General features: G+C 31.5%; 3 protein-coding genes across 8 annotated transcripts; 1 reads left to right on the top strand and 2 right to left on the bottom strand.

The window, feature by feature from the left end:
* Nucleotides 1-30978: 30978 nt before the first annotated feature.
* Nucleotides 30979-44078, bottom strand: LOC134726612 (phospholipid phosphatase 3-like). Of its 2 annotated transcripts, XM_063591032.1 has the most exons (7): nucleotides 43843-44078; nucleotides 39236-39387; nucleotides 37473-37762; nucleotides 35932-35989; nucleotides 35062-35238; nucleotides 33989-34071; nucleotides 30979-32081 (listed from the first exon to the last, which is right to left on the bottom strand). In XM_063591032.1, coding segments are annotated over exons 1-7 (819 nt in total). In that variant the 5' UTR covers nucleotides 43901-44078; the 3' UTR covers nucleotides 30979-32080. The 2 variants fall into 2 exon arrangements, with proteins under 2 accessions (XP_063447102.1, XP_063447096.1); XM_063591026.1 differs by lacking the exon at nucleotides 33989-34071.
* Nucleotides 44079-50040: 5962 nt separating this feature from the next.
* Nucleotides 50041-60299, bottom strand: LOC134726601 (putative hydroxypyruvate isomerase). The gene is made up of 8 exons (XM_063591015.1): nucleotides 59978-60299; nucleotides 58323-58434; nucleotides 56630-56729; nucleotides 56313-56391; nucleotides 54826-54875; nucleotides 52976-53045; nucleotides 52319-52453; nucleotides 50041-50553 (listed from the first exon to the last, which is right to left on the bottom strand). The coding sequence occupies exons 1-8, from the start codon at nucleotides 60252-60254 to the stop codon at nucleotides 50501-50503; spliced, it is 876 nt and encodes a 291-aa protein (XP_063447085.1). The 5' UTR covers nucleotides 60255-60299; the 3' UTR covers nucleotides 50041-50500.
* A 108-nt stretch (nucleotides 60300-60407) lies between these two features.
* On the top strand, nucleotides 60408-71393 carry LOC134726571 (F-box/WD repeat-containing protein 9-like). Of its 5 annotated transcripts, none has more exons than XM_063590993.1 (9): nucleotides 60408-60551; nucleotides 62775-63140; nucleotides 64500-64639; nucleotides 65932-66057; nucleotides 66892-67004; nucleotides 67551-67785; nucleotides 68505-68618; nucleotides 69176-69334; nucleotides 70891-71391. In XM_063590993.1, exons 2-9 carry the CDS (start codon nucleotides 62780-62782, stop codon nucleotides 70972-70974), a joined length of 1332 nt encoding a protein of 443 aa, XP_063447063.1. In that variant the 5' UTR covers nucleotides 60408-60551; nucleotides 62775-62779; the 3' UTR covers nucleotides 70975-71391. The 5 variants fall into 5 exon arrangements, with proteins under 5 accessions (XP_063447063.1, XP_063447071.1, XP_063447055.1 ...); XM_063591001.1 differs by having other exon boundaries at nucleotides 60413-60563; nucleotides 62770-63140; XM_063590985.1 differs by having other exon boundaries at nucleotides 60424-60551; nucleotides 62770-63140; nucleotides 70891-71390.
* Nucleotides 71394-72089: the final 696 nt, after the last annotated feature.

Here is a 72089-nt window from a genome sequence, read left to right as displayed (position 1 = left end):
GATACCTCAAATGATAGACAAAGATACAGCAGATGCTAGTCAAAGATACAGCAAATGTTAGTCAAAGATACCTCAAATGATAGACAAAGATACAGCAAATGCTAGTCAAAAATACAGCGAATGTTCGTCAAAGATACATCAAATGTTTGTCAAAGATACATCAAATGTTCGTCAAAGGTACATCAAATGTTTGTCAAAGATACCTCAAATGATCGTCAAAGATACATCAAATGTTAGTCAAAGATACATCAAATGTTCGTCAAAGATGCATCAAATGTTTGTCAAAGATACATCAAATGTTAGTCAAAGATACATCAAATGTTAGTCAAAGATACCTCAAATAATAGACAAAGATACAGCAAATGCTAGTCAAAAATACAGCGAATGTTCGTCAAAGATACATCAAATGTTTGTCAAAGATACATCAAATGTTCGTCAAAGATACATCAAATGTTTGTCAAAAATACATCAAATGTTATTCAAAGATACCTCAAATGATAGACAAAGATACAGCAAATGATCGTCAAAGATTCATCAAATGTTAGTCAAAGATACATCAAATGTAAGTCAAAGATACATCAAATGTTAATCAAAGATACATCAAATGATAGTCAAAGATACAGCAAATGCTAGTCAAAGATACAGCAAATGCTAGTCAAAGACACAGCAAATGTTAGTCAAAGATACAGGAAATACATGTTTGTCAAAGAGAAAATAGTGTGACAGATTATACAACCACTCGTGTTAGATAAAACAAATACTTGAGAAAGATACAGAAAATGTGCAAGAAAGATGTAGCAAATACTCGTGAACGATTTAGAAAACATTCGCGAAATATAACATAAATGAAATAAAATAAAAATTAATATTAGATTTTCGACACATTTCCATCCCATTTTTTTTTTGTTGCCTTAGCTTTTTCCAAAATACGCTGTCCATGTAGAAGCTAATGTGACTATCTATAGTCTCTTATGACTCTTTTTAGAGTGGCTCTTGTTTTATATGTGAAGTAGTAATATCATGTAAATGTTTTATAAAAGGTTAAACTCAAATAAAATATTGTCTTGTATCAGAAAGATTGTTAATCAATATGTATTTTTTTTCATGACCCCATTCTATTTCTCTGGTCACCCAATTTTTAAAATGTGACATAATTGTTTCCTTTTTATTCCTGGAAATAACTGACTACATTGGGTTCAAAATTCACGATTTTGGCTTTCGTATCGCCTGAACTAGAATTTAGATAAACATTTCCTCCTTATTTTATTTCTCCACTGATTTCCATTTTTTTACCCGTTTAATGACCTTTATTTCCTCTCCACCAAATGACATGGTTTCAAGTTTCCTCCTCAGAAAATAATTATTAATATTCTCCTACGCATATATTCCATATACGTCACAATTATGATTTTCAATCATGCATTCTCACATAATTTAAGACTTTGAAAGTTTGGTGTCATGAAAAGTGCACATGCGTTCTTCAAAAACAAAAGGGGTCAATTGTTATATGGCAATAAAACTTTGAATTGAATTGAATTGAATTGTTAAAGGGGTCCGAATATGGCTATTGCAAAATTCCTGTTCCCAGTATCAGTCTTTATTTCCGCTCTTCACACCTGTCGACATACGGCACAAAATAGGGTTAGTTCGAGATTTCTCTGACATCCAACTGCTCTGGCAAAACAGCCGTTCGACGTCAGAATAATCTTAGACTATAAATGGGTATATTGTTTATTTGTTTTCATCCTAAAAATGAATGAAATGTATGCAACTAGTCTAAATGGCAATCAATCAACTAATCGATCAATCGATCAATAGTGCGTATCGATGCTTCTATGTTATTTGTTATCTAATGCAGAGTTGTCTCATTGGCATTCATATTATATATATGGAGGAAATTATATATTGGCAAATTTTACGATACAGCAATCTACTATGCAAATATACGCATGCATTCTATTGAATATATTCTTCTGGTTCAATACTTTGTGTAATTTATTATTACTCGCGGCACTGCATGTTATGCAAGCAACAATCAATCAACCTAATTACGGTTTCCACCAAAGTCGTTTTGGTTTCGTCTTTGCAAAACTAATATCAAAGCAATATTGTCGGTTTCCTTAAAAAAATATATGTAATTTTCTGAGAATTGTTCGAAATATATATACTTAAACACTAAAGGAAAGATCACTTAGGATTAATCTAAATGGCATAATTATTGTCTATATACGAGTTTAATCGCTTAACATCTTTAGTAAATGTCGAAAGCGTCGTCTTCATAAGGAAATCGAAACATAAAATAATTGCTTATTATAATTTGTTATTTGTTTTAAAGATCAAGTTGGTTAAGAGCTCTAAAAAGCATGTTGAATTGTACATAGCATGCCCAACTCTAAATAAAAGTTACCTACTAAAGCCGCGGTCACATCTTACCAGATAGCCCGAACGGACGCCTAACGGATAGCATACATTTCATGTTAGCTGACTGAATTTGTTTGTTTATATAGATTGTTGTTTGCTTAAAGTCCAGTGGAAAATATATTTATTTATAAATAGAATCGTGTTATATACTGCTATGGTACTTTTGTATATTTTAAAGCAATCAGAAACAGCAAAAAAATAAAATTTGAATTATTATTCTGAGACTGGAAGCATATAAAGTACGGTATTTTGATTTCCTGGGGCCATGTCAACAAATCTGTCCAGGGACTAGGACGTGTTTTATGGCGGACTTAGGACACATCTTTGTCCGAAGTCAGGTTAACGAAAGTCTCCTAAAATAAGATATGTCCTAAAGTGAGAATATATAAACAGGTGTCTTAGGATAAATCAAATACTAAATTAAATAAAATACCGGTATATTATTATAATGTTATAAGCATCAAACTAATTAAACAAAATATTTGTTGACATTTGTTAAGGATTCAATTGTGTTACTTTATTTTCAACTTGTAGAAAATTTGATCTTAAAAATACTTCAAGATATCAACAAAAGGAGTTTATAGTATCCAATTTAAGATTTTAAAATTTTGAAATGAGCATTTTGCAAGAACTTTGTGTGGTTGTGGTAGAACTATCTCGATGCACACATCTAAATGCACTGAGATATTTCGGAGTCATTTGATGAAATCGCGGTTTTACTATAAACTAAAATTGCTTTTCTATAAACAAATGTGTGTGAAATGGACGCCTCCGAGTGCGGGAGTTTCTCGCTGCAATGAAGCTCTTTTGGTGACCTTCTGCTGTTGTCTGTTCAATGGTCGGGTTGTTGTCTCTTTGACACATTCCCCATTTCCATTCTCGATTTTATATTCTTAATTTTATATACTCATATATAGAAAAGGTGTACTCATATATAGAAAAAGTGTACTCATATATAGGAAAAGTATGCTGTCCTTTTTTAGGCTTAAAAAATAAAATTAATGTACATCTGTTAATCGTGTATATTATTGGTGAATGTTTCCCTCATTTACTTTCTTCGTTTACCTTGGAAACATTTAAAACGATGTTATTCTTAAAAATAGAATTGAACTAATTCTTTATAAGTACACACAGATTTCCATCTGCTACACGTGTAAGATAATAATTATAAATTCGGACAGCATCATTGGCCTTTATATTTTTCTGTGTCGCAAGATCCAATCTCCGATTACACAACATGTAAAAGATAAGTTTGTGTCATCAACAAGTGCATTGATGTTTATCTTAATTGAATGATAAACATCAATGTACTTGTTGATGACGTACAATACGGTGATACTAAAAGACACTTTTCAAGGATATAACACTCAAATTTGATATAAAGATAGATATAAGATGCTATATTTACACCGTTTACATCGTAGAACAATGTCGAGAAAACAATCCTATGTTATGTAACTTCTACTTTGGGATCACTAGCTCAACTTTGGCCTACCATGACAAAACTGATTATCTGCCAACAATCCATGGCCATCAGAGAGAATCTTTAATTTAGAATAGCCAATTAAAAAAAATCTTCTCCTCTTCAAGAACTTACAGGTCGAAATGGTAAAACCTTTAACCGAATAATGATTAGGTCCCTTTTAGAAACTATTGAAATTTTCAATTAAACGTCAATCGGTTGCAAGTACTATATTCGGATCTGATCTAGTTGAATTGACTATACCGTCTAGAAAGGCCATTTTTGATTTTTGCTGACATTTTTGTATCAAAAAGTCGTATACAAAACGGCAGAATTATTTGCACTTCATGTAGTACGATCGTACGAGAAACATGGATGCAAGATGCAATCCTTAATTCTGATTGATTTTTAGTATAACTTTCAAGAAGAAGTGTTGTTCGGGAGGCAAACATGTAGGCGTAGACTTGCTACATGTCCCTTCCTAATGTTTTTTCTTCTTTTTTTTCGATTTTGCCCCTTTAATAGTTTTACTGCTATAACTAGGAGATTACAATTATACTGACATCTGCAGGGCAATCAGTAGGCTAGCACTTATCAGTAAACATATAAATTAGTAAGAGAAAAATAATAGAAAGGGAATTGTAGCAAGTCTAATGTAAAAGAGGGACGAAAGACACCAAAGGGACAGTCAAACTCGTAAATCTAAAACAAACTGACAACGCCATGGCTAAAAATGAAAAAGACAAACAGAAAAACAATAGTACACATGACACAACATAGAAAACTAAAGAATAAACAACACGAACCCCACCAAAAACTAGGGGTGATCTCAGGTGCTCCGGAAGGGTAAGCAGATCCTGCTCCACATGCGGCACCCGTCGTGTTGCTTATGTGATTACAAATTCGGTAAATAGTCTAATTCGGTAGGTCAAATTCATGAAAGGGAAGGGGATTGTAGTTACGACGTAAGGAACATATCCGATATCATTTGTGAAACGGTTATTCCATAACGGTAAGCGTTGTGGCACGTAGATCCCATTCAGACAATATTCGTATTGTCTTCTGTGAAATCGTTGGGTCATGTGTAACCAAAAAGTGCAGAATGAATGCTACATGTCCCTTCCTAATGTTTTTTCTTCTTTTTTTCGATTTTGCCCCTTTAATAGTTTTACTGCTATAACTAGGAGATTACAATTATACTGACATCTGCAGGGCAATCAGTAGGCTAGCACTTATCAGTAAACATATAAATTAGTAAGAGAAAAATAATAGAAAGGGAATTGTAGCAAGTCTAATGTAAAAGAGGGACGAAAGACACCAAAGGGACAGTCAAACTCGTAAATCTAAAACAAACTGACAACGCCATGGCTAAAAATGAAAAAGACAAACAGAAAAACAATAGTACACATGACACAACATAGAAAACTAAAGAATAAACAACACGAACCCCACCAAAAACTAGGGGTGATCTCAGGTGCTCCGGAAGGGTAAGCAGATCCTGCTCCACATGCGGCACCCGTCGTGTTGCTTATGTGATTACAAATTCGGTAAATAGTCTAATTCGGTAGGTCAAATTCATGAAAGGGAAGGGGATTGTAGTTACGACGTAAGGAACATATCCGATATCATTTGTGAAACGGTTATTCCATAACGGTAAGCGTTGTGGCACGTAGATCCCATTCAGACAATATTCGTATTGTCTTCTGTGAAATCGTTGGGTCATGTGTAACCAAAAAGTGCAGAATGAATGCTACATGTCCCTTCCTAATGTTTTTTCTTCTTTTTTTCGATTTTGCCCCTTTAATAGTTTTACTGCTATAACTAGGAGATTACAATTATACTGACATCTGCAGGGCAATCAGTAGGCTAGCACTTATCAGTAAACATATAAATTAGTAAGAGAAAAATAATAGAAAGGGAATTGTAGCAAGTCTAATGTAAGCGTTGTGGCAGTTAGATCCAATTCAGACAATATTCGTATTGTCTTCTGTGAAATCGTTGGGTCATGTGTAACCAAAAAGTGCAGAATGAATGTATACTAGTAGTAGGACCTCTACTAATTTTTTCGTTTTCCTCTTTTCTTTCTTATACGATAAACAAAAATATCGCCGCATGAAATCTTTATTATTGGTCAACTTTCAAACAATCTTCTACTCTGAAACTACAACGCGTAATAGTTTGGAACTTTAAAGGATTAATGATTATGAAACCATCTCAAAAATACTAAATAAAGCATAGATGCTTGGATACAGTATTTCGATATAATATTTTTTCATATTTTTTTTATACCTAATGCGTATCACTGCTATGCTGGTTTGCCTAGTCATGTATCTCATTTGTACCTACTAGTAATTGTATAAGTATGTGGTTATAAAAATAGAAAATTGTATTTTCAGTGGAAACAATAAAACATACGAGTACAATATCGAAATACTGCACATAAGCGCGTGTGCTGTATTCGCACACGTAAATAAAGACATGGAATAACATCACGGTTTGCCATTTATTCCAAGCCTAAAATAAAAAAAATTAAGCAATCCATGAACTTGGGAAGAGGTTATGCGCATCGCACAATGTGGAAAGATTAGACTATTATATCGTTGATGCACTCTTCCATTTCACACACCCACAATCTTAAAAATTAAGTGCACTGCATATTTTTTTCAGTTAAGAAAGTGGTAACAAATCGTAACATCTGCGTACATATAATGATTCGTGAGTTTTATCATTTCAAATATAATTAAAATAATTTTCTTGTTTGTTTAGCTTAGAGAGGATAAGAACTTAATTTATTTTGTATCTCTTGAAATTTATAAATTACAAGTAAAATCGGTCTAAATTTGTATTGGTCATTATTAAAAAAAAAGATAAAAATAGCAGACGGGGGAAATCCTACATCCGAATTAAGGTAATTTATCATTACAAGGAAGATTTTGTTATTATATACATTTATGATTTTATTTATTTTTCATCGTTTATTAAATAGAGAGCTTGGTTTCTGAACCAGGATGCGCTTTTCGTCCATCAAACTGAGGGGGAAATGGTGTAATACTTTCATGTTAGTTTGGCAAATAAATTCAAATAGTCAGCAACAGTTTTGACGATACAGTTATAAACATTATACTGCTTAGCACAACTAACAAAATTCAATTTTCAATCGAAATCTATTGAATGAGATTTATTGACCTTATTTTTTTTATAGAAATCCGGTACGTTGCCAGTTTAGCAGCTCATTTCTTGTGGATTAGAAAATTGGGGTAACTTTTTCTTTATTTTTTTTCTTTTTGTTATCAGCTTTCTTAATTGGCTACAAATGAGGAAATTATTCTAAAATAGCTTCCCTTTATAAATATAGATTGAAAATCATTGTAAATAATCTGCAATAAGCAAAGAATTAATTATTGAAGAAACCAGTGATTTGAATGTCTATTGTTTAATTCTATAAAGATATGAAACCATGTAGGACTCCGGCAATCCCCTTGTTTTACTCCTCTCCCTAGTTCTCTTTTATTATATTGAAATAACATTTTTAAAACAACCATTTTTATTAGCTTTTGCGAATGTCACATTTTCTCCCCAAATCAAGAGTCAAGAAATACTAAATACAACCAACTTGTGTTTATGTCGCACTTGGGGTCATTATTTTTTTTTCAGCTTGTGCGTCCGTCCGTCTGTTCGTCTTATGTCCCTCTTCGGTTAAATATTTTGGTAAAAGTTTTCGAATCAAGGTAGTTTTGATAAAGTTGAAGTCCAAACAACTTGAAACTTTGTACACATTTTCCCTGTGATATTATCTTTTTAATTATGATGCCAATACTAAGTTAGAGTTTTTTTGTCTAAATTTCACGGTCCACTGAACATAGACACTGAAAGTGAGAGTGAGGCATCCGTGTACAATGGACACCACAATCTTGTTTCTTTATGTATATACTTACTGATTAAAGATGCTTATACAAATATGCACCAAATGTCGATGGTGTTTTGGAAGTATTCTTCATCTATGTATTTGAATATTGTCTTGCTGATTTTCCTGTTTTTAGAGAAAACAACTTAATTTCTATGAATGTAAAACTTGTTTAAGATTTTTGAGTTTCCGTGTTAAACTTTAACCTTTTTTTCTATCTGATTAAGGTTAAAACTACACCTCGTTTTATCTATAAATAATCAAATCACGGTGAAAAAAAAAAATACAGCTGATTGAACTATAGATAACTATACGGATATTTTCTATTTCCCAGTAAAATCCGAAATTGGCGTCATTTTTTTAGTATAAAATTATTTTCCCACGGTTAAACAACGATATGATTCCACTGATATAGAAATGTTAGCGATTCTTTTCTATGAAAAAATATGGTAGCCAAAGTACAGAAATACCGTTGAGAATACGTCAAAAAGAAATTTACCTCAATGACAAATATGTAGTCCCCGGTCATAAAAAAAATCGATAAAAATCAGTTCGTCTGGGTGTTCTTTTAAAATAAGTGGGCAGTGTTTCAAGAAAGTGAAATCATTAAAATTTTGGTCTTCATCTACTTCAAAGAAAATATAGGACTATATTGAATTAAGCCTAAAACTATCCCGAGCCCTTAAATTGAACCATAAGCAAATTTTAACCCTAAGCTGAGCCATATCTGCAAAAGTGCACTAAAAATATTTACGTGTTTTAATTCTATACATGTACACATCAATTTGGTTGGTATTCAATGTTAGCGCCTCTGTACGAATACGAATAAATAAAGAGGTTATTCGTCAATGAAACAGCAGCCTAACGACTTCGAAAAATGAATGACATCTCAAGGTCAGCATGCGAAGTAATATACACAATGGTTTATACAAGTCAAATTTTAATAGCACAGAAATCCTCCACTTTATATGAATCAAACTTTGAATAATTTTATACTATAGTCAGATACCTTTTTAAATGGGCAAAGAACAAGATATTTTAACTGATTATGTGGTGGCAAAATTATTGAATTTAAAATGTGTGACTGGTGGACGGAATTCACAGACAGACTGATGCTATTTATAAATGCATAGACGACATAAAATTTTGAAAAACAAGATATAACAATCATCTGTTATCTTGAAAAGATAACGATCAGATATTGTTTGATGTTCTAAACAGTATAAATCTGTGCATCTTAAATTTATCTTTATATCAAATTGGAGTGTTGCATCCTTGAATCTTGTCTTCTTAAGGAGAAGTATAACTTTACTTCTTGGTTTCCTTAAACTTACTGAACTGACGTAAACATGCAGTCTAATCAAAACATATATCTTATAAGTACTCTTTTAATACATCATGACTAAAAAAATAAATCTTCACATGTTGGTACTATATAGGAATTACTGTGATTGAGACCTCTGTAAGGGTTTTATGGGGTGCGAGCATCATAATGTAGAAATTTCAAGTCACTTTTTGTTTACAGTTTGGGATTTTTCTTCCGCCCACAATCCCCGAATTTATTCCATCAAATTCAATGGTTTACCGTACCGCTAGACCATTGTTTTTATGAGATTGGTCCTTTATCACCCTTACAAATTTTGCAAATTAAAAAACGTTAAATGTAAAAAAAAATCATTTCACTTTTAAATTTTGGGAACGTATCCAAAGTTCCCTCTTTAACATTCAAGTAATATTGTCATCTTATCGTTTTAGTTTTGGATAGTTTAATTTGTAACTCCGTATAGTCACATATTGCTCAAATGCTGTTCGACTGCCCCCCAAAAACCAGGCACCGAAACATGCTTTAGAAGGACAGAGCAATCTAGAATCCATGACCTCTACCAGTCCCAAACACAAATCGTTAGACGTCAGAAAAAAATCGGATTTCGTTACAGAAATTCGCTGCAGTTCTAATACCAGGTTCGTTCGAGTAAGACACGTTTAGATAATTGCTCAACTACCAAGTGTTAGATATGAAGTGTTCTAACAGTTATTATAATCTATGTCCTGTTTGTTTTTAACATTGTGCATATCGACTATATAATTTTGATTCCTTAAATTTGATTTTGATTTCAATCATTTAAAAGGAACAGGATTTAAACTGATCGCTAGTGATTACATTTAAATTTGGTTAGAATTAACTACATACTCGTGTTGAGGGAATAATACATTACAGTGTCAATATCAGGTTCGATGGCCCTGTCATTTTATTTAATATATTGCTTTTAATTTCAATACCTTTTTCTAATTTTCCGGTGTAAAATTGTTTTAAACATTACTTTTTTAATACATATTTCACACATTAGATGATTTTATAAGTACAAAGATGACAAATGGAAAATATTGATCCGGTACTATTAAGTTCTACTTAATTGCTTAGTGTGCGATATAGACACTTGGATTACCGGATTAAAGAGGCTTCTGGGAATGATACTAAATTAACAGTTTCCTCCTCTTCTGATCACAAAATGACATCTTATGTACGTAATAAAATTAAAATAAGAAAATTAGATCCCTCCTTTTACCTTGTAATAAAGAATGCTTCAGATAATAATGTTATATTTAGATAACATATACTGTACTCATTTGATAGAACAAATGGGACGTTGGCTATTGATAAAAAAAATTCCATTCGATCAAGAAAACTGTTAATCAAAATTGCGTTTATTTGCACATTATATTTTTTTAAACATAATTTATCATTAAAGGAACACAAATGATTTTGCATATTTTTCTAGGGTATGACAAAGATCTTACATTCCTTACGCAAATAACGCTTCAAAATTACAACTGAAATCATAGACTGCTACTATAACTCAGTAATCTGCTGAAATCAGTTTGACTCTGTGATTTTATATACTCCGCTTCGAATTGTGGGGCTATATAGTGATGCGTGTGTCCGTCTGTCCATTCATTCGTTTGATTCTCTGTCACAGTTTTGGTTGCCGGTCACTGTGGATAATGATTAAACCTCTGCTTTCAAATGTTGTGAAATTCGAAAACAATGTCGTGATTTATGAAAAAAACGATATCTTTAAACAATATAGTCTCGCCTTCTTTACTAATCATTGATATAATGTTGATAGTCCTAAGTATAAAGCTTTATTAAAGACTTTTACATAAACTAAACATTAACCAAGATAACTAAACAAAGACCAATGAACCATGAAAATGAGGTCAAGGTCAGATGAACCATGCCAGGAAGACATGTACAGCGAACAATGCTTCCGTACAACAAATATAGTTGATCTTATTTAGTTTAAGAAAAATAGACCAAAACACAAAATCTTAACACTAAGCAATGAACCATGAAAATGAGGTCGAGGTCAAATAAAACCTGCGCGACTGACATATAGATCATAAAATATTTCCATACACCAAATATAGTTGACCTATGGCATATAGTATTAGATAAAAAGACCAAAACTCAAAAACTTAACTTTGACCACTGAACCATGAAAATGAGGTCAAGGTCAGATGACATCTGCCAGTTGGACATGTACACCTTACAGTCCTTCCATACACCGAATATACTAGCCCTATTGCTTATAGCATCTGAGATATGGACTTGACCACCAAAACTTAACCTTGTTCACTGATCCATGAAATGAGGTCGAGGTCAAGTGAAAACTGTCTGATGGGCATGAGGACCCTGCAAGATACGCACATACCAAATATAGTTCTCCAATTAGTTATAATAAGAGAGAATTAAACATTATAAAAAATATTAACTTTTTATTCAAGTGGTCACTGAACCATGAAAATGAGGTCAAGGACATTGGACATGTGACTGACGGAAACTTCGTAACATGAGGCATCTATATACAAAGTATGAAGCATCCAGGTCTTCTACCTTCTAAAATATAAAGCTTTTAAGAAGTGAGCTAACGCCGCCGCCGCCGGATCACTATCCCTATGTCGAGCTTTCTGCAACAAAAGTTGCAGGCTCGACAAAAAACTGAAATGTATCTGTTGTATCCTTCATTTCAAGTTCGACGGGATATCATAGATGCGTTCAACGTAGTCACTTTAAGGGCATACGATACAGTTTTGATCCTGTATTTACAAGTTCATGAAAATTTGCATATAGGCTATTTTTTACCTGATTAAATCAAATATGTAATAAAAACTATACCTTCATGTGCTACTTTTTGAGTAAAATGAGGTCGACATTTTGTATATTTGCTCGAAATTTAGATTTGTGGCCGTAATTTTTTTATTATAAAAGATAAAAACAATTTGTTTTTTGTTAAATAATCGGTAATTTCTGCATTTCTTAAATATTTTTAAAAAATATGCATTTTTTTAATCAGAAATAACTCATATTTATCAAATGTTCATGAATTGAGGAAAAAACGTAATTTTTTACTGCATGTTTATCACAATTAAAAAAAATCCTCTATTTACAGTTTTATAAAATTTGGGTCACATAATCTCCCTGCAAAATGAAACCAAATGCCGTTTTGAAAAATAGGGGTCCATGAATTCGTTTTCAAATTAAATCAGTTTGAATGATGGAAATCAGTCGAAAAATGCATCTTTTCCCGATATGTCACAGTTTGACGTCGCGAAAATAACAAATTACGTTAGCCACGTCATTACCTAAGGTCCTTCCCTGTAACTGTTTCGTATGCCCTTAATTGCATTCTAGCATGAAAAGAGAGTCAGTTGTATAAAGAGGAATAACTCTAGTTTTTTTCACATGTATTTCTGTTTACAAATATTGTACGCCTAAACATGTGACAAATTCACGACATACCGTGATATGCCAACTATATAGCCATCAATGTAAAGATAACACTATTTAATAAGATGTCCTCCTCATATCAAAGTCAAAGTCAAATTTCTAAGGTAAAGGCCATTTAGAGAAAAAAAAATAGTTCCAGAGACTGTTCAGTGAAGGAAATGTAGTTTCGTGACAACAGAGTACTAAAATGAATGAAATCGATATTCTTTTCCACGAGTTGAATTCATTATATTTGAGACTGCATATTTGTTCTGAGGTTTTAATTCGAATTTTATTGTCTGTGATTTTAAGATTAGAAGGGTATTAACAATTATGACCAGTACGTTGTTGCATTCAATTATCAAAGTTAAATTTCGGTTTTATGCTTGTTTCTTTGACTAATACATAATAAGACTTCGTAGTGAAGAGTTTGGTCTGCATTTTGCATTTCGATGCGTCTTAGCATTTATATGTGATTTCTTAATTATTTCCAAGACAGAGTTAAAAGAAAGTCATGAAACCATGGATGTGGAAACTTGAGGTTTTTAAGGTAAATATTGAATAGTTTGTGCGATTTCCGAGAACTGAGAAAAGATTTACTTCACCTTGAAAATTTTAGTTCTTGCATAACTTGTCAAGCTTACGACTGAGTTATAAACCACTTTTATATAGAATACACAGTACATTGTAGGTCATGTACATGATTTAACAAACCTCATTTTACATATACTTTGTTACTACTTTGTAACAAGGCTAGGTTAGTCAATAAACTTCTATAAATGATTTTGTAAATTATATAAAAAAAGAAAAGAAGATCAGGTATGATTGCCAACAAGACAACTCTTCACAAGGGACCAAATGACACAGAAGCAACTAACAGCTATAGGTCTCTGTAGATCTTCAACAATGAGCAAAACCCACACTGCATAGTCATCTTAAACATGATAAAAGGCTAAAAAATTACACAAATATAAAACAATTCAAATGAGAATACTAATAGCCTAATTGAAATTAATTGATACATGTAGATACAAAAAAAAGAATTGGAAAGTTTCAGAAATCAATTTGCATGATTTAATTTGTAGTGATAGAAAATAATATTTATTGATATTTCACCATCTCATCATGCTCATGGGAGCTGTCCTCAAATATTCTAGTCCGAGATTACTCTGACGTCTGACAGCTGTTTTGCCAGACAAGCTGGGGCCGTGGGACGTCAGAGCTGTCCCATATCAAAAGTAGATATTTGCCCACCCAAAATAGATGCGTTTCTTTGTCGCTTCTGGAGCCGACTGGGGGCCTTGGAATTTTATAAATCGGACATCAATCTCTTCATTTTTCATTTATCTCTTCATTTATGTAAGTTTCACCTACTTGCCAACCTTTATTTTTCTATATTTTAACAGTTTTCATAGTGACCTCTCCATTTCTGCATTTTGACTTTCACTTTCAAATATGGACGTCAAGTTACATCTGGTGCAACAAAATTGGTACCGTTGATTTTATTACTACCACTGGGTCGATGCCTCTGCTGGTGGACTATTAGTCCCAGAGGGTATCATCAGCCCAGTAGCCAGTACTTCGGTACTGGCATGAAAATACGGATTTTTTGTGTTATTAAAATTTGCTGTTACAAAATATTAAAAATTATTATAAATTAAGGAATGTATCTCCCTCGTGCAAAGCTCTGATTCCTTTCACGAATTTGGCTATACTTTTTGGACCTTTTGGATTATAGCTCTTCATCTTTTAAATAAGCTTTGGATTTTAAATATTTTGGCCACGAGCATCACTGAAGAGACATGTATTGTCGAAATGAGCATCTGGTGCAACAAAATTGGTACCGTTGATTTTATTACAGGAGAGTTCGTGGCCTTGAGACTCAAATATGCAAATATTTATATTTTTTACCTCCTTTTTAGGAGATTGATGTTAACATCTAGAAGCAACCACGTTTTTTCACCTCCTTTAGAGGAGATCAGTAATAAGCATTTAGTTCCGACAACAATATCAATCAGAAGCTCTTGTACATTTAGGTTATTGCATCGTAAATGAACAAGGTGTTACATTATGGTCATTTGCACTGTTTTCTCGTGGTCACGTGATAATCCTTGAAATTCAAAATGCAGAAATTGTGAGGTCACTATGAAAACTGTTAAAATATAGAACTATAAAGGTTGGCAGGAAGGTGAAACTTACATAAATGAAGAGATTTATGCCCGATTTATAAAATTCCAAGGCCCCCAGTCGGCTCCAGACGAAGCAGCGCCCCTATTTTTGGTGGGCAAATATCCACTTTTTGATATGGGAGGAGCTCTGACCTCCCACGGCACCAGCTTGTCTGGCAAAACAGCTGTTGGACTCAGAGTAATCTCGAACTACAAATATTCATACAAATAGCAAGATTTTTCAATTTAAGACCATAGTTGCAATGATAACTGAAAACAAAGATAATGGCCTCCAAAAAAACGACTTTTTTTTTAAGGCTTTAACTTTTATCCTGATGAAATGTTGTTCTTTACCTGAATCATGAATGACAGGTGCAGAATACATGTATATCTACATTTTTTGTATAAATCGAAAGATTATATTTTTATCACTAAAAATTTATACCTTTTTGGGGTTTTCATGAAAAAAATGTATAATACCCATAATTCAGGATAGTAACCATTTATGAGGATCCTCCCCAACCTCGTCTTAACTGTTTTTCAAAAAGTTATATTTTTAGTTATGGTACTTCCAATTTGTTACAATTACACCATATCATTTAAGTTTATGCATACTGTCTTATTACTCGATTGCAGGTGACTTCATACTTTGCCTTCCCTATTGTGATGTTTTTGATATACCACAAATCAGAGAAACTTATCCAATATTATAAAGGCCCAGATTATGTAAGTATATAAAATTGCAAAAGGATATAGGAATATGTCAACAAGACAACAACCCAACAAAAGAGCACTGCAGCCGAAGGCCACCAATGGGTCTTCAACACAGAGAGAAAATCCTACACTAGGAGGTGGGCTCCGTCTGCATCCTAAACAAAAATGTTTATTTGTTGAGTTAAATTGGACATCATACCAAACTCAAAAACATATAAATAAACTAACTTTAAAAATCTTACAAGACTAACAAAGGCCAGAGGCTCATGACTAGAGACTGGTGCAAAAAATTGAAAATTAAATATGGAGAATAGGATATACAGACACATTTGCACAGTTTTCACCCTCAACAAAAGGTCAAACAGCCAAGACTTTAAAAAATGCTGTCGGACCTGTAAAACCCACATCTTCAGGTCAATAGAATCTTAAATAAAATGTTTGTAATATTCAGCTTCGGGTCTGTAAATTAAAAAGTTTATCATTCAGATGTCAAAGACGTTTTTAATACATGGAATTATTGATTACTGTTTGCTACAAGTGAATACAAAAATGTACCTGATGAACAATGTTGGAAAGAAAGTACAGAATGTAATTCATTGATGTATATATATATTATTACATGTATTATGTATGTATGTATTCAATTAAAAGAATTTTTAAGCTTATATTTTTAGCTCACCTGGCCCGAAGGGCCAAGTGAACTTTTCCCATCACTTTGCGTCCGTCGTCCGTCGTCCGTCGTCCGTCGTCCGTCGTCGTTGTTAACTTTTACAAAAATCTTCTCCTCTGAAACTACTGGGCCAAATCAAACCAAACTTGGCCACAATCATCATTGAGGTATCTAGTTCAAAAAATGTGTGGCGTGACCCGGTCAACCAACCAAGATGGCCGCCATGGCTAAAAATAGAACATAGGGGTAAAATGCAGTTTTTGGCTTATAACTCAAAAACCAAAGCATTTAGAGCAAATCTGACATGGGGTAAAAATGTTTATCAGGTCAAGATCTATCTGCCCTGAAATTTTCAGATGAATCGGTCAATCGGTTGTTGGGTTGCTGCCCCTGAATTGGTAATTTTGAAGAAATTTTGCTGTTTTTGGTTATTATCTTGAATATTATTATAATTAGAGATAAACTGTAAACAGCAATAATGTTCAGCAAAGTAAGATCTACAAATAAGTCAACATGACCAAAATGGTCAGTTGACCCGTTTAGGAGTTATTGCCCTTTATAGTCAATTTTTAACCATTTTTCGTTAATTAAAGTTATCTTTTACAAAAATCTTCTCCTCTGAAACTACTTGGCCAAATTAATCCAAACTTGGCCACAATCATCTTTGGGGTATCTAGTTTAGAAAATGTGTGGCGTGACCTGGTCAACCAACCAAGATGGCCGCCACAGCTAAAAATAGAACAAAGGGGTAAAATGCAGTTTTTGGTTTATAACTCAAAAACCAAAGCATTTTGAGGAAATCTGACATGGGATAAAAATGTTTATCAGGTCAAGATCTATCTGCCCTAAAATTTTCAGATGAATCGGTCAATCGGTTGTTGGGTTGCTGCCCCTGAATTGGTAATTTTGAGGAAATTTTGCTGTTTTTGGTTATTATCTTGAATATTATTATAGATAGAGATAAACTGTAAACAGCAATAATGTTCAGCAAAGTAAGGTCTACAAATAAGTCAACATGACCAAAATGGTCAGTTGACCCGTTTAGGAGTTATTGCCCTTTATAGTCAATTTTTAACCATTTTTCGTAAATTAAAGTAATCTTTTACAAAAATCTTCTCCTCTGAAACTACTTGGCCAAATTAATCCAAACTTGGCCACAATCATCTTTGGGGTATCTAGTTTAAAAAATGTGTGGCGTGACCTGGTCAACCAACCAAGATGGCCGCCACCGCTAAAAATAGAACATAGGGGTAAAATGCAGTTTTTGGCTTATAACTCAAAAACCAAAGCATTTTGAGGAAATCTGAAATGGGATAAAAATGTTTATCAGGTCAAGATATATCTGCCCTGAAATTTTCAGATGAATCGGTCAATCGGTTGTTGGGTTGCTGCCCCTGAATTGGTAATTTTGAGGAAATTTTGCTGTTTTTGGTTATTATCTTGAATATTATTATAGATAGAGATAAATTGTAAACAGCAATAATGTTCAGCAAAGTAAGATCTACAAATAAGTCAACATGACCAAAATGGTCAGTTGACCCCTTTAGGAGTTATTGCCCTTTATAGTCAATCTTTAACCATTTTTCGTAAATCTAAGTAATCTTTTACAAAATCTCCACTGAAACTACTAGGCCACAATCATCTTTGGGGTATCTAGTTTGAAAAATGTGTCCGATGACCTGGCCATTCAACCAAGATGGCCGCCACGGCTAAAAATAGAACATAGGGGTAAAATGCAGTTTTTTGCTTATAACTATGAAACCAAAGCATCTAGAGCAAATCTGACAAGAAGTTAAATTGTTAATCAAGTCAATATCTATCTGCCCTGAATTTTTCAGATGAATTGGACAACTGGTTGTTGGGTTGCTGCCCTCCAATTGGTAATTTTTAAAGAAATTTTGCCGATTTTGGTTATCTTGAATACTATTATAGATAGCGATAAACTGTAAACAGCAATAATGTTAGGCAAAGTAAGATCTACAAATAAGTCAACATGACCTAAATGGTCAATTGACCCCTTAAGGAGTTATTGCCCTTTATAGTCAATTTTTAACAATTTTCATTAATTTGGTAAATTTATGTAAATTTTTACCAAATATAGTTCTCTGTTACTAATGGGCAAAGTTCATGATAGATATAATTGTAAGAAGCAAAATCGTTCAGTAAAGTAAGAACTTCAAACACATCACCATCACCAAAATACAATTTTGTCATGAATCCATTTGTGTCCTTTGTTTAATATGCACATAGACCAAGGTGAGCGACACAGGCTCTTTAGAGCCTCTAGTTGTAAACTATGTAGGTTTTTTTTTTAACTGTAAATGACTTCTGTTTTCAGCAACACCATCCATTAGATGATCCAAATGATGAAGGAGGAGTGAGTACTTTGATAATAAGGGTCTTTTATTGTTGTTGATAAGGGTTTGAAAAAAGTAACCCCTCTTCCAACAAAAGGAAACAAACAAAAAGACAAAAATCAAATAAAAATAATACTAATAAACATGCATTAAGCTAGGTTCACACTGCCGATCAGATCAATGTGATCAAGCCTGACAAGGGTAACACTTTTAAAATGCCAACTCCAAGGCAGCGGGTATACTAAAAATGTGCATACCCGACCAATTCCCGATTATCCATACGACTTATATACGATCAGGTTAATCTGGTCTGGTAGAGATCCGTCTGAGATCGTGAATAGTTGATTTGGTCTAGCTAGTCGAGTTAAGATCGTGAATTGATCGGAATTATCGAATAAGTATTCATTTTGTTGTCAAGATGGAGTCGTGATGGTGTCATTAAAAGGGTCGTGAATGGTCGAGTTAAGGTCTTGTACAGTCGGATGGCGGTCGGGTAGAAGTCGTAAACAGCCGTGATCAAGAATTTGGTTGAGCTTGGTCGTGGAAATTTGGACAATTGGGATCATAGAGTAGATCTGATTGGCAGTGTGAACCTAGCTTCACAAATATTCTTCAATAGTCTTGTACATGAAATATGCAAAAATATGACATCTCGCACAGCAAAAACTACAAAAAGCAAAGTCACTGTGACTTTATTGTTGTTCTTCATCTCAAAGTCACAGTGAGGTCTCTGTCACAAAGAAAAACTCTTCTTGCATGTTAAAGACAGTTCTTAGAAGTGGTTTGAGCAAAGAGATCAAGTCTTTACATCATTATTTAGACCAATAAACACACTGAACAGTTCTAACGCTTGAACTACCATGGGAATTGCCTGGAACATTGAGATTTGAAAGAAAATAAGATATTATACTGTGGAATTCATTATTATTAATGGGATTTGTGGTTACTGGTGATTCACCAATTTAAATGTTTAACGAATTACAATGCTATATAGGCTTGAATGGAGACATTGGCAAAACCAAGAAATCAATTGTCAAAGAAAACGAACTTTTTCCACCATCTATGAAAATTGTTTTCCACGAAAATAAATGAATTCACAGTAACATATGTTAAGAGCAAATTATTCTGGTAGACTATGAAAGTTGTCTACAATAATTTGGCACACTCTCTAAATCTGGTACATACAAAGCAAAACAGCACATATACTTTCGTGTGCGCGAATAAAAAAAGAAGAAAAGCTATTGTTTGCTGGATGGACCATAAAATCAAGAATACCCTTTTTAGCTCACCTGGCCCGAAGGGCCAAGTGAGCTTTTCTCATCACTTGGCGTCCGGCGTCCGGCGTCGTTAACTTTTACAAAAATCTTCTCCTCTGAAACTACTGGGCCAAATTAAACCAAACTTGGCCACAATCATCATTGGGGTATCTAGTTTAAAAAATGTGTGGCGTGACCCGCCAAACCAACCAAGATGGCCGCCATGGCTAAAAATAGAACATAGGGGTAAAATGCAGTTTTTGGCTTATAACTCAAAAACCAAAGCATTTAGAGCAAATCTGACATGGGGGTAAAATTGTTTATCAGGTCAAGATCTATCTGCCCTAAAATTTTCAGATGAATCGGACAACCCATTGTTGGGTTGCTGCCCCTGAATTGGTAATTTTAGGGAAATTTTGCTGTTTTTGGTTATTTTCTTGAATATTATTATCGATAGAGATAAACTGTAAACAGCAATAATGTTCAGCAAAGTAAGATCTACAAATAAGTCACCATAACCAAAATGGTCAATTGACCCCTTTAGGAGTTATTGCCCTTTATAGTCAATTTTTAACCATTTTTTGTAAATCTTAGTAATCTTTTACAAAAATCTTCTCCTCTGAAACTACCAAGCCAAATTAAAACAAACTTAGCCACAATCATCATTTGGGTATATAGTTCAAAAAATGTGTGGCGTGACCCAGCCAATTAACCAAGATGGCCGCCCTGGCTAAAAATAGAACATAGGGGTAAAATGCAGTTTTTGGCTTATAACTCAAAAACCAAAGCATTTAGAGCAAATCTGACAGGTAGTAAAATTGTTTATCAGTTCAAGATCTATCTGCCCTGAAATTTTCAGATGAATTGGACAACACGTTGTTGGGTTGCTGCCCCTGAATTGGTAATTTTAGGGAAATTTTGCTGTTTTTCGTTATTATCTTGAATATTATTATAGATAGAGATAAACTGTAAACAGAAATAATGTTCATCAAAGTAAGATCTACAAATAAGTCAACATGATCAAAATGGTCAGTTGACCCCTTTATGAGTTATTGCTCTTTCTAGTCAATTTTTAACCATTTTACGTAAATCTTAGTAATCTTTTACAAAAATCTTCTCCTCTAAAACTACCAGGATAAATTAAAACAAACTTGGCCGCAATCATTATTGGGGTACATAGTTTAAAAAATGTGTGGCATGACCTGGCCAACCAACCAACATGGCCGCCATGGCTAAAAATAGAACATAGGAGTAAAATACAGTTTTTGGCTAAAACTCAAAAACCAAAGCATTTAGAGCAAATCTGACAGGGAGTAAAATTGTTTATCAGGTCAAGATCAATCTGCCATGAAATTTGCAGATGGATCGGACAACAGGTTGCTGCCCCTGAATTCGTCATTTTAAGGAAATTTTGCCGTTTTTTGTTATTATCTTGAATATTATTATAGATAGAGATAAACTTTAAACAGCAACAATGTACAGCAAAGTAAGACCCAAAAATAAGTTAACATGACCAAAATGGTCAATTGACCTCTTAAGGAGTTATTGTCCTTTATAGTACAATTTTCATAAAATTTGTAAATTTTAACTAACATTTTCGACTAAAACTTTTAGGCCAAGTTCAATATAGATAGAAATAATTGTAAGCAGCAAGAATGTTCAGTAAAGTAAGATGTACAAACACATCACCATCACCAAAACACAATTTTGTCTTGAATTCAAATGCATCCTTTGTTTAATATTCACATAGACCAAGGTGAGCGACACAGGCTCTTTGGAGCCTCTAGTTTAACTGTCATTAAATGTGTGACAGTGGTGATTACTAACCAATCAAACCATGTCAATGAGAGGATGACCCAAAAAAATGTTTGACAAGATAGTTTCCTTATTTACAATGAAATAGAAAATTCACACTTCAAGTATTAGCAAACACAAATTTAAAATATCTGATTTTTCATTGTAGAATAAATTTTGCAACTCATTTAAATTTATGCTGTTTCTTTTCCAGAAATTAATTGAAAAATACTTGAAAGGAAGGGCGAGAGTAAAAGGTCCAAAAGCTATACAGTCAACTGATTTAGAGGAAGAAGAATTAAGAAAGCTAGAATCACGATAGTTTGATGATAAAAAAATATCAAATAAAAAACTTTGACTTATTTCGATGATGTGTGATTCAAATCTTCATGGAATGAACATGAACGTGATGTGAATGACTGTTTTGTACAAGAAATCATGTGTAAATCATGTAGATTGTATGCTATGAAAGAGAAATGGAAGACTTTGAGTTTTGTTCTTTTATGAAAAAATGTAAATAAATCTGAAGATTATATAAACTTTTTTTTTTACTTATTCGATGATTATTATTACCATTACTAAATATTACCAACTTTCATTTGACTTTTATTGAGTCTGCTTATTGATTTTATTGTCCCTTAAAATTGTTACAGGAATTTAAAAAGCTCCATTTCTTGTCCTATTCGTTTCCTATCTGAAACAACTGAATAAGTCCCCCTTAAAATATAACTTGTTTATGAAATAAGGAGACATGGTATGATTGCCAATGTGACAACTGTTCTAATAGTGTTGGAAAAAGTATATTTAAAGACAATGAAGATGTATGAATAATAATCACCAAGTTCAGATTCACCTCTTAAATTCATCTATGAAGTTGACCTGCATTTACTGGGGACATTAATTAATTTGAATAAAATTGCCCAAATACAGTTTAAAAGTTATTGAAAATGTTGTGAAAGCATTACTTTTCCTTTTAGATTGTTCTCATTCAAAAGCTTTATTCTTTAAAACCTTTGTTTTATCTATTGTCTATTATTATGAGATGAATATCAAGAATTATCTCCCTTACACCATGGATTTTATTATTGCAAGAATCTACTAATTGGATGTAAATTTCAGTATTCTCCCATTAAGAACAGTTTTGTGTGGGGGTCCAATTTTTTTAGTCCACTACATATGAAGTCTGTTTGTCTGTTTAATGTCAAATCAGTTCTCTACATTTTTACTGCATGCTTGAAGCTATTGATTTGATAATTGGTATATAGTTCAACTATTACATGTTACAGATCAAATTCAAATTTTGTTATGGTCTGACAATTTAATGCAGAGTTATGGTCCTTGTACTTCACTCAAATAATCTGTTTTCAGTTCTTTTTATTGTCATGCTTGCAGATATTGATTTGATCATTATAACAATGTATATAGTTTAATCATGACAAGTTACAGATCAAGTTCCAATTTTGTTGCCATCTGATGATTTTGTGCAGAGTTGTGGTTTTGGACTTTAGAAATTCACTAAACACTTTTTTTCATCATGCTTGAAGATATTGATTTGAAATATGGTGAAAAGTTCTATCTTGACAAGTTACAGATCAAGTTTCAATATTGTCGCCATCTAATGATTTCATTGGCTTATCCAGGGGGTCTGGGGGTTGGAAACCTCCCCTTTTCTCTGGGATGGTAACCTCTCTTTTTAAAATGGCTGGATCCACCCCTGGATTTTATGCAAAGTTGTGGTCTTTGGACTTGGAAAATTCACTTTAATAATCAGTTTTCTTCACTTTTTTTTGTTATGCTTGAGGACATTGACTTGATATTTGTTATATATAGTTTACACCATGACAAGTTATAGATCAAGTTAAAATTTGTTCCAATAGACCAATACAGTGAATTTTAATTTGAAGGGGGCTATAAATTGCCATGCAATACTCCCAGAATGCTTGTTTGGCTATTTTTCCACCTTTCAAATAAATTACACCCAATTATTAAATTACAAAACTGTGTATGCCTATACCTTTATGGAAATAGAAAAAGGTGATAAATCTAAATGATTTGTATGATCTGTTTGATTCAAATCTCAATTGATTAGTAATGTCAGTTTCCTGCAAAAAAAGGGTGGTTCATTGGCTTCTAAGTTCTATCACAAAAACAACCTGACTGCTATGATGTAGCCAGTAGTGCTGAAAATGATGTTTAACACCAACAAACATTCAATCAATCATAATTGTAGAAAGATATGGGAATTAAAAAGATCATTTGTTAGAAAACAAGAATGTGTCCAAAGTACATGGATTCCCCTCACATTATCATTTTCCATGTTCAATGGACCATGAAATTGGGTAAAAAATCTTATCCAAAGTAAAAAGATCAACCAATAGGGAACATGTGTACTAAGTTTCAAGTTGATTGGACTTTAACTTCATCAAAAACTACCTTGACCAAAAACTTAAACCTGAAAATCACACTTTTAATTTCAATGTTCAGTGGACCATGAAAATGAGGTCAGAAGTATAATTTGGTTTAAAAATAGGAAAGATCATATCATAAGGAACATGTGTACCAAGTTTCAAGCTGATTGGACTTCAGCTTCATCAAAAACTACCTTGACCAAAAACTTAAACCTGAAGTGCCAGGGACGAATGGACGTACAAATTGACAGAAGGACTACGGACCAGAAAACATAATGCCACTCTATCTTAGGTGGGGAATGAAAATCAACTTTTTACCCCCAATATGAAGCATAATCAGCTCTAATGTTCTAACAAAGATCTCCATTCAAACTGATGTTAGAGGTATCTTGGACTTGACGGAGGTATAAACTTTTGCTTTCCATTTAATGACGTATATGTAGGGGCTTGAATAAATACATTGTATGTTGTTTCAGTTACCTGTAAACTTTGGTTGGATTATTACTGTATGAATTTCTAAAAGGTGATTTAAAATTTAGTAAAAAGTTTACATCTCATCTCATCACTAGGGACTGTGTGTTGCTTTATGCTGTTGGTGGCTGTCTCACTGATGTAAACACAATTTATTAAATTCATCAATGTGACAAAATATTAAACAATTTAAAAGAGAAAACAGAATGCCTGATTTATGCTAAAAACAACAAGAAACGCATTTGTAGCAGACACTAACCTACGCCAACCACTTTATCACAGGATTAATAAAGGGCTGCGCTTTAGCGCATGATACGCCTGTTGCTCTTTTAACTTGTCTTTTATGCTTTAAATCAATTTATATGATCAACCAGAAATAGTGTGAGCCCTGTCAAATACACCCCCCCCCCAAATAATAAATATAAATGCACAAAAAAATTAAGGTCAATAGATATACAATTTATCAAAGTTGCATAACATTTTGTGAAAGTGTTAGTTATTGTCCCAAAATTGGAAAATTCCCCCTTTTTTAAGCATAAAAATTCATAACACGGAAATGTAAAATCTGAAATTTATAAAAATTGAAAGGGAGCTTACATCAATAGATATAAACAATTCAACAAAGTTTCATGGACCTTGGTGAAAGCCTTTTTGAGTTATTGTCCGAAGTGTGAAAAATCACCCTTTTTTTTATGAATAAAGCCCCATAAATCCAAAACTTAAAATCTGAAATTTATAAAAATTGAAAGGGAGCTTACATCAATAGATATAAACAATTCACCAAAGTTTCATGGACATTGGTGAAAGCCTTTTTGAGTAATTGTCCGAAGTTTTGAAAATCCCCCCTTTTTTATGAATAAAGCCCCATAAATCCAAACTTAAAATCTGAAATTAAAAAAAAAAACAAAGGGAGCTTACGTCAATAGATATAAACAATTCACCAAAGTTTCTTGGAAATTGGTGAAAGTGTTTTTGAGTTATTGTCCGAAGTGTGGACGACGGACGGACAACGGTATACCATAATACGCCCCGTCTAAAAGACGACGGGCGTATAAAAATTCAGACAGGTACATAAGGACTGCAGAATGGGTAAAAACGTGTGTAAGGACCCAACCCTCCTTGTACCTGGTACAATAATATAACAGTACTCCAAAGAACAAATTATTCATGTGAGTTAGAATGAAAAAGTCTTCCTTCATTAGATTAACAATAAACACACAAATAACCCTTACAAAAAGTTCACACCAGTATTTTAGAAAATGCTCAAAGGTCCCTGCAATATGCAATAATAATAAAAGTAAAATGTTTTCAAAAATAAACTTTATTATCAACAGTAACAAGACTTCAGAAGATAACATAGTTTGTAGATATCTAGGATTAAAATGTATCTTTTTGTTGAAACAACAATGTCAAAATAAATCAAGATCAGGTTGAAAATAAATTGATTTATACCATTTCACATTTTATCATGAATAAAATGAAAGGATTTTCAGTATGGATGATCTTTTAGTAAATACAAACATACAAAAGAAAAAAATCTTTATCATAGTTCATCTTTTTGCTTATTAATCACCGGTAATCTCTTAGTTCTAAAAACTTAATTTTTTTTAGTTCTAAAAACTTTATTAAAAAAATTGTGAGTTAACACATTTCTTGATACCAAGCATACTATTTATTCTTAAATACATCTAAAATCCAAAAAGGTATTAAATGTACTGTGATTAAACAGAATTGCATTTTTTTTTATAATAGTAACAGGTCTCTGGTCTCTCAGTTTTGATATTGGTTATTGTTGTGTAAAAAGTTGGAACTATGTTGTGAGAAATGTCAAATTTATTTTCCTAGACACCCAATTCTTAATGTGCAATTCTAAAAGAGGAATACATATCATTCTTTTCTCTATTTTAACATTATCTTGGTTTTTTTGTAGATACCTGATAATAAATATTAAAAATCCATAAAAGCAACTCCAAGTACATCAGTATCATTCTGCATATATTATACAAATCAGCAGTAGTTTAAAAAATAATAATTTACCTTTTGCATAGTTAAAATTTATCAACCCAACACCTTATGATACTTTAATAAAGGTGTTATAAACTTGGTACACATTTCCAACAGAGCTCTATTTATCCTGACTCCATGAGACTTGGGACCAATACAGCTAACCCCGAATCCAAACCAGGGTCAATACAAAAACAGCCAGCAAATCACACTTTAATTATTTTAAACAAAGACATTTAATGATATGCCTATTCATTTCGTTATATAAAGCCATTTATCAGGTATTGTAAGATCAAATTAGTAAAATCCACTCAACAAAAAAGCTTGAAAATTAAAGAAATATATTCAATGGAACTTTGCATAAATACTCTGGAAAATTAGCTTAAATTAACCTGCAACAGCAAAATGCCTATTTCTGTCATATAAATAGATCTAGAAACAAAGACCAGACCTAAAAATGTTAATTTCCAGCAATAAATGTCATAAAAACACCCAAAAATCTTTATAATACAAAAAAAAACAAGATCACTATAAATAATATTGATGGATATACACTGTTGATTTATGCATAATCTCCAACTGTGAGCCAAATTAGCTACTTTGGACTAAGTTTTGTTCATAGTATGTTTAACTGCCTTCAGATTCTTTTTGCTCACAAATATTTTAGAAAAGTATGAAAATAATTTTCCATGGACATCAAGAGTAAAATAAATCTCACAATCAACTTTCAATTACCATAAACATACTTAACAAGACAGAGCAAAACATGAATAAATTAAATATTCAAATAATTCTCTCAAACAGATTTAGTTACGTCAGTTCAATTGACTGCCATTTCAAACATTATATAATCATGTATTCCATACAGCATTGGTGGGTGTATGTTGTATTTGACATACTTTGGTTATTTGTTAAAAGTACAAAAAGGTCCAATGACATTCCTATTTGATTACAATAATGAATATGCAATAAAATTGGGTCAGTGTCACCAACTTCAAATGCTTTAAAACCCATTCAAATGTGAGGTGTTTTAATATGACTGTTATAACAATTATAATTTTACAGCAGGGGGATATATTTTAATAACATAAACTTTTTGGTAAATGTAGTTGTCAGTTTTGCTATCAGAAAGGCATATGGTAGTAGCTGAGTTATGCTTTTTTAAAGATATAAATTATTTAAGCATTTTTTACCTTCAAGAAGTTACACTGTTCCTTGTAAATCTTAATTTTTTTGTTAAATCAAACTTATAAAACTTATATTTCATTGTTTTTCTTCCTAAGAATATGGATTCATTAATATAAGTGAAAAATCTGTTAATCAAAGGTTCCTTCTTTTTTCATTGATTTTAAATAAATGAAATCTGTAACCACTAATTTAATATATAACTGGTAATATACATTTTGATTTTCACCACACAGTTTATGCATCCACAAATTAAAAAAAAAAACAGTACATTGTTTGGTACCACATTTTTGAACATGACTAAGTTATAAATAAAATTCTGGTTATAAATTGACACACTCCAAAATATGTAAGAAAACATAACAAATTAGGTTGATTGGATACATTAAATACTGTTATTATTTTCTATAGCAATCATATGTAAATTTGTATATTGTAATGAAACCTAGTTTATCTATTGATTGAAGAATATAAAAAATAGTGATTTTATATACACTTTCATTGTACAATAAAACATTTGATTCATTATTTACATAAAATTAAAATAAAATAAAACTGGAATGATAAAAACCATTTCAAAGTAAAGTTACACACACAAAACTAAAATCAATTTTGCATATCTCTTGTGGTTGTTTATAGGAACCCATTGTATTGTTTGAGTAGTCAACTGAAATTAAACAGTAAATTGATATCAAACACCTTGTCTAAAATTAATTTGGCTCATTTAGTTTTCACAAAATTTTGACAAAATATTTGATTTGACCCTTGCAAATTTTTTTTAATTTAAAGAACTTGAACCATGCATTTATCAGAAAAACGAAAAAAATCATTTGATATATAGCAGTTTGACAAACACTTATTTTGATCATTGAGCAGTTTAACATTTCCTTAACAATACAATGTATTTAAAATTCAGCTGATTTGTACAGAGTTATCTCCCTGTTGTGTTATGTACAACCTGAATGCAACTTTCCTTGGTATGATTTTCTTGTATTTCATCCATTCTGCTTTAATTAGTAAACAAATATGTTAAAACTAAATTTAACAGTCAGGAAATGAACAAGGAGATTGCATATTTAATTTCTACATAAAGACATTAGCAAATACAAATGTGACTCCATGTTTTTACCATGCCCCTTGATAATTCTAAATTAATTTATACTTCTCTAAATCATGAAAGACCAATTTTGCCTTTTATTTAAAAAATGTTCTAAACTTGGTTATTTCAGCCCCAAATCAATATCTACATTCTTCTTTGGCTTCAAAACTTTTGTCTTCATTTGCCATGTTGATGATAAATTAGGAAAAGTGCTTATATAATGCCTTTTATTTTAGTTAATGTTTGATATTAAGATAAACTGGTCACACGAAAAAACTTTTAACAAGCAAGGGCATTATCAAACAGCAAGCCCAAGATAAGCCTTTTAAAATTTTAGAAGGCCAGAAAAAAATTGCAATATCTGAACTATTTAAGGAGCAACAACGCTGTATTTTTATACTTGCTGGTTTCAATTGTTGTTTTTTTGAAAACAGGTATTCAATACTATAAATCAAAGATTGATTTCATCAAAAACAAACTAGAGGCTCCAAAGAGCCTGTGTCGCTCACCTTGGTCTATGTGAATATTAAACAAAGGAAGCAGATGGATTCATGACAAAATTGTGTTTTGGTGATGGTGATGTGTTTGTAAATCTTACTTTACTAAACAGTCTTGCTGCTAACATTTATCTCTGTCTATAATGAACTTGGCCCAGTAGTTTCAGTGGAAAATGTTAATAAAAATTTACAAATTTTATGAAAATTGTTAAAAATTGACTATAAAGGACAATAACTCCTTAGGGGGTCAATTGACCATTTCGGTAATGTTGACTTAATTGTAAATCTTACTTTGCTGAACATAATTGCTGTTTACAGTTTATCTCTTTCTATAATAATATTCAAGATAATAACCAAAAACAGCAAACTTTCCTTAAAATTGCCTTAAAAGGGGCAGCAACCCAACAATGGGTTGTCAGATTTATCTGAAAATTATAGAGCAGATAGATCTTCATCTGATAAACAATTTTACCCCATGTCGGATTTGCTCTAAATGCTTTGGTTTTTGAGTTATAAGCCAAAAACTGCATTTTACCCCTATGTTCTATTTTTAGCTGTGGCAGCCATCTTGATTTGAAAGTCGGGTCACCAGACACATTTTTAAAACAAGATACCCCAAAAATGATTGTTGCCAAGTCTGGATTAATTTGGCCTAGTAGTTTCATAGGAGAAGATTTTTGTAAAAGATAACTAAGATTTACGAAAAATGGTTAAAAATTGACTATAAGGCCAATAACTCCTAAAGGGGTCAACTGACCATTTCGGTCATGTTGACTTATTTGTAAATCCTACTTTGCTAAACATTATTGCTGTTTACAGTTTATCTCTATCTATAATAATATTCAAGATAATAACCAAAAAACAGCAAGATTTCCTTTAAATTACTAATTCAGGGGCAGCAACCCAACAAAGGGTTGTCTAATTCGTATGGAAATTTCAGGGCAGATAGATCTTGATCTGATAAACAATTTTACCCCATGTCAAATTAGCTCTAAATGCTTTGATTTTTGAGTTATAAGCCAAAAACAGTATTTTACCCCTATGTTCTATTTTTGGCCGTGGCGGCCATTTTGTTTGGTGGACCGGGTCACCGGACACATTTTTTGAACTAGATACCCCAATAACAATTGTGGCCAAGTTTGATTGAATTTGGCCCAGTAGTTTCAGAGGAGAAGATTTTTGTAAAAGATTACTTTAATTTAAGAAAATGTTAAAAATTGACTATAAAGGACAATAACTCCTTAACGGGTCAACTGACCATTTCGGTCATGATAACTTATTTGTATATCTAACTTTGCTGAACATTATTGCTGTTTACAGTTTATCTCTATCTATAATAATATTCAAGATAATAACCAAAAACTGCAAAATTTCCACAAAATTACCAATTCAGGGGCAGCAACCCAACAACAGGTTGACCGATTCATCTGAAAATTTCAGAGCAGATAGATCTTAACCTGATAAACATTTTTACCCTTTGTCAGATTTCCTCTAAATCCTTCGGTTTTTGAGTTATAAGCCAAAAACTGCATTTTACCCCTATGTTCTATTTTTAGCCGTGGCGGCCATCTTGGTTGGTTGACCGGGTCACGCCACACATTTTTTAAACTAGATACCCCAATGATGATTGTGGCCAAGTTTGGTTCAATTTGGCCCAGTAGTTTCAGAGGAGAAGATTTTTGTAAAAGTTAACAACGACGACGGACGCCGGACGACGGACGACGCCGGACGACGGACGACGCCGGACGCAAAGTGATGGGAAAAGCTCACTTGGCCCTTTGGGCCAGGTGAGCTAAAAAATGAAGATGTTATTCCTATAAAACTATTGTTAAACCATGTCTGCTATTAAATGAATTTTAGGTAAATGGAAGCCTTATCATCTGTATTTGTGCATAGTATTCCAGCAATTATATCATAGATTTTTCATCTTCAAAATATATGAAGTATTGTAATCAAAATTGTTGTTCCAAACGATTAACATTAGAATTAGCAATATCTTTTAATTTTTTTTAAAAATAGTTACAAAGAAAGTTTAATGTCCATTTTGTGTGCAATAAGCTTAATTGTACATATTAAAAGTATCAATACAAAACTATTTCTTTTGTGTATAAACACACATTGTTGATAGTCTCTGACTTCAGGAGAGATATCAGGCAATTATTTCAAAGCAATACAGTCAGTCAATAAAATAAATATGCCAAAAATATATAGAGTTACCTCCCATTAATTGACTTTGCTGCATAGAGGAACAATTTGCATAATGCCAGAAATCAAAACATATTTCATATGCAATATTTTAAAACTGAAAAATATATATTTAAATAACATTTTGAATGTCTTTAGTTACAATAAACAGCATATTTTTTATATTACTAAAAATAAAATCAAAAAAATACAGACATTCAAAATTAAAATGCAAGTTTAACAGTTTTGCATGCATTGATCGAGTTAAGACATATCAATCAATCAAACAAGCCATAAGACATTGGAAAACACATTACTCCATTTTGTTCATTCATAGAATGAGCAGCAAATTCAACAAGACTTATCACAATACACATTGAAAGACTTTTTACAAAATATTTCCCTGATTGCTTACTATTTTACAGAATTATTGAAGTAACATACTGATATATAATTAACATCTGATTCATAAATTAAATTACGGTATAGACTATATACAATCACTGGTATGGTGCTGATATCTTTGTTTCTCGTCACCAGTTCCATCAGTTGTTAGGTGATGTAATTGAGATACTGCCATTGTTGGGGACAGTTGACGAGTTGGACGATGATTCACTATGGTCATCGTTTCGTGTGGACTTGTACAGAGGAAGACCAGAACTTGTAGCGAATGCTGCTGTTTTTTCACACACCTTCGGTAGATCTGATATGAGGTAAATCTGTTAAGAAAAGAGGATACAAGGTAAACAATTAATAGGCTTGAATTGTTTTAAATAACTAGTAGTTACAACTGAATTAGTGAATACTGTGAATTCATTATTGGTTGTGGGAAACATATTTTTGTGCATTTTGTGGGAATAGGTCCACTTGCTAAAATGAAGTACACATTTCTATAGGTTCTTATGCAGACTTTTAAAAAAACATGAAAATAAACATCCGTGAAAATTAAATTTGTCCTGTCTTTCTGATAATGGTTGTTATGCATGTAAATACATATCAAGAATTTATAACAATGAATTAACCATAAAAAAATAAGCTCATGAAGATTACCCCAGAAACATTTTCTGTGTTACACTGGAATGCTACCTTTGAATTACCCAATACATCAGTGACATTCTAACATGAGGTATAATCATATAAAGTAACCTCATCTAAATATTCAGGTTTCACAAATTTAAAATTTCACTTCATAAAAATAAACAAATGGATGGTTAATATTATAAACTGATAAAAGATAAATGATATAACAATCAACCTCATATATAGTATTGGGTATTAATTTTAATTCTATAATATATGTAGAAATATAAAAATATTACTTCATAACTTGAACATATGATTGCTATAAACACAAGCTTTGAATTTGTATACAGTAATATTTTAAAGATTTTTTATAAACTTTAAGAACAAGCATAAAATTTAATTTTAATAAACATTGGTTTTTTTTCCAGACAAATCATATTAAAGTGACCTTAATCATACTAAATATGAATAGAATGAGAGGAGGGTTGTACACCAAGGAGGCAGCAAACCAACAAACAACATCAGCACGCAGTCTTGAACAATAGACAGAATCCATGCAATATGTCAAGCTCTAAATCAATCTCTGTAGTTTATGTAACTAGAATTTCTAAATATTTAGTCAAGCTCTAAATCATTCTCTGCTATTTATGTAACTTTAATTTCAAAATATTTACAGACATTTCAAGATTATAGATATTTTTGAAGACATGCCACAGCCAAATAGAATATAATTATTAAGTCTAGTAGAAGAGATATTGGATAAAGAAGTAGATCAGACCACTGTACCTTTAGAAAAACAAATGCAGTGATGTCATTAATGTCTGTCTAGTAAGACAGACATTGGAATATGAATACAAAGAAGTAAATCAGACCACAATACTTTCAGAAAAAAAAGCAGTGATGATGTAAATGAGATTAAAGACAAATAGGGAGCAAATGATTTCATTTCAAAGATTTATTTTCTAGTGGTGCATATTTAACTCATACAACATTTTGGTCATATTTAAATCTTCTAATCCATACATTCTAAATGATAGAAATGACAATGGCAGATAGCAGGTAATAAAAGGATTGATTATATTTTTAGTGATGTGACATTTCAAACATTTAAATCAATATTAAAATTAAATAACTTTTCAAGGACTCAAAAATTCTATTGGAAAGGTTAAAATTAAATATGGATTCAACAATAGCAACCACGTTAGTTTTTAATAGCAAAAACTTATGAATACAGATGTTTTAGGACCAATTGTACCAATAGCCAGTTATATTAAGGTGAGAACCAAGTGCAAAGGAAACACAGGGCACACTGAACTAATAGAAGTTGGCCTAAATTTGTTAGTGCAGACAAAGATTGTCCAGTCAATCAAAAATCATGTTGAATGAACAATCCCACCCCTGAGTATAATCCATATACTATACATATGATTAGATAACTCACATTTTAATAGTTTATGTAAAGTTACTAAAGCTTACAATATTAGTATCAAAGCAGTTGGGGAATAAGCTTAAAGTGATAAACTACTTCCTGGTTAGTTCAATGTGCATCATTTTAATTCAGGTGGATTATGAAAGGCTGTTCATAACATTTATAAAATATTACCAAACAATTTCATAGGAATAGGAATCAGATCTTTTTCTGTTATTTGTTCTCATTTTCCATTTCCATATAGGAAATGACATTAGCTGAAAACCAAATCATGAAATGAGAACAGCTTTCAATACTAAAATGTACTGTGTATGCTGGAAAAATGAAGAAATAAGGTTACATAAAGTTTGTTGCAAATTATATAGTTAAGTGATTTTAAAAGCAATTACATTTTTAGCAACATAAATGATAAAACAATATGGAAAGTTTATGGGAAAATGACAAAACATTACATCTAAACTCAATAATAACTCAAATAAATTGATTGTCATGTTTTACTTTAGATTTAAATCTTTTTTATACCTGAAATATTGTCAGGTTATATAGACTGCAGACAAGAAAGTCTACAAAAAAATATAACCTTTTTTCAGAATGAAAACTTTTCTTGTATGATCAGTGTTTAAAAAATCTGATTTATAATGTGCAAACCAAATTGAAATTTAGCAAAGATTTTGGTAATAGTTTCAAGGTAAATTCATAAAAAGTCGTTCCTGACAATTCTTATTAAATTGTTTTAATAAATTACTTTTTTTAGATCTTTTAAGGATTTTTTTAAAAATACTGTCTTCCATTTTCAAAGAAAACAAGCATATTTTATGTGAAATCATTTATTGCCATTATACAAATATTGTAATGACTTCATTATCTAAAGTATTATTACTGGTGATCGACCTCTTTGTTGCTTGGTCTGTTTTTTGTAGTTGTAAAAAAACATTTAATCCAGCAAACTTTAGAATTTATAAGAAAAGTTAGGTTTTTTTTAGGGATAATAAATAGACTGAAAACAGAAAATAAATTCAACAACAGAAATCATGTAATATAAATACTAGTAGGTTACAATTTATCTTGTTAGGCTTTCAGGTCAGGTGACCCTAAAAAAAATATGTCATAGTATCACAAAAACACTTGATTGGTCTGAAGGATGCCAGTTGAGTTATTTCACTTTTGTAAATAACATGCAAATGCTCAAATAAATTACAACATTTGCATTGTATGAAGAAAATAACCTGACATATACATGTACTTACTGTAAAGAAACAAACAATAATTCCTAAGATAGCACCCCCTAACACATCACTCCAATGATGCATGTAATCTGATATTCTAGTCAGGGCTGTGTAGTAGGCCAGGAAAAATGCCACCAACTGTAAAAATGGTCTAACCAACCAACACTTTCGCCACTTGAATTTTATTTGTAAATACACCTAAAAATATATCAAGTACAGCTAAAGGAATTGGAGGTGTATTTGATAGGTAATATATAAGTTTGCTTGTGTGTTTACTTAAGTGAACCATAACATCTCAGATACAGGAGCCTATATATAGCTATAGTTCAGTGGATGTTGTTTGTTGATGTATACATATATCATATTTCTTTTTGGTTCATTGTTTTATACGATGTTGGTAAAGGGTTATTTTCGTGCAACGTGATGGCCGTTTTTTATTGCACGTTCAACATCTTTTTACTTTTTTATTTGACGTTCAGTCATGCAAAACGGGTGCCTCGTTAAACGTGTTCTGCTTATTTCATTTTAAGTGCATCGTGATTTTCAAAGTCTTATTTTTGTGTGCTCTGTATTTTTCAAATAACATTCAGTACAGAAATTATTTCACGTTCAACATGAAATTGTGTCTTATTTCACATTTTTTTCGTGCAAGCACCCCCCTTTACCACCCTCTTATACATAAATAAGGTATCTAGTTTTCTTGTTTTACTTTTTCATTTCAATGATTTTATAGCGGACAATGCAGGATGGGTTTTGTTGAAGGCTGTACAGTGACCTATATTTGTTAACTCTTATGTTATTTGGTCTATGGTGAAGGGCTGGCAATCATACACACCTCTTCTTGTTTTTATAAGTATAAACTGTAAGATGTAACATATAAACAAAACTTACCACTAGATATAACATACAGAAGAATGCAAACGATGTGTGTCCTGATGGAAAAGATAGCCTGTTTAAGGAAAGTAAAAGATCATATGTAAGCTCCATTATAAAAACTAAAATGGTGAAATATGTTCTTTTAGATCAACTATGAAGTATTATAATCAAATGCATAATGTATATTTACATCTTTATTTATACAACCATTATTTACAATTTTATAACATGATATACCCTCAACCAAATGAATGATCAAGTCCATAATGCATTCCTTAAATAAATAAGTCAGGATCCTTTTTTCAGTACTTCTGATTTGTTGCTTTCTACAGTTGATTATTTTTCTTTAAATTGGATCAGATTTTGTCAGGTCAGGCCCTTTTCTAACTGACTATAAGATATTGATATGCTCATTGGAAGGCTGTAAAGTGAGATCTAGTAGCTAGCTTATATTCCTGTTATTTGGACTCTGGTAAATAGATGTGTCATTGAAGGATTCTACATCTCCTTATTCTGATATTAACTGAATCAACTGAACAGTGTATGTACATCAAGTATATAATTGGACACCACTTAGTCACTTACATAACTTAAAAACTCTTTGCTTAAGGAGTATGTTCGATAAGGTCCTAAAATGGCCTCCTTTTTTAGAGTAAATTTCAAATTCAGATGTATCGACCAATATCACGATAAATTATAGCTAATACATTGACTAAGTAAGATATAAACCATTTTGTTGAAAACTTTACGTTTCTGCGTGTCATTATGACGTCAAAAATGGAACTCATGTTGATTTTTCACGAAAAAATCAATGAAAATGGGTAAATTTCCATAGATTATTGGACAGGAAATATAGAGCGCATACATCGACAACAAAGATCTTTTAAAATAATGTTTGTGAAGACATTTCACATGTCTTATTTGAATCTTAAGCTTGATGACGCCTGCGCTCTTTGTTTCCTGGTCCTTTATTTGGTTAAAATCTAGCTGATTTTGTCAAATTTCACCAAAATCCCTCATCTTGACCTTTTATGGATGTAAAAATCAGCGTGTTAGAATTAAACTTAAACAAAAACTGTTCTGTTTAACTTTCTAACATGTCTTTAAGGCAACTTAAAACATGTATTGTCTTGTAACTATGAACTTTATAATTGGGGCCAAATATGGCCCTTACCGAACTTACTCCTTTTCTATAATCTGTTGCTGTGGAATAAATTTTGATTTTGCAAGAATAAAACTTCACAACTTAAATTTGTACAGCATTGTTCTTAGGGTATGCAGTATCTATGAAAATCATAAGTAATTTCATAATTGTTTTCTATTGTTCAACAATAACTTTATCATTTGCACCAACAAATTTTGAATTAAAAGCATTCTAATTTCTAATTCCTGCAATTAATGCACATTGGTAGCTATAGCTTTGCTTCACATTTTCAATAAGGCAAAATCTAGTCCAAATTTACTTTTTCATTCCCAAAAATATTGTGGTATGATCTCATTTTGAAATAATGCCAAACTATTACTCCCTACATTTGCTATGATCTATAAAGTCTAACCTGGCTTCTTGTAAAGCGTCTGTGTCTGTACTTGTACAATCATGTGTTTCAATGTAGCCTGTTTTTGAAGAACAATTTGATAAAATTGCTGGTTTGCATAAAGACAGATAGTGTGGGCGTAATCTACCCAAACTATATTTTGCAATATCTGTTGTCAACTGTGTGACGGCACAACCAAAAAGAAAGGCACTAATGCCTCTATAAAGAGTTTTGATATATGGCTTGTTTTTAAGTGCACTGCTACAGTCTCTTTTAAACACAGATAAATGAATACCCTCTGTTACAATAATCTGAAAATACAAAACAATGTTCACATTAATTACTAGTAAGCAATCATAAATACGTACATCTTAATAATAAAACATAGAATTCCAAAAAACATTAGCTCTTTATATTCAGGAAAAGGGTTATAGGATGAGAATAACACTCTGCAATATGTAATCTGTTTCTTACTTTAAAATGCAGTAAAAATAGTGACGAAGTTCTAGACCACAAAATAAGAATTTATTTCATTCTTGTGTATGCTCATTTTGAATTTGAGTGTCAATGGTTATGAGATAGATCCACGTCTGCAGCATACAAAAACTTTAAATTTGGGATAACTGCTTTTCTAACAAGTTTGTGACACCAACTAGAGGTTACAGTGTTAGCTAACATGTTTATATTATGGCTCATTAGATCTAATTCAAATTCATACCATTCTGCATTTAGAGCAATGCTCCACCGAAATGTATGCAAATATTTACTGTTACTATATATGGAGGCAGTGATTAAAATTAAACACACCATCCTTTAAATACTTTTGTAAATTTAGATATGTTTTTCTATCAACAAAAATCTAACAGGATATAATAAAATTTATAATGTCACATTAAATAGAACTTCATTTTAAATTCTTCCTGAATTGTGTGTTTGCATGCAGTCATGGCAGTGCTCGTTTCCTGTATCTTCAATTTTTGTCCATTTATCAGTGATTATTATAAATTAAAAAGGTCATATACTTTTAAGGTAGATGGGGGTTTAAATTAAAATCCATAACAATTTTTAATAATTTGTCAAAATGAAGTTTATCTTTAAAGAGAAGACCAAGCTACAACGTATTAGCTATATACTGTTATACCACTGTCTCAGGTTAGGGGTGGTTGGGATCCTGCTAACATGTTTAACCCTGCCACATTATTTATGTATGTGCCTGTCCCAAGTCAGGAGCCTGTAAATTCAGTGGTTGTCGTTTGTTTATGTGTTACATATTTGTTTTTCGTTCATTTTTTTACATAAATAAGGCTGTTAGTTTTCTTGTTTAAATTGTTTTACATTATCTTATCGGGCCTTTTATAGCTGACTATGCAGTATGGGCTTTGCTAATTGTTGAAGGCCGTACAGTGACCTAAAGTTGTTAATGTCTGTGTCATTTTGGTCTTTTGTGGATAGTTGTCTCATTGGCGTCTTCTTTTTTATATACATGATAGTCACGTAATAATAATTCAAATAAAGACTTACACACTCATACATTGTTCTCCCCAGGGTCCTTTTAGCATCATGGTAATGTGATTTTATATTTCTTGAATGTGATGCTAACTAAATGGATTTTCTTATAGATTGTGTTATGGATGTGGATGTGATGCTATAATTTTTAGAAACAAGATGATATTTCAAATGTCCCTTTTTACCAGGATGCATATGCCATATGAAATATCTGCGGAGAACACTGACAGTCTGTCATACCAGCAATATATATATGGTAGTGTTAACATAATACTTACTGTTATAATTGGCACACACATGCCTATAAAACACACTACCCATGTTGGTACTGTATCAGGTTTGTGTGGGTGCATGAGACTTTCATCATCACAATAAAATCCTCGACTAAATGGTGTGGCATGGATCTTTATTATCAAAATAGGAATGGCAACTGAAATATAATGAATATATACAGGTTGTCTTTCTTGAACCTACTTCACAAAGTCAAAACAATATAATATGATCATAAAAATGTTTTGGTGAAGATTATTTTTGTACACTTCTTATTTCTTGTTTTACATCCCTCTGTGAGGTGCAGTCATGTGCATGTTTGTGACAACGTGGCCTGATTCAGGGGTTGTGTGTAGGTAAGGCATTTACTTTACCAAACATTTTCCCTCATTACACTTCCTGGTATTTTTACCATTTTGAACCATTATGCCCATATGCCTTTGTCCCTGTTAGTTCACCAGCAATCACCAGAATGACAGTGCAAAAATCAACACTGAGTTTTAACTGAACCACTTTGTGTGTATTAATTCATGAGCAGAAATATATATGAACAGCATCACTTTTGTTCAATTAAGAATTATACATTTTAATGTCAGATTTCCATAACAATTTGAAAAATTCATACTTTAATATGTATTTTGAAACTTTGTGTTTGTTTGTTTTGTTTGGCATACAAATTTATAATCCTGGTACCTTTGATAACTATTTGGTTACTTTCATTTATTTGAACTCAACATGTATGAAACATGATAAACTACAGGTTATACATGTATGTACATCTTAAAAATATGATATCCAGTATTGGATCACAGCCAGAATCTATAAAAGACTTAAAAGCTCAATATCACAAAACACATCATTCTGCCCCTAGAGAATGTCTGTGAATGTTAAATGGACTGAAATGGTCAGGTATACATTATCATCAGGTGCTGTTAATACTGTGTAACTACCAGTATACTTTCCTAAGTTTGTATAATATTCTAAACATGTCTTACATCGTGCATATATGTAACAAGTGCATATCACTTCATAAATTTAAGAGAAAGGAGAAGTATTTGCCAAAAAATAATATCATTGGACTAATTTTTTGGTTATATCCTAGAAAATTAATATCAGTTGTCTTGAAATCAGTTTAATTGACCAATTGTCTCTTATCAGCTTATGGTTTTAACATTTTAAGAAAACCCTGCGAAAGAAAATGAGAAAAAGCTGTTTTTATCTTATCCTGATAAAACAAAACATGCAATGTCTTTTTAATTCTCCAAACTTTTTGTTCCAAATCTATGACAGACTTTATCTTCCTTGTGCAAATTCTGGGGTCAATGCCACTGCTAATGTCATGAATGTATGACACTCAACAATATATTTTCAATTCAGTTTTCAATGGTCGATTTCCTGTACATTATTTTTAATTCTTTTAGTACAAATTTAATTTTTACATTTATAAGTGATTTTACATCAATTTCATTCCCCTGTTTTCCCGAAAAGGATGTAGGTCAGACCACAAAGTTAACCAGAATTGATTACCTGTCACTTGACTGATTGATGACATGACAACTTAACACTTATATGGTCATTAATAGTCCTGCATGAATGATTATACTTACTATTAGAATCAATTTACTTGTAAACAAGGTGTAAATTATAGAATTAATTTCTTATGAATGAAAATTTTATCTGTACATGTACAAATTCAATTAACTGCACAATTACCTCCTTGATCTATTGCAATGCCTTGAAGCAATTTGGAATAATAGCAAGAGGATGAAGTTCAATATGACACTCCCATAATACTAAAGTAAAATGGTAAAGGAACAAAATAACGTTTGCCATACATATGGAACATTTTCTCACATATCAATTATTGTGCAAAAAAGAATTTGGTGTTTGTTTCATTTAATTTTTTTTTTAATTCTGTTCCATTTCATTTTTTTTTTAATTCTGTTTCATTTCATCTTTTTTTTAATTCTGTTTCATTTCATTTTTTTATTAATTCTAATTGCACATTACTACTAATCTGTATGGAATAGATTTTCAAATCACTGTATCAATTCAATATACATGTGATATATAGTACTGTACATGATATATAGATATAGGAAGATGTGGTGTGAGTGCCGATGAGACAACTCTCCACCAAAATAACAATTTAAAAAGTAAACCATTATAGATTAAAGTACGGCCTTCAACACGGAGCCTTGACTCACAACGAACAACAAGATATAAAGGGCCCCAAAATTACTAGTGTAAAACCATTCAAACGGGAAAACAAATGTTCTAATCTATATAAACAAAACGAGAAACATGTATACATTACATAAACAAACATGTATATAAATATATATGAACAAGGTTCAACAATTATGGCTATAGCTGTGTATAGTACCGGTACAATAAATTCTTGATATACAAATATATTACCTATTGATTGAATACCATAAAATTTAGTCAAATATATACCATTTAAAAATTAAAGCACTTTAAATATTTGATGCAATCACATTTCTGGAATTACCTGATATAATTCAGATAAGTCATGATAGAATTCTTAATCGTTTTTAAACGATTGGTAAAAAAAAATTGTTTACATTCAGCAATTGCTGCTTGTAAAACATATAAATTAAATTAAACAAATAATTTAGTGAACATACAAGGTATACAGTAAATACATGTACATGTATATGGTCCTTGTACATTGTATTTCACTTAATTAACTGTATGTATTTGTTAGACAACACGAAAATAATATTTACTCCACACAGACCATAAAAGAGATAACGGGGATTAATTTAAACCAGAAATGTACTTGGTAATAAAAATATTTTTCGATTTTAAAACATTTCAAATTTAAAACTCATGATAATGATGACATGATTAAATATATCATGTATATATATTTCTCTAATTCTATGGAAATTTATCCCTTTTCGAACCCATTGTATAAAAAAATTTAATCAACGTGTGGTTGCTGGTGATCTCAGATGATCATTGGATGATTTTAAGGGTCATGACCTTTTTGGCTGACTGGATGAACCAAAATATGATAACAGGTGTTAATGTAATTGACAACTTCGTGCAATGTGAAAGGCACTCAAAGGGGATTTTCGGTAAACAAAAAAAGAAAATGTCTTTTTAATCATTAGAGAAACAGATTCTTACATAGTCACTCGTGGATTATCGGATTTATCCAATCTCGATAGTTAAATTATAAATTTTAAAGTACTCGCCGAGGCGGCTCGAACTTTAAAATTGATAATTTAACTATCTCGATTGGATAAATCCGATAATCCACTGGTGTCAATGTAAGAATCTATATTTAAATGGTTATGATCTGAAAATTTATTTGTATAAACTTAAAACAGGAGAGTCCTTTTTCTTTCATCCTCTAAATATAAACATGATTTTACACTTCTTAATCTAAAATTTCCCAATAAAATGGCATGAATTTTAAAGACTTTAAAATTAATTGGAAGACATAAAATGTATTAGTTTTGCAAACCAGTTGTAATAACATTATAAAAGTTTAAAGAGTTGAAACTGTAATAAAGTATTTGTTTGTTTGTTTGTTGTAAGACACAGAGTTGTCTAAAGTATACTTGTTGATGTTGCTTTTGTTCTTCTTATGAACAAAATGATGAAGAACATGATACGGATACAATGAAGTAAAATCTTTTTAAATACATGTACAATCAAATTTGATTGAAATTCTGAACAAAAATTAATACTTGTGTTATAAATGTCATCAAATTATGAGGGAGGTCAGAGGGGTACCGATTTCCAAAATCCCAAGCCTAATAACATGAAATCCTGAGACCTTGAATTTAAAGAAATTTAAATCCCACTCAATGGCGCTCTTCACAGTTAAATAGCTCGGCCATATTGGATATTGGGCAGATTTTATTGAAACAGGTGAAAATAGTATGAAAGTATGAGAAATCCTATGCATGTTTCTAAGCAACTGCTCTCTTTTAATGATGATTTCCCGTATTTTTACCTCCATTATGAAAATATTCCCCTTATATAACATAAATTTAACAATTTTTAAAGGGAGTCCAACACATGCAAGTCATATAAAAGGGGGTGGGGTTCCAACCATTAGTTCCGCTGTTCATGGGTGTATAGCCAGTCATGGTCGTTAAAACTCCCAATTACAAACAATTCAAGATCCTCGTGGACAACTTCAGAAGCAAGGTTGTCGGCTCTACACTCTCCAGACATTCCTGAAGTCCTGCGTTTAACAATTAATTAATTTGATTGCTGAGTTTATGAGCTTCAGTCCTTGCTTGGAAGTTGGATCGTGGGTAGACAAGAATATTAATAAGTAAAGAAATACATGTACATGTACATTGCAAAATTACATGTATGTTCTGCATGATACACACAATTTCACAAACATGACATTGACAAACGAGAGACATTTTTAAAGTTTCACAAATTCAAAATTAATTATGTTAAGTGATGATTTCAAAAACACTTATTTGAGTCAATAGATTTTTCATTTATGTATAATGAATACAGTTGCAAGACCTTCAACAACTTTTCACACTTTCCAAAATTATGCGACCGGTCGCAACATTCTTATATATTTCACTGACATAGCGGTACAAATACCTACCGATAAAAAGACAAATGAAATCGATGAAGCATCGCACAATAACAGACTGTTTTCCCATATTGTTATTATTATTATCCTTGTTAACAAGAAATAAAACCTGCCAACTTGTCACAACATTTTGGTTGACACCTGTTGAAGGGAGACAACTCTAGTTGAACGATGTTTAATTTCTGGAACGGAACAGGTTGTTCCGGTTGAACTGCAGCAAGGATTTGTATAGTCCCTAACTATACAAATCCTTGACTGCAGTAATTTGCTATTCAATAAAAGTGTAATTTTAAATAGTTTAACCACATGAGTTTGAAATCCTGGCAATCACGGTGTAAAAATATGCCAAACTCGACTATCACACTATCTCTGACGTGCCCTGGGATACAAAAAATAAATAAAAAATATGATTTTTTTTTAAATACTTCAAAATTTAAAAAAAATTGTATATTAAGATAGAAAAATTAGCAATTTCTGCAAAATGTAACCAGAGATATATAATACATGTCTCTGATACAAAAAATATAAAAATTTGCAAAAAAATCTGTTTGAAAATAAAACCTTTCAGAGTTATCTCCACTTATAAATTAATTTACTACATTTAACTTTGAAATTATCAAGTTTTTCTGAATTTACAACCATTTTTTTTTTAAAGAAGATCAATGCATTAAACCTATATCTGAATAACATTTTGCTTATCTCAGGGGGAAAACATACCATCCATTTCAATCTATAAGATCATCATCATGACAGATCTAACAAGAATGTGTCCATAGTACACGGATGCCCCACTCACACTATCATTTTCTATGTTCAGTGAACCGTGAAATTGGGGTAAAAACTCTAATTTGGCATTTAAATTAGAAAGATCAGATCATGGGGCACATGTGTACTAAGTTTCAAGTTGATTGGACTTCAACTTCATCAAAAACTACCTTGACCAAAACTTTTACCTGAAGCATGACAGACGGACGGACGAATGGACGGACGGACGGATGGACTACCGGACGGATGTATGGACGGAAAAAAACAACAAATGAATGGACGCACATACCAGAAAACATAATGCCCCCCTTCTATCGTAGGTGGGCATAAAAAATAGATTGTAAATGTTTCATTTCTACAAACTTTTATATCAATTGAAATTTTTTACAGATCTTTTGTTAAAGTTTTATCTGGTTAAACATAATCTTTATCAATGAAAGCATATTTAGCAGTTTGTTATAGAGATATTGCTCCAATGTCATAATGTTTTATAACCTGTTCTTATATTTTCTTTAGTGGAAAAGAACATTTGGGCACAAATAAATGTGTATCACTGAATCTTGAAAGCATTTTCACTGGGCAAAAAATCACTGTATTTTGAAGATATATCATGATATGGAATTCTGTCCTTGGACTGGTATTTTTCACAACTATCCCTCCATAACATAATAATTGTTTAATTACACCGAACAGATTTTGATTAAAACTCTATGTACAGGTACAGATAAAAAAAAAATGCTTGTAAGCTGTAATTCATAAACATGTTTATGCATAATTTTGAGACTAATAATAATACTTTATTCAGAAGCAATACAGCTTATAGAATATACAATTTTACAATATTTTTTTGAATGCATCAGTGAAATATAAATAAAATAATTATACACAATACATGCATGGCGGAGAATGAGACAAAAATTCATATGATAAATAAATAATACAACTACATATTACGATTTTTTTCAATATTAAACAAAAATTTACCTAAATTATTAAGTTCTTTCACATTGTGAACTGATAACAACTGTATAAGTTTAAAAGTGGATGGATATTGCCAATAATATTTCTTAATGTATAGTTTTCTTACATCACTATATCTATTACATTCTAGAATAACATGGTATTCATCTTCTACAATATTGTTAGTGCACATAGTACAAAATCTATTTTCTCTATCTACATTGTAATATCTGCCTGTTTCTATATTGAGGCTATGTGCGGAGATACGATATTTACATATAAAAGGTTTATATATTTGATTAACAGGTCTATCTAAATAAAACTGCAGTATATCTGTGTCATATATATATCTATAAAGTATACATTTTGATGAATTATTAAAAAAAGAATTAGCATCAGCAATAAAGGTATCTTTCATTCTTTGTTTTAGCTCATGTATGAATATATCAACATTATTTACACTTTGTTTTAGCCATACATCATGAAAACCATAACTACATAAAATATCTTTGACTGAACAAGCCCAATTCGAATACCCAAATATACAAAACTGTCACATATATCTATTTGGTTGTTATTCAAAAACCATTTTTCTTGACTTTTTACACTACACTACTAAGTGAATATCATCATAGAACCACGGTCATTTTTATACATGTACTAATACACATTCGCTCACTTTTGTAATGTAACGTCATGTTCGAAAAAAAATGAAAAGATACTTCCCTGGGTTAAATCTGAATATCCAAAATGGCAAATACCTATGTATTTGAGGCATATTCAAGGGCAGTGGTGAAACACCGGCAAATTCATTTGAAAAGAGGAATATTTTTTAGAATATGCAAAAAATACACTGACTTCCAACCAATCAAAAAGTGGCTTAATTATACTTAAAATGGTTTTTTTTATAGGTTTTTACATGTTGAAGCCTACAAATGATTTGTCTAGACTGCAAAGTACCAAAAGATTCTTTTATTTTCAAAATAAATCGTGTTCACGAGTATATAAATTTATGGAATTTAAAAGGGAGATAACTATTTTTTTTTTAATATATTGAATAATTGATTGAATAATTGTAGGCATATCCAATTGAATCTCTGTCTTTGAATATTACTTGTGAATATGGACTAATCCTTAATAATCAAAACAAACTACCTTTTCTCTGTATGCCAGTTTACAGAAAACTATGAATAAATGCAGAAAAGAAGTTTCGTAGTGAAGGCTCTAGAACCCTGCATGTGATTGGATACAAACTTGATTATATGGTAAAATAATAAGAAGAGAGAAATGCTTATTGATTTTAGGCTGTGAACATAAAAAAACAGATGCTCCGCAGGGCGTAGCTTTATACGACCGCATATGTTGAACCCTGAACGGTTGGGGCAAGTATGGACACAACATTCAAGCTGGATTCAACTCTAAATTTGGATTGTGATTAAATAGTTGACACATCATAGGTTTCTGACACAGAATGAATGTGTTCTAATGAACTTAAAATTTTTGTTTTCTCTTAGAGCAATTCACTATGCTGTTGAATATCCTCTCAAAAAAAAGTTTGAAGAAATTTTCTTTTTATTTATGAAATTTCAAATGAGAAAAATTGAACCCAATTTTTTTAATCACATCCCCCTTTCCCTTATTCCAAAACTAATCTCAATTAAAATTTCTAATGGAGTTTGCAACAATAACTACTCATTTAAATGCATCATAAAATATTAAGATGTAAAACAAATGCTTGTTATCACTGTATGGTAAAGATTATTTTAATTTATCAGTTGGAAGTAAAAAGTGAACATACATTGTATATTGTATATAACAAAGATTTAAGTTGATTCTGGACAAAGAAAGATAACTCTAATTAAAAAAAAATCTTGCTATTGCACAATATTTTGCAATTAGATATTTCTTGCTTACTATTCTGGACAAAGAAAGATAACTCTAATTAAAAAAAAAATGCTATTTCACAATATTGTGCAATTAGATATTTCTTGCCATTGTGCAATACTTTGCAATTGAAAAGACTTGCTATTGCACAATATTTAATATAATAATTTTAGATCCTGATTTGGACCAACTTGAAAACTGGGCCCATAATCAAAAATCTAAGTACATGTTTGGATTCAGCATATCAAAGAACCCCAAGATTTCAATTTTTGTTAAAATCAAACTAAGTTTAATTTTGGACCCTTTGGACTTTAATGTAAACCAATTTGAAAACATGACCAAAAATGAAGAATCTACATACACAGTTTGATTTGGCATATCAAAGAACCCCATTTATTCAATTTTTGATGAAATCAAACAAAGTTTAATTTTGGACCCCAATTTGGACCAACATGAAAACTGGGCCAAAAATCAAGAATCTAAGTACATTTTTAGATTCAGCATATCAAAGAACCCAACCAATTCATTTTTTGTCAAAATCAAACTAAGTTTAATTTTGGACCCTTTGGACCTTAATGTAGACCAATAAGAAAACGGGACCAAAAGTTAAGAATCTACATACACAGTTAGATTCGGCATATCAAAGAACCCCGATTATTCAATTTTGATGAAATCAAACAGTTAAAGTTTAATTTTGGACCCTTTGGGCCCCTTATTCCTAAACTGTTGGGACCAAAACTCCCACAATCAATACCAACCTTCCTTTTATGGTCATAAACCTTGTGTTTAAATTTCATAGATTTCTTTTTACTTAAATACTGACGTTATGGTGCGAAAACCAAGAAAAATGCTTATCTGGGTCCCTTTTTGGCCCCTTATTCCTAAACTGTTGGGACCTAAACTCCCAAAATCAATACCAACCTTCCTCTTGTGGTCATAAACATTGTGTTTAAATTTCATTGATTTCTATTTACTTAAACTAAAGTTATTGTGCGAAAACCAAGAATAATGCTTATTTGGGCCCTTTTTTGGCCCCTAATTCCTAAACAGTTTAAACCAAAACTCCCAAAATCACTCCCAACCTTTCTTTTGTGGTCATAAACCTTGTGTCAAAATTTCATAGATTTCTATTGACATAAACTAAAGTTATAGTGCGAAAACCAAGAAAATGCTTATTTGGGCCCTTTTTGGCCCCTAATTCCTAAAATGTTGGGACCAAAACTCCCAAAATCAATACCAACCTTCCTTTTGTGGTCATAAACCTTGTGTTAAAATTTCATAGATTTCTATACACTTTTACTAAAGTTAGAGTGCGAAAACTAAAAGTATTCGGACGCCGACAACGACGACGCAGACGACGACGCCAACGTGATAGCAAAATTTTGCGGTCGTATAAATACCAGAGATCCCAGTTACAAATCTTGTGAACTTTTTTATTCTTGTAACCAGGATATGGTTTTCATTGTTTTTTAGACCATATTACTGCGATCATACAGGAAAGAATCATACCTTAAAGTAGGCAGAATAAACTGTGGACACAGAGATATGTCTGGTATTTTTTTCATGCTGAATCAGGTAATAAAGTGCAAATACTCAATTTAAAATGGAGATATTTACATAACTATGCAGAATATTCAAATTCATCACAACTGAAGCGGGAGGGGGCATGACCAAAATTTATAATCTCCATGGAAATGAGGTGTGCAAATGCTTATAAATACAACTGCATACCACATATCATATATCAACCACAAGTGCTTCACAATACACTGACAGAAACAGCATGCCTAAGTTTTTGCTTTTTCAACTTTTTCAAAGCAAGATTGTCATTTGTTGGTGTGGATAATAGGTGATTCTTGTAAGTCATATAGATTAGAATGTAGGTTTTCCTGTCTGAGTTGTTTAACACCAGTTAGTTTGGGGCTCTTTGTAGCTTGCTGTTCTGTGTGAGACAAGGCTAAGCGTTGCAAGCCAACTTTGTCTCATTATCACTCATACTACATCTTCTTATTTATCTTAAAAAACACTATGCCAGTAGGCTGTATGTCACTTTAAACCATCATTTTTATTATTTCTTTAAAGATAGGTTACCATAGTTATCAAAGGTACCAGGATTATAATTTAGTACGCCACTCGAGCGTTTCGTCTACATAAGACTCATTAGTCAAATCAAAATATTTATAAAGCTGAACAAGTACAAAGTTGAAGAGAATTGAGGATCCAAAATTCCATATTTGATCTTTTTAAGGAAAAAGAAAAAGGCATGGTTCTTTAATTCCATTGTTGTAACCTTCAGTTCTTGTTTTGTCTTTGGGTGTTCTACATTGCACTTAAAATTGTTGGCACCAAGTATCATTTTTGCTAGCCAGGAGTTACAAAACAGTCTTCTCCTCTTACTATATGGTATGAATTTTGCTCAAGGTTGAATGCTGTTCAGGGTCCTTCAGTTGCTTTTGCTCTGATAAATAATTGTCTCATTGCCAATCATACTGCATCTCCTTATTTCTATATTCAAGGCATCTAATAAAACATTTAATTCAATAAGTTATTTTTATTTCAACTGTAGAAAATTTATTTATAAAAATATTATAAAAACAAGTATATAAGATTGTTCACATGCTTACCAAATCTAGTACATTGTACATGTCATGATTGCCATATCAAATATTAAAACAAATCACATCTTGCACTATTTTCCCAAAACATTTTCAGAATTTATCACAGATCATTTTCATTCTTCTAATTTCACTGACATTTATGTATCATGAAATATAACTAAAAAAAATCTCATTTAAATGTTATTAAATTTAAAAAGATATTTCAGCATTCAAATCATTCAATACAGAATAATATGGAATAGAAATCCAATAAAAAGTAATACAAAAATGTTTACCCAAAGGTTTTATATGCTTTTCAAAAAATATTGCAGAAAAGTCATCTATTCTCCCCTCCCCACACACAGTGACACACACTAATTGACAACCTATGTCAAATATTACTAAAATATAACTATAAAGTCTTGTATATTAAATGTCCATCTCTATTTTTCTCCATTTTTGTTTTATAATGTCATATTCATTTCCTTTAACCATTTTAGTCCTTCAACAGTGTCTCCTAAAACATATACAAAATTAAAATACATGTACAAAAACTTATAACTAATGATCTAATATATCAGACGGTACAACATACTGCAAATATGGCGGCAGAGGCTAGTCGAAACATTTTACTAGTGTAGAAATTTTTGTGTTTTTGGGGATTTCAACTGTGAAAGATGTCACAACTAACAAGTACAGTTTGTCCCCAGATGTTATTTGAAATCAATTCATCAACAAATACAATATTTATTAATGGCAAGTAGTAAGAAGAAGAATAAACGAAAATGAAAACAAACAGGGTCGCCATTTTCTAACAAAAAGAAAAAGATGGCTGACAAAAAAACCACAAAGAACTCAAAGAGTAAAGAACAAAGCCCAGTTTGCTCCATACCTCAAACACCACAAACTAACCAGGAAACTAACCAGTCACCTTTAACCAGTAATGTTTATTCTGCTGCCCACCAAACATTGTATGGGACTTACCCAGGCTATCCATTTACACCTTTTCAACCACCAGCACCCCATACTACACCAGCAAATATGATGCAGGGTCATCATCAACAATTGCCGCCTGCTATGATGTCCACCATGCCACTATTAACACCATCACCATACACAAATCCAGACTTAAATAGATTTATGAGTGAAGTGACAGAAAAACTTCAAAAATTATATATGCTAGAAGACATACTAAAAAGGGTTGTCTCCATGGAAACACACTGCATGAAAATAGACTGTGACGTTTCTAATATGAAAGAACAAATAAAGACACATAATAACACTATCATTAACATTGATCAAGGGCTAAGTGAAATGTCAAACAGAGTACCGAAAATGGATGAACAAAATTACTTTCTATTTGAAGAAAACAGACAATTAAAGGAGAAGGTAATAGAGCAACAGTCAAGATCAATGAGGGAAAACTTGATTTTTAAAGGTGTCCCAGATGATTACAATCCAGAAGAGGACACTGAAGCAATTCTAAAAGATTTTATTAAGAGTGAAATTCAAATAGAGGAAATAAATTTTCATGTTGTCCATAGACTTAAACCAAAACAGGACAAGAGTCCAAGGGGCATAGTAGCTAAGTTTGAGCAACGTATTCTAAATTTTGACCTTTGCTGTAACTTCACACAAGCTCATTTTAAAGCCAAAGGGTCTTCTAAATTATGATGGGTGATATTTGAGTCATGACACCTTGAAAAATGTCAACCAGCACTTACCTAGAGTCAACCAGAATTGGCAAATTATCTCTCTTGTTTCATACAAAAGTATATAGAAACTTGTATTATTTGAATCAATTTGAATAAAGCTATCAAATGAGACTGGACAAGACATTTCTTAAGCAGAAGTAGCAAAATATCTACCATATTTCAGGTGTACTATACAGAAACCATTTATTTTTGGGATCAGTTTGAGAAATCCTATGATTTTATGCTTATAGTAACTTTGAGTAAACCAAAAGTGGCTTTTTATCAATTATTTTGGAAATTCTATGACCGGAAGACCTTCAATTGTTTTCTGAACAATTTAGTTTTAACTGTGTATTTCTATTAAAAGAAACGATTAAGATAAGCAAATGGGATATTCATGCCCATATAAAACTAGTTAAGTATTTATTCTAACATGCTATTCGTTTATTAGAAAACAAGACAATAACAAATTAAAAAACTTGAATTAGAACTAGCTGGGACAAAAATAAAATTCAATGTCTCCTTGAGCCAAGCATTATGATTGCTGATGTTATTCTTTTTTGTGTTATTTTCTATTTGAAAGTTTACCTCTTGGCATGTATTCCAAACCAACATAACCATCATATCCATGGTCTTCTAAGAGTTTAAAGACATAGGAATAGTCCATTTCTCCTGGAAATCCTGGTTCACATCGACCTGGTGTTTGTGCTACTTGTATATGATCTAAAAACAACAAAATTACAACAATGAACAAGGTACAAAATACATTACCTTTGCCAAGAGCAATGATTTAGCCTTTAATTTACAAGGTAACATAATTTGTAAAAGATTGTGATTTAAGTAATTTTGATCTCTTTTTTAGGGGAAAAAGATAACATCAGCCTGATGTCTGTGACATATATTAGTTTGTATGGTATTCTAATTCAACAACTGTCCTGTACAATGCCAGCTAGACTATTATAATTAAACATTTACATCTAATAATTTTATAAAATAAGAAAGAGAGTTAATTTTCTTTTTTCAAAATTGCATTTTAATTTAAGCCCACTGAAGAAATTAAAATTTAGTTATATCAATATCAATCTGAATTAAAACCCAACAAATAAAATAAATTGTGTATGACCTTACAGTATTGATCATACTTTTGTATTGGTTGCCTTGGGCTATTTTTTGCTCTCTGTTGGGTTGTTGTCTCTTTGATACATTCCCTGTTCCATTCTCAATTATATTTCTATCATATCATACCTATATATTGATAATATTTCTTAAAATTCTCAGTAAAATTTCCATGTAACACCTGCATATGAAAGAAATCCTGTAAAATATAAATATACATGGTATAATTATATACATTGTATGAAGAAAAATAATTTTGCCTTATCTTAAAGATAAACACTTGTAGTCTTATTTGAGATAAAACAAATTTTAAAGTAAAAACAAATAAATTCACGATTCCTTAAAAGCTTGTCAATGCTCACATCCTATTATTCATCAAGAAACTGATACTGAAGGTTGCCAACATTTTGAAATTAAAAAAATTAAAAGATAACATTATATTAACATTGCTATGTACAATACCAAATGTTAATTCATTGACATTCTTTAATTTAGAGGTTTTTTTTAGCTGAGGGTACCTGTTCTTTTGGGTCGAGATTTAGTGTAAATTTTAGATTAGATTATGGAATGTTTAGGTTCAGGTTAGGGGTAATGTAAGTGTTTGATATTATATGTAGGGTTATTTTAGTACAGCCCTATATTAGGTTGAACCCCTAACATAAAATAAGGCATTCTCTAGGCAGGCAGGAACCTGATATTGAGTGTTGTCATTTGTTGCTGTGATTCATATTTGTTCTCGTTCTTATTTTGTTCCTAAATAAAGGTGTTAGTTATCCTGTTTGAATGGTTTTACATTTGTCATTTCAAGGTCTTTTACAGCTGACTTTGCAGTATGCTCTTTGGTCATTGTTGAAGGCCTACAGTGACCTATAGTTGTTAATTTCTGTGTCATTTGGTCCCTTGATAAGAGTTATCTCATTGGAAATCATACCACATCTTCTTTTTTACATATACAAAATGTTGTGGTTGACAAAATATTTGTATTGTCAAAACATTATAAATGAACTTTCGACCTTTTTTTTTGGTCAGATTGGTATTGCCATGTCATTACATTTCTGATTGTCTGTTAATGCTAATATTAGAAAGTCCTTTCTGTGCAATGAATGAAAGTTTTGAAGGTAGACTGCATCAGTTTTATATATAATTTCTTGATAACTCCTGCATATGTTAGTTGAAAGATAAATGTTTCAATGAAAATAATATGAGTATAACTGCATATGTATATATACTGCTTAAGTTCTAGTAATTGTACCAATGTAAACCAACCTATGAGCCATCTTGATTTTGATGTAAATATGTGAAATCAGAAACACTCAAGATAAAACAGAGCAACAAAAGTACTATTCTTTTCTTGTATTATTTGTTTTAAACTAGAATATGGTGCAATCTTACAAAAGTTGACCCCCTTCCATATAATACTGTTAAAATTAGTGTATTTAAATAAGCAAATACAATTAACAATTATTTCCCCTTTTCACGGTGTGCCTGCCAAGATAATATTCTTTGTAGCGCATCTTCATGAACTGTTCTAAAACTGAATTAAGTTTCATCAGTATCTGCTATATTATTTGAGAGGAATTGCACTTATAAATCATATGGATGGACAGTCTGTTTCATTTATAAAACCCCACCCACGAAAAAAAATAATATTTGTATGGAGTATTTTTGTTGAAAGAGTCTGACATATACATTTTTAATATGAAACAAATATCTACACATCAAATCCCTTAAGTTAGAAAAATAACATTCTTATATTAAAATGACAATTGATTCATTGCCATATTAAAAATATATTTGATTTTTTTTCTTCCTTACCCCATCATCTACATACACCATCTATTATATATGGGTCTTTTTCATTACACATAATTGCTATTTAATTTCAGATGAGATTTTGTTTTTAACCTATAATTTTATTTATTTTACACAAAATGAGAATCTGTTATTATCTTTATTACCATTGATGATCAAAAACTTACAAACTGTAACTTCACATTTGGTCTGTTCAGTTTCTTTATTATTTCAACAGCTGCAAAGAGAAAATTAATTTGTCGAACTAGCCATATACAACTTTCAAGTTCTGGTACTGTAACTTGATTTGATATTTTCAATATTCCAATATTCAATATGCCCCTTAAGTGTCTTCTGTCTTTTTCTCTTTGTTTAACATAACTTGGGGAAAAAATTGTTCATGGTTCCAAATTTAAGAAATCTTTTAATAAACTGCCATTGGAAAAACGGTCAGGAATAGCATACAATGTGATGTCTTTCTATTTTAATGATTTTGTTGGGATGCTGACTGAATGGCATGTAACTTAACATCTCTTATTATTTATTTACATTATCAACATACAATTATATAATACCACACAGTTTGTCACTGTAGAACATACAAAATCTTTTAAAAACTGTCCATCATCTGGGGAATTGAGTTGTAAGCTTGGTTTCAATGGACTATTTACATATAACCAACTTTTAACTCCAAATTAAACAATTTTTCGACAGGTTGTATAATCTGTGGCAGGACATCCTAGTACTCAGTCAGGTAAGAGCAACCAAAAGAGGAAATATCTAACATATAATCAGTTAAACTTTTGGGGAAAGTTAACTGTTTTTCCATTAAATTTTTTCATGTATAGAAAACATAAAAGCAGTTAGTTTCCCCTCCCAATAGTCCATTTGCCAATTACCAATTTGATTCTATTATTACACACTTTTTAAACAAATTACTGCCCTTTGTCAACCGTAGATTGGTTCCATTCTGGACAAAATTGGATTTTGCCAATGCAAAGCATGATGAATTGAAAGTGATGTATCGGCGGTTAAACTAATTTTTCATGAAAAATAATTTCTGATGCCAAAAGTATTTAGCTAAACAACAAATTAATGTAGTTAAAAGATTTAAAAACCTTAAAGATTACTCGTATTACGCACAGGTAAATTTGCTCTTTCTGCTAGCTCTCAATTGTAAATAAAAAGTAATGTCCCTCATAAAGGGAGACAACAGAAATAAAGGTCTCTAATAATAGGGTCAATTATGGGAATTGGCAAATAGCCTATTGTACAGATTAAAAGCTTGATGTTACTTATAAGCATTGCTCTGAATTGACCAAGTACCAGGATGTCCTACCAAAGAGGAGATAACCTGTCAAAAAAATAAAACGCAAGAGTCAAATGTCGGTAATATGAAAAAAGTCTAATGGGCTTAGGTATCATATAAGATTTGTATATAGGTAGACTCTTAATAATGTAAATGGTTTAGCTGAGTTAGCATTTCTCTTTCAATTGCAGCATTTTATTAAATGCGAACTCAGCTAAATCTTTACATAACTTGTCTAGGGTATTTCTTAAAAATTTGTTTACCTGATATCACAGTCCCATTAGGTACTAGAACCACAATCAGAATTCAAAAATATAAGTTAAGACTGTTTCATATGAAATTGGTATGTATTTAAATTCTATTTACCTTTATGAACATCTGTTAAATAATACCCTGGAATAGTCACACTGTCATTAATTGGCTCAAGCATACATGTCAGTCCTTCCTGTAAAAGTGAGAGAAAAATTGTTGTAAGTTAGTTGCATTTGTTTCTTTATCTTACCCTATAAACGCAAGCGCCATTTCCATTTCCAATTCTATTATTATAGATATTTTTTGGAACAATTTCTTTTTTAATGTGCATGCAATTTTTATAAATTGCTTATTTTCAAGTTTCTCATCCCATGTCTTCCATGAAAATGTAATGAAGTATGTTTCTATAAAACAAAAGTTTCTGTTCTTACTTTTGCAAATTTATCAGCAATCAAGGCAATATTCTCTAAATAAGTCTCATCACATAGTTTCTGGTCCAATCCCTTTGTTACACCTGCCATAACATGGATTCTAAAATAAATGTTAATACATGTACATGTAAGAACTATTTACTTCCACCCTTTACTTTTATGATAAAAGGTTTAAATCAGTATAATATTGCTTTCATTGTACTGTTTCTCAATTTTATAAATCTTACAACGTTACTACACACTATATCATTTTGCTCATTGTTGATTTAGTCACTACTGTTTACATTCTTTGCTTTCAAATTAAGTGTTTTTCCCTAGTGTTAATATTTCTTTTGATTGAGTCAAGCCATTTCAATTGATATTTTATATTGTGAATTTCTATGTTGTGATGTTACACTATTTTTTGAGGTATTACTAAGGGTGAAGGTTGGTACATTATGATTACCTAAACAAATTTTTAGTTGTTATAAGTATAACTACATGCATCAAATTTATTCGTTCATAGTGTATTAATTTACGTTCTTTGATTGAGTTTAGCCTGACAATTGATATTTTATCGTGTGCATGGTTGTCTATGTTGTGATGTTATGCTATTGTTTCAGAAAAAGGGAGAAGGTTTGGATCCATTAAAACGTTTAATCCCGCTGCAAATTTATGCACCTGTCCTAAGTCAGGAATCTAGCTGATATACAGTAGTTGTCTTTTGTTTAATATGTAATTTTATGTGTTTCTCTTTTCTCATTTTTTTTTATATAGATTAGACCATTGGTTTTCTCGTTTGCATGGTTTTACAATAGTAATTTTGGGGCACTTTATAGCTTGTTGTTCGATGTGAGCCAAGGCTCCGTGTTGAAGGCCGTACATTGACCTAATATGGTTTACTTTTTTTTAAATTGTTATTTGGATGGAGAGTTGTCTCATTGGCACTCACACCACATCTTCCTATATCTATTTAATTATATAATAGTTGGTCATTATATATGGACTGCCCACAGGACAGTGGTATATTGACTAAGATAGTGATAATAACTGAGCTGAAGACAAGGTCATTATTGGTGTCGCAGTCAATACCACTGTCCTACGGGCAGTCCATGTATCACGATAATGACCAGCTTTTCAAGAACTATTATGTTTATTTCATTGAGAAATGATGTTTTGGAAAATTCTCATAACTTCAAAATGCCTGAAGCAAGCTTGAGTAGCTGTATGATTTCTATGGCAAAGAGTGAAGACCAGTCTTAGTATTACTGCCATTCATTTTAGCGCAATTTTTCAGTACATGTATATAAATATCAAGTTATCATTAATTTTATAATTAATGAAAACATATTATAAACAATTCAACATCTTAAATGTAATATTAAAAACAGGAACATGTTTTATTAAAGGTATATCTCTCTAAACAGAAAAGCCATGCCTCACTGGTCTAAACAGAGAAATCTCGCTACAGCGGTCATTATCAGTCAGAAACCACGATCCAGTGGTCATTATCACATGAAAACCACACCCCATCAGTCATTATCATGTACAGTTCGTTAATGACTGGTTTTCTGGTCCGTTTTTTTCTGTTAATGACCGATGGAATTTATTACTGAAGAATAATGAATGTCATGTGACCCCTTTTTATCAAATAAGAGAATCTTAATCTCAACCGATATAAAATAATAAGTTTTACAAGCATGTATGCATTTACCTTTTACAATCCAAAGCTTTGGCATACTGTATATTAATGTCAACATTATCTTGGAATTCTTTTTTTCTGTCGGGTAATGCTGCAATGCCTCTATCACCTTTTCCAACGTCACCTTTAATTAGTAAAACACAAAATTATTCTTAATACAAAATACAATAGATAACGCATGAAATATATAGTTCTAAGACCATATTTATATATCTCTTCATGTTGAGAGTGCCATGCTGTTCAAGTAAGATCCTCCTCATGTAGTATGTGCTGTGAATAACCACTCCTAGTCAACCAATTTGAAATTATAATTTTCGATTCCATATACATTTTTTAGTTGGACGACTCAGAAAATGCTAAAGACCTTTAAAAGTTAAACATGTTTATTCTTGCTTTTGGACTATGACTGTCCCTCATAGTTCAAGATGCATTCCATTTGTCTCACATATATTTTTGGACAGATCCTTATACCAGTTAATCTAATACAAAGAAACATCACAGAAAAAAAATAGCATTTCAAGACATAATTATCATTTGGACTCCAGGTGAAAGCATTCAACAACCCCTTATACCAAAAGGTTATTTCCAACAAATATTAAAGATATGCATTAATAATATTATGGCATGTTCAATATAGAATTACCCAGTATACAAAATATAAAGGTTGTACAGCTTATTTGTTTTTGTAGTATTAAAAGTGCCAGTCTAAATAAAGGCCTTTTAAAAAAAAGTGGTATGGTCAGATCATAAGTGTTTGTAAGCCTTTTTACTTTACTTATTTATTATACTAGAGGTCACTCCTTAAAACTAAAAAAAAATCCAAAAAAAAACAGAGTAAGATAACACACTGACTAAATACTTTTTCAATTAGAGAAGTGAATCAGTGGAATAACCTGTCAGATTTAACTGTGAGGACAAAGACTTTGAATAATTTTAAGTCTGCATTTAAAGGCAAAAAATTGGAACCTGTATAAATTCATGTGTTCATGTTAAGTGTTCAGCTGTGCACAGCTAAAGGTAAAAAAAAAAATGTCTGTTTAAGGTTACATACTTAAAACAAATAGGGTAGGTAGGTCGGTATTTCTATTTTATTTTTTGTGTCATACTTTTTAGTTACAAAATATGTATGCAGTTGCCTCTTGTGGTGGTTCCTGTTTATCATGGGCTGAGTTTATCAATATTTTTAACGATTGTCCCTTTGTTATTATGGTTGGCAAAAAAATTTCAAATGAGTCGCCAAGTTCCTTAAAACAGCTGTCATATTTACGACATTGAACATTAGGATGTATCAGGCAATGGATTTATATTATAGGCAACACTAACTTCACTCTTGACAGTGGAAATAAAATGACTCAGGGTCAGCGCTCAAAAATAGGGTAGGTTGCATTGGGTAGCCATAAGCAGACATGCAATGTATATATTTTTGGCCTGAATAAGTTTTATTTTTTAATAAGTCTAATAGAAATATTATCTCGAGACAAGAAATCGCATAATAACATTCCAAGATGAAGGGTCGGCAGAAGTGGTTGGCTTATGACAATCACATGACCCAAAGTTAAAGGATTTATTACATGTTCTAGATTTTGACCTTAGCCTAAGCCAAGGGCTTAGGGGAAGTTACCAGTTAAACTGGGTTAAGAAATTTAAGTTACTGAAATATGACATGCCTGGATAGCCATTAAATAAAACATGATCAAGTCCTAATTTCTTTTTGACATTTTGTAGCTGTTCTTTTGTTTCTGCAAATGGAAAAGCGCATTCAACGTAATGGAAACCTGCTTTCTTAGCTTTTTCGTAGCGTTCTGTTATTGTTTTGACTTCAGGAAAGAGCGTTGTTAAATTAGCTGCTAGTTTGAGAGGCATTACGTCTGTTTGTATGTTTCTAACAAACGTAAAACCAAATTGAGACAGAAGTGTCAAAGTTGCAGACGATTTCACAAACATGTGCCGTTATGAAATCCGGATGTTTACATATTAAGGTCTTGGTCATTTAAGAGATTTTTTAAAATAAATTATACATTCAAAATTAAGCACAAAACTTACACTGATTTTTTTTTGTTAAGTCACTTCTCATTCGATATTACTTATTAATGTTATCCAATGAAAATGCGTGTATCGCCAGGGTCTAGGTAAAAGTACAAACATGGATGAATCATAGACATAATTTTTGTTCCATGAATTCTGAAATCAAAAAGTGCTTGAGTTAACATCACAGGAATTTATTTTACAAAGGCAGTTTTTGTAAGTGGCTATGTATGTGCATTGTTTGATTTCATGTATAAACCCTTAACTTAACAACTGGCTAAATATGTTTCTTACACAGAGGAAGATGAAAGTTGTAGTAGAGGGGGAACAATCTGAAGAAGTAAAAGTGGACTCTGGAGTTCCATAGGGAACAGTACTTGGACCATTACTCTTCTTATGTCACATAAATGACCTCCCAGACACTGTCAAGTCATCAGTACGGCTGTTCGCCGATGACTGCCTACTGTATAGAACCATCAAAACAGAAAAAGACCACAAACTGCTGCAAGAAGACCTAGCAAACCTAGAAGATTGGGCAAATAAATGGGGTATGCGATTTAACGCTAAAAAATGCTACATCCTGAGCATCAAAAACAAAAGCCAGAGATTCTACTCACTCAACGGCTAGATACTCCAACAAGTTCAAAACAACCCATACCTAGGAGTGCAGATATCAGAAGACCTGAAGTGGAGCACACACATAACAAATGTTGCAAAAAAGGCAAGTTCAACCCTTGGCTTCCTCAGAAGGAATTTAAGATACTGCCCACAGGAATGTAAGAAAACGGCTTACATTGCCTTAGTTAGATCAACAATGGAATATGCGGCAACAGTATGGGACCCCTACAGTATAATAGACGCAAACAAACTGGAGCGTATACAACGACAAGCAGCACGCTTTATAACAGGCGACTACAAAACCAGAGAAGATGGCTGCGTAACAGACATGCTCGCCAAACTGGAACTTCAAGAACTAAAAGCCAGACGCACTAGCCAAAAACTTATATTTTTGTACAAGGTGGTTGAGGGATTGGTACCTGCTATCGATCCAGACGACTTTTTAAAACCAGCCAGACCAAGACGAACCATCACAGCGAAAAAGTTTGAAAATTACCAGGCAACAAACATAGTGGAAAAACAAGTGAGGAACAATACTAGGTGCTTTGACATTCCCACCAGTAAAACTCAGCAATACTCCAACTCATTCTTTGTGTCCACAGTTATTAACTGGAACCATCTTGAGGACACTATTGTGCGCGAAACGAGCGTTGAGAGCTTTAAATCTGCTCTCACGAGACGTCAATAAATCGACGGCGCCTTCACCCCGTTGTATTAAAGCCAGAATTGGTAGCTACGACGTAACCATACAGATACAGATACAGAGAAACCCAAATCATTGTCCTAAAATTTGTCAAAAAAATGTTTATGTTTGAAAAAGAGATGTCCTCTAGATCTTATTGGGTTGTTTTACATGTATCAACAATTCAACATACCATACATGTATCTATGTGTTTTGTTGATATGTCAACATGGAGTAAAAATTCTCAACGATATTTCTAATCCAAGATGCCTCAGGGATATACATTGTATTGGCTAATGATCGCTTATCGCTTTATCTGTGTTTTTAATAGACGTATTCACACTTGTATGCAAATTTGTCCGCCATTACATAACATCACACAGGTTCCCGTAAACTTTGACTTCATAATTCAAAACATATGACGTCACAACCAAAAAGTGATTGTTGCTGGACGTTAAAAGGTTATTCTGAGGTGATATAAGGTCATTCGGAGGCAAAATACAGCTTAATACCAAAACTGAAATACGTTTATTCACACCTGGCTATAATTTAATTTTGAAGATTGGAAATATATAAATGAACCTGAAAAAATAATCTCACCAATTAATGGAAGAATGGTATATATATTACAGTCTGAAGACATGAAGAGGTCAACAGAGATTGATTCAGATTGTATAGAGTCTCAATTTGAATTTCAAGGGTTGGCAGCCTCAAAATCACCACCAGAGTATTGGAAAAATCGCGGAAGTTTTTTTAAATAGGGCACCACCTTTCAAGTTATCTCAAAATGACCGAAATTAGGTGAAAATATTTCTGGATCCTTGCATTCAACTATGAGCAAAACCCATACCTAATAAGGTTCCAATTCTATAATATTTGTATGAAGTTATTTACTATTCCTCTGATGCAGGGAAGGTTCAAACAAGAGACGCAATTTTACTATATACACATGTTAAATAAGAAGTTCCCTTCCTCATGTTCGTATAAAATCTTTTATTTCATGGTTGAGAGGGGGACTAAAAAATGGGTAGTAAGGTTGTGTAAATAATTTTGGATTTTACACTAATAAATTGATTTGATTTGATTGGGTTGTATATTTTCATATTGTCAAATCGCATTGATTTTTACTTTAAGAACAGCTACTATGGAACAGAACAAGGATGAAAACAATATCAAGCAAAAAGATCCAGACAGCATCACAGACAGTACACTTTACTCAAACTTTGATAGAAATCTCAACCAACAATTTCCTGCATCAGACTATGACGACCAAGGAGGAAATTATGACCCAATATCTGAATTATCACAGCTTTCAATCGACTCTCTAACTTTAGACAAATTACCTCTTGAATTATTGATACATATATGCAATTTCTTGGAAGCAGGTTTTGTAATTCACACGTTCAGCAAAGTGTGTCAGTTGTTCAAAGACTTATTTGAAGGTGATTCATATTGGATAACCAGAATTAGGAAAAGGTGGCCCAAACCATATCCACCTGTTTCAGGTATAATATAGATTATAACTTTGAATAAAATAGTCTGCAAATGTCCGAAAATGGGAATTATTGGATCAATAAAGATCACATCAGGTGAGGCAAATTGACCTTATAAATTTGTATACTATTTTAAAACCATTTAAAAAAAAAAGTTAAAAAAATGGTGTGATAACAAAATCAGGATAGATTTGTTACACACTGAGTGTGCTATTGTTTTAATATGAAATTTATAAGGTCAATTTGCCTCACCTGATGTGATACAAAACTGTCGTTATGAAGAAATCTATCTAAAAGGTTGGCTCGAAGGAGAGTAGCCCTTCAATGTAATGACTACACATGAAACGAGGGATCAATTTCGTGTGATAAAAGCTTTTGCATTGTTGTAAAAAGACTTCTTAGTTCAAAAGGGAACATCAGTATTTTTCTTTTAAAGAAACTTTTCCTATACGAACTATACTGGTATTATATAACCAAAACATGTCCATTAATTTTGTTATATTCCAGGACGTATATCTTCTTTATTATTAAAAGTATAGTGGCCCAATCAATTAGAAAAGTTGGTTAAAATACAATGAATAGTTTTCCCTTTTAAATTAAAAAAAATCTGTTGTTTTAAAGTAAATTTTTAGTGTTTATTCATTAACATGTAAACTCTAAAATAAGTTTGAGAGCATAATCATAGACACAATGGGCAAAATCATCTTACTTAAGGGAAAGGGGGAGGGGGTAGAAAAAAAATGTAAATTTAAAACGAAAATATAGTCATGTTATTTGGCGAAAAAAATAATAAAGTGGCGAAAAATATATTGTTTTGGCGAAAGAGGTGGCGAAAAAAATAATTGACCCAGGGGAAACCCTGCAAAATATTAATCATTAGAACAATATCAACCAAAGATATTCAGAAACTAGATCTCAAACTGATTTTTTTTAAAGTCAATGGTATAAAGGAGATAATTCTAATTGACTAAATAAAAAATTACACTGAAATTGATTAGGACAATATCAGGCAATCATTTTGCGAGTTATTTTTCTAAATCAGGATACAATTCTTTTTTATCTTGTATTATTTTTTATAAAGGCTGACAAGGTAAACATGGTAATATTATTGAGATATACATGTATGTATATAAATAACCAAGAATAAATCCCATAAATGTAACGACATCTTACTTCTTATAAATCAAAGATGAAGTTTGTCTTATTTAATTTGAATCTTTCTTGCAACTAAAAATAATTAAGGAAAAGCCAATTTAAGCAGATAATTGGCTGTATTTGAATAGGTATGTTAGTTTAATTTAATATATCAAATCAAACACTAGCCATTACTTTCTGATCTTTAAACATTTATATTCTTTTTTTATCTTTCAGATGAAGATTTTGATTGGCAAGAAGCTTGTATACAAAGAGAGAAGTGTTGTCGAGTATGGTCAGATCCAAAGAATCAGACAGAATCCATCTTGTATAAAGATACTATATTTGCTCCAGTGGATTCAGTTCATTTGATGGAAGTAAGAGGAAACATTTAAAACTTAAAATTGAAAGTGGGTCTGGATGGGAATTACAGAATAGAAAATATTGGGCCAAGAAAAATTAAGAATACATAGAAATGGACCAAAATATATACAATGAAGTATTAAAAGTAATGGTGTGCTGAAAGTTTGGGTTAGAAAAAAAGTCATAGAGAAAAATAACCTAGAAAAAATTAAGGAATGCAGAAATTAAGAACCTCCATCCAGACCCTCATAAAAGGAGAGGAATTAGGTTAACCTCATTAATGAGACAGCAACCTGATAATGCCCCTCATTAACAAGGAAAAAATATGTGCAGATCATTTAAGGTCCTTATCAAATGACAATTATCAAAACCATACAATATTTTTTGCTTTTAATCCTTGTAAATATAGATAAGTTGTAAAGGTTTTTTTGAAATAAGGAATAAAAATGTATTATGATATTCAATGAGACAGCCAGCATTGAAATTAAAAAAAAAACAAAGATGTAAACAATTATATCTGTACATGTCAAAGAGTGGCCTTCATCAATGAGTGCAATCAACTTTGTATAGAAAGCTTTTCAAGGGGCAGGTTGAATTAAATTAAAATTAAAAAGATTCAAAAGAACAGTCTGATTATACATCACCAATAAATGAAAAACAGTTAAAAGTAGAAACCATCCACAACTATGACAACCACTGAACTTCAGATATAAAGTGATGTTCCACAGAAAGTCCAGACTCCAGAGATCTGACTTCAATTTTCAAATATCCTAGAACACCTTTATACACTGACAACAACTACATGTAACAAGGCTCAGAAGTCAACACTAAAATAACAAACATGAAAAGTTTTGCTTAATTTATTCTGACTAGCATACACTGTAATAAATTGCGTTTATAATTGAAAAGCATTATTTGCAAATATTAAAGTACTTGTGTTATCCTGATTTTTTTGTAAAGTACAGAAAAAAATGAAATGTAGCAAAGTTAACATTTTGATTACACCTGTGTTAACAACTTTGATTCCTTGTGAAACTCATAGTTTTGATATTTTCCTTTATTTGCTGACAAATTCATTACACAAACAATCTTCAATTACTACATAGTCTTGAAAATCAGTCTAAATGTTCAATACACTTGTGCCTCTATTTTTATGAAAGGTTTTGTAGACACATTTGCATCCAGCTAGTCAGTTCCACTTTACCGGTAAGTTCCTTTTTTTTCAACAATAAAGTGATATACATGTAGTAGATCTACCAAGTATATTTTGTTGATTAATGTTGTAGTTGTTTCATTCTATTTTTAGAATGGCAGACTTTTAGCTTCAGGATCAAGAGATCGATATTTAACCTTATTAGATCTGTCTAAGTATGACCCTACCACTACTAAACAGAATGAGATGAAAGTGTATGCCAGCGACAAAGCACATAAGGTAAATAGAGACATAATTAATATAGTTGATAATGAATTATAAAAAAAAATATACAGTAAAATTTTATGACAATATTTGTTATATTTCTTATAAAAAACAAGATGTGGTATGATTGCCAATGAGACAACTATCCACAAAAGACTAAAATGACACAAACATTAACAACTATAGGTCACCATACGGCCTTCAACAATGAGCAAAGCCCATACCGCAAAGTCAGCTATAAAAGGTCCCGATAAGACAATGTAAAACAATTCAAACGAGAAAACTAACGGCCTTATTTATGTAAAAAAATGAACGAAAAACAAATATGTAACACATTAACAAACGACAACCACTGAATTACAGGCTCCTGACTTGGGACAGACACATACATAAATAATGTGGCGGGGTTAAACATGTTAGCCTGATCCCAACCCTCCCCCTATAACAGTACAACATAAGAAACGAACTATAAAAATCAGTTGAAAAAGGCTTAGCTCATTAGATAGACAAAAAATATAGCATTTCTTTGAATTTCAAACATTAATATCCATATTTCAGAAATAGAAAGCAATAATATCCAACAATGCCGCTTATTCATATCTTGCAAAGGATTTGTTAAATATTCTTTCTTAAACTAGTTGAAAAAAATAAGTATCTGTAGTAAAAGTTGATTAAGAGCAAGTTATTTTCCATTCAAATTGTACTGACATTTAAAAATGTCCGAAATTTCTCACATTTGCCCTTAAATCAATGCAAATTTGAGGAATTTTTTGTCAACATAAAGATATTTATAGTAAGACTATGTTAGTACTTTTAATTTAACTTTTTACATTGTGTCATTTTATTTAGGGTTGGATTTGGTCGCTGACATCTAATGACAAAACCCTCTGCACAGGATCATGGGATAGATACATTAAGATGTGGGATCTGGAGGCAGGTGTTGTAGAAACACAATCATTCAAGTAAGATAAATGTTTTAGAAAAATTACATAATATTTCAATTATGAAACTTTTTGCAGGATAACATAAAAAGAGCCAATTTTCGTAAAAAATATTGGATCAAGTTATAAAAACTATTTATGTGCAGCAAACATAAAAAGTATTTCTCAATAGAAAATCTTGAATTTACTCATTATAAATGCATACCTTGTAAACTCATATTTTTTTGTAAACTTGACAAAAGCTGTTTAAAAAATCTTGTATTAAAACCTAATTGTAAATTTTTAGAAGAAGGATAAAATAATAGATAAATTTAAGTTTATTACTTATATCTAGAAAAAAGCATCTTTTATGCTGAATTTAATCATAGAAATCAGAAGTTTTCATGTGTCGATCACTTATTTTAGGATAGCACATAGAGAGGATGGTTTTTGGGTTTGTTCCAAGTGTTGATTAGCTATCCTAAATTTACATATAGAGGATAATATATTTTTTGTTTCGTTTCAGGTGTGGATCAGCTATCCTTGGATTACATATAGAGGATAAAATGATGTTTTGTTTCGTTTCAGGTGTCGATCAGCTATCCTAGGATTGCATATGGAGGATAACATGATTTTTGGATGTGGTTTTGATCAGCTAGTATATTCTATAGATCCCAGAGAAAATACGATGAAAAAGAGAAAGTATCACCGTGGCCCAGTGTTATGTTTGGCTGCCGATGAGAATTACGTTGTAACAGGAAGTGAAGATAAAACCATAGCAATCTACGATAGAAGAGCAGGAACAGTTTATAAAACTATACAGGTAAAAATCACTGGTACCAGTGTTTATAAAACTATACAGGTAAAAATCACTGGTACCAGTGTTTATAAAACTATACAGGTAAAAATCACTGGTACCAGTATTTATAAAACTATATAGGTAAAAATCAATGGTACCAGTGTTTATAAAACTATACAGGTAAAAATTACTGGTACCAGTGTTTTGGTAAGATTCTGAGAGGATGAATTTGGTACCTATAACCAATTTAAAGTTTATTGTTATTAAAAAAAATTAAAGCCTCTTCGATACAGGAATGGACAAAAGAAACATGAAGTTATTACTATAAAAGTACCACTTCAATTTTGGACACAGTATGTAGTGATATCCATAAAGAATATGCAGAAAAGTTGTACATGCACAGCATTTTAGAAAATACTGAAATCGATAAATTAAGATTTGGAAACTCAAAGTTAAACTGGAAAAAATATCTATGAACTTAGAAAGGGCTTATTTGATATTAATTGTAAGGTATATTTGCTGTATGATGAATAATCAAGTGGAGATAACAATGTAGGAAAAATCTTTGTCGCCTAAAACGCAAGCAGAAGAAATAACCCAATATAGGGAATCAGCAAAGTTTTGAGCATTTTAATTGAATTATTAAATAAAAAAAAGTATTTAATAGGTATCTGAAACCTTATTCTAACTCATGCTTATTAAAATAGTGTGAAGGTTTTATTAGTTATTTTTATTTATTTCAGTTAGAGAGTTATCCTATGAGTTTAAATTTAGGACACCGACAGTTATGGGTAGGAGATAAGACTGGTGGTATACATGTGTATAATACAACTTGTGGACAGTTTAAACACATAGAGGTATTGGAACCTATTTCTTGGAATTTCAAATAATATTTAATATGAATAAATTTTATTATTAATAAAAATTTAAGCTTTTGTTAATACAGAAAACATTTTTATGATACTCATGACAAATTTTCTTTGGTTGTTTTATTTTGCTAATCTTGCAATGGAGGTAAAATTGAAATTATTTTAAGTATTTTTCATAGGGTAAAAATCTTGTGTGGCAAATTCTACAAGGAGGAAAAGATATTGTATAAGTAATAAGCATTTTTAATTTCACTGATTCATTACAAAAATAATATGATTGTGAGATTACCAAATAAAAATATTATTGATCCTTATATGCATATTAAATTAATGTGTGGCTATTTAGTACACACATCAATATCAACAGGAATACAGGTCACATGAAAAGAATATATGGAAGTGAAGATGGTGTTTAAACTTTTAGCATTGATACCAAAATAAACACACTATGTTAAAAACAAATAGACTAACACAGATAGTTTTGAAGAAACCCTTCTCAAGAAACAGTCAATGTTTATCTCTCTCTTATGTACTTTGTTTTTCAGAGTTGTGATGTTGGTCATACAGGAAAAGTTACAGGCATTATATACACACCTGGTGCCCTGTTTACATGTTGTACTGATACTACCATCAAGGTTTTGGAACCCAGTTTAAATCCAGGCACCATCAACACTCTGACTGCACATGAAGGAGAAGTTGCAAGGGTAATTTATGTCTTTTTTTTTAAAGAAAACTTATCTCCCTTTTAAAAAAATGGAACCTCAGATATGGATGCTCAGGCTTGCTGAATCTGTAAATATTTTTTTTCTTGATTTGCCAAAGTATGGTTTCAACTTTGAATTAAAAAAAATACAGACAGTAGTATTTGAAAATAGTGGGATACTGATATGTTCACTTTGCAACTCATGTAAAGCTCTAAAGCATCCATAACATTGTGGAACACTTTAGATATTATTATTAGACAGAGTCCAACATTTTCATCATTTAAAAGCAAATTGCACATGTTATACTATAAGAATAAAAAACCTCCGAGTCATTTTTGCTCTGGAGACCGCTTACTATCTGTATTACATGCAAGGTTGCGAAACCATTGTAGCACTCTTCAATCTGATTTGTTTAATGCAAACTTAGTACAAGATGCCAATTGTTTATGTGGCTTCATCAATGAAGATGCTAAACATTATTTATTATATTGTAACAATTTTTCATCAGAAAGACTATTAATGATGAATGAAATCAATGTTTTTGCTATCAATATTACAATTGAGTTATTGCTCTCTGGTGATGAGTCTTTGAGTTCTGAAGAAAATGATAGTGTTTTTCTATCTGTACAAAAGTATATAAAAAGTACCAAGCGTTTTTCTCAACTTTGACAACCTTATTCTGTAACAGATCTTACTAGAACATGATCAATGTATGTATGCTCTTTTGGGAACGATAATCGAATGATCTTTATGATTGTCTTTTGTATTCTGAAACGTTTCAATGGATCTTTAAGTAAAAAACAAAATTGATACTTACAATTACGTGTAGATTTATTCCGTTTTTCTGTTAATCCGTAACTATAAACTATGAGTGTGTAATTTACATTTAAACAAATTCTTACACACACATGACTAAAGTCACTTGTCATGTACACTAACATATTTAATTTACAGTTCGGTGTGTTTGCATTTATTTCTTCTGAAAATAGGCGCATTCGATTGGTTATATTAAGTGTTAAATATCCATTGATTCGATTCTAAAAATTTATATGTAATTTATTTTTTATATCTTCATGCTAAAATAATAATTGGTTAAAGTCAAATTTATGTAATGTTCATTCATGTGTATATTTATGTATATATTGGAGAAGACGTTACTAAGTTGGAAAACTTGTGTCTAATCCATTTGTCTCTTTTTGGAACAATAAAATATGTTTAAACTAAACAGTTGTGAATAATTTTAATAGAGACTTAAGTAACTATCAATAATAAAACATCAATACTAAATAATCTAAATGACTATATAACCTATATACATAACAAAAGACAACTACTGATGAGGTTTCAGATATGGAAAAAACACATAAACATTGGCATTGACTCCTATGTCTTATAGTTGAAATACTGAATTAGTGAATAGAATTACTTGAAAAGCTTTTATTGATCTTAACAATCAGTTTTGTATGTCTATTTTGCTTTTTCAGTGTCAGCAAACTATCTTCAATAGCAAGTTTATTTGTATTTACAATATTTATATGTATATAATTTTGTTTCAGATATCTTATCAGAATGGAGTATTAGCAAGTGCAGGAAGTGATGTCTCAGTACGTATTTGGAGACCAAAAGATACTTGGTACTAAACTATTTAGAGTCTGGAAAAATAACAGATGAAATTGGGAAGAGTGCAGATATTCTACAATAGTAAATAAACTGGTGCTTGTTTGAGGCTGTTGACAGGGTTGGCAATGCAATTTGAAAATTTTTAATCCCAGAATTTGCATGAGTCATCTTTTATGATTTATGAATATATTTACATAATACCTATTATGACAGCAGAGATAAGCACATAACAAGTTAGATATGAAGAAAAATAAAAGAAAGATTGACTTTAGGATTTATGATCTGTAAAGAAGAGGGCATTTTGGTTAGCGAGCAGTAGTAGTTCATCATTATTGTTCTCATTTTGTGTTGTAAATTTCACATTCACTTAGATCTCACCTGTATTTAAGATTGCATTGCATTTATCTCAGACAACCATTAAATAATTGTTTTGTTAAGAATAACACAGTATAATGCTGATAATTTACAGATTTTTTTGTCCTTTGTTGTTGATTTTATTATGTATATGCCTTTAATTTATGTATCTGTGATAATTTTTAGTATGTATCATAAATAATGCATAAATATTTTAAATATGTGTTTGTTTATTATAAGTATTCCACAACAGATATTCCATTGTCAAACATATTGCTTTGTCATGTTTAAATTTGATCAATTTAAGATGATTTGCAAATTATTTTTTCAATTTCAATTTTTAAGATAGGCTTGGATCATAAGAAATTAACTTTAAAAACACTGTGAATAGTTCCTTTGCATTTATTTTTCTCTGTTTTTGTTTATTTATTGTTAAAATTCTCCTCAAACAATGCTAGAACATTTCACAATTGGTTTGAATTATCTCTACTTATTTTCTTCTTTCTGTGATTTATCCATTTTCCTTGACCTCATGAAGTTTTCATGGTCAAGTCTGTATCTCTGAATTCAAAAGCAATAGATCAGCTTTATTTAGGATGTTGGATAGTTGTAAGGTGTTCATGTCAGACTGACAGGTTTCATCAGACCTTTAACTCATTTTCATGGTTCAACAGGAAGTTTTTGCTTGCTCTGTTTCTTAGATATTTTAAGAAATAGATGAGCTGTTTTTAGTGTAAGGAATATTTGTAAGGTGTACATAATACTAACTGTCTAGCAGGTT

The sequence above is a fragment of the Mytilus trossulus genome, chromosome 1 (genome assembly GCF_036588685.1).
Source record: "Mytilus trossulus isolate FHL-02 chromosome 1, PNRI_Mtr1.1.1.hap1, whole genome shotgun sequence".
In the NCBI taxonomy this organism is placed as follows: Eukaryota; Metazoa; Mollusca; class Bivalvia; order Mytilida; family Mytilidae; genus Mytilus; species Mytilus trossulus.
The sequence above is the reverse complement of the archived record's forward strand: the minus strand, read 5'-3'. Positions and strand labels throughout refer to the sequence as shown.

Excerpts from the sequence above, each read along its gene's own strand:
- LOC134726612 (XM_063591026.1), bottom strand. The coding sequence starts at position 43,900 with ATGGGAAAACAGTCTGTTATTGTGCGATGCTTCATCGATTTCATTTGT. Across the intron at positions 39,388-43,842 it reads TTTCATTTGTCTTTTTATCG|TTGCCATTCCTATTTTGATA; the intron begins GTAGGTATTTGT and ends ATTATATTTCAG. Across the intron at positions 32,082-35,061 it reads TTATTGTTTGTTTCTTTACA|ATTTACCTCATATCAGATCT; the intron begins GTAAGTACATGT and ends TTTTCTTAACAG.
- LOC134726601 (XM_063591015.1), bottom strand. The coding sequence starts at position 60,254 with ATGTTTGTGAAATCGTCTGCAACTTTGACACTTCTGTCTCAATTTGGT. Across the intron at positions 58,435-59,977 it reads TTTATTTAATGGCTATCCAG|GTGACGTTGGAAAAGGTGAT; the intron begins GCATGTCATATT and ends TACTAATTAAAG. Across the intron at positions 50,554-52,318 it reads TTTGGAATACATGCCAAGAG|GAGACACTGTTGAAGGACTA; the intron begins GTAAACTTTCAA and ends TATATGTTTTAG.
- LOC134726571 (XM_063590981.1), top strand. The coding sequence starts at position 60,458 with ATGAATCATAGACATAATTTTTGTTCCATGAATTCTGAAATCAAAAA. Across the intron at positions 67,005-67,550 it reads GTAGAAACACAATCATTCAA|GTGTCGATCAGCTATCCTAG; the intron begins GTAAGATAAATG and ends GTTTCGTTTCAG. Across the intron at positions 67,786-68,504 it reads CAGTTTATAAAACTATACAG|TTAGAGAGTTATCCTATGAG; the intron begins GTAAAAATCACT and ends TATTTATTTCAG.